The 72,089-nt window shown below is 40.1% G+C and overlaps 2 protein-coding genes across 5 annotated transcripts in view; one reads left to right on the top strand and one right to left on the bottom strand.

Annotated features, from left to right (window-relative positions):
• Positions 1–4,897, top strand: part of LOC127418086 (F-box and WD repeat domain-containing 11-A) — a 19,589-nt gene extending 14,692 nt beyond the window's left edge. For 2 of the 4 annotated variants that reach the window (XM_051658470.1, XM_051658468.1), the window contains 6 exons: positions 488–737; positions 826–944; positions 1,458–1,568; positions 1,678–1,756; positions 2,299–2,463; positions 4,000–4,897. In XM_051658470.1, the coding sequence (XP_051514430.1) occupies positions 488–737; positions 826–944; positions 1,458–1,568; positions 1,678–1,756; positions 2,299–2,460 (721 nt within the window). In that variant the 3' untranslated portion in view covers positions 2,461–2,463; positions 4,000–4,897. Of the gene's footprint in view, positions 1–487; positions 738–825; positions 945–1,457; positions 1,569–1,677; positions 2,198–2,298; positions 2,464–3,857; positions 3,894–3,998 lie in introns of those variants that run through there. The other 2 variants (XM_051658469.1, XR_007893361.1) reach the window with 2 other exon arrangements.
• A 12,853-nt stretch (positions 4,898–17,750) lies between these two features.
• LOC127418113 (fibroblast growth factor 18-like) lies at positions 17,751–43,155 on the bottom strand. The gene is made up of 5 exons (XM_051658507.1): positions 41,997–43,155; positions 25,644–25,683; positions 24,798–24,975; positions 22,010–22,116; positions 17,751–20,338 (listed from the first exon to the last, which is right to left on the bottom strand). Exons 1-5 carry the CDS (start codon positions 42,026–42,028, stop codon positions 20,069–20,071), a joined length of 627 nt encoding a protein of 208 aa, XP_051514467.1. The 5' UTR covers positions 42,029–43,155; the 3' UTR covers positions 17,751–20,068.
• Between the last annotated feature and the right edge of the window lie 28,934 nt (positions 43,156–72,089).

The raw sequence follows: 72,089 nt of genomic DNA, 5'->3' as shown, positions 1-72,089 counted from the left end.
TGTTGTGTGTGAAAATCCCAGAAATACTCAAACCAGCCCGTCTGGCACCAACAATCATCCATGTGATTATCTAATCAGCCAATTGTGTGGCAGCAGTGCAGTGCATAAAATCATGCAGATACGGGTCAGGAGCTTCAGTTAATGTTCACATCAACCATCAGAATGGGGGAAAAATTTGATCTCAGTGATTTGGACTGTGGCATGATTGTTGGTGCCAGACGGGCTGGTTTGAGTATTTCTGTAACTGCTGATCAAGCCCCAGAAAAAAACCATTAAAATGACTGAACTCTGAAATTGAAAACATGTTTATTATAGTAGAGATATAGGCAAGTAATTGTTTTGTGTGAATTGCATTTTTAGGTATTTTTAAATAACCTTATAGAGCTGGACACAATAATAATAATAATAATAATAATGAATAAAATAAATATCCCAAATATCTATCTATCTCTCTCTCTCTCTCTCTCTGTGTGTGTGATTGTGTTAGGGTATGGGATGTTGGTTCTGGAGAAGTTCTAAACACTCTGATCCATCATAACGAGGCAGTTCTGCACCTGCGGTTTTGTAACGGGCTGATGGTCACGTGTTCTAAAGATCGCTCCATCGGCGTGTGGGACATGGCGTCCGCTACCGACATCAGTCTGCGGCGCGTGCTCGTGGGTCACCGTGCTGCCGTTAACGTGGTCGACTTTGACGACAAATACATCGTGTCTGCATCTGGAGACAGAACTATTAAAGTGGGTGAGGGGGCGGGCAGGGTGGGAGTGGCCTGTGGGTGGGCGGAGCAGTGATTTGTACCATTATCATGTGTTTGTGTGTCTGTAGGTGTGGAGCACCAGCACGTGTGAGTTTGTGCGGACTCTGAACGGTCATAAGCGAGGTATCGCATGTCTGCAGTACAGAGACAGACTCGTGGTCAGTGGCTCTTCAGACAATACTATCAGGTGAGTGTGCCCAGCATGTACAAAACGTTTTCAAAATGTTGCATTGTGGTTGTATTTAGGTTACGTCACAGTACAATGTTTGAAAACATTCTAAAAAGCATGCAAAATTTAAATAAGTAAACAAAGTAGACATTTCACCCCCAAATATATCTTTGTTTTATATCAACAAAATAAAACATGGATACATTTCCTTTAAGTAACCTCAATATAGCATCTTTTTAATTCGAAAGCAAAAAACAGGTCAAACAGCATCTTTGTTCTTATAAATGTTCAAAAACATATTGGAAATACTGTTGTTTATATAGAATATATGTGTACGACAATTATAACCAGGCCATATTCCATAGCTTTTGTAGGATAAAAACATTCTTGCAACCTTGTCACAACTTTTGTGCAACATAGTGAGAGTGGAAGTGTGTGTGCTCCAGATTTTTAGGAATGTTTTTGGTTTCTGTTAAGTGAATGCTGTTTCAAAAACCCTCTTTGACCTGTATTTAATCCGTGTGTGTGTAGACTGTGGGACATTGAGTGTGGTGCGTGTCTGCGTGTGTTGGAGGGTCACGAGGAGCTCGTGCGCTGCATCAAATTTGATAACAAGCGGATTGTGAGCGGAGCATATGATGGGTAACGCATACACACACACACACTCAGTCACAGCAAAATCTGCTTCTGACAACCTGTTTCATATCGTGCACCCATAACTCACCATTACATTCTGTCTGTCTCTCTGCAGGAAAATTAAAGTTTGGGATTTACAGGCTGCTTTGGATCCTCGAGCCCCTGCCAGTACATTATGTCTGCGTACACTCGTGGTGTGTGTGTGTGTGTGTGTGTGTGTGTGTGTGTGTGTGATTCTAGCATCAAACTTATTTTGTGAATTATGCCTCTGTGGGAATGACAGCATGAATGGCCACATGGGGGCGCTGCAGGTTTATTTACACTGACATTGAGTATTTAATTTAATGTAATTCTTCTCAAACTGGCCCTCACTCAGTGTTGGGAAAGCTACTTTGAAACTAGTTTGCCAAGCTAATTATAATTTGCATTTGTTAAACTACATTTAATTATGTTGATGGCATTAATGTAAACAAAACAAAGCACCTCCACCGCTACTAAAAAAAAGTCTTAAAATGCCGCTCGGGGACACAAATGAATCAGTGAATCAATTCTTTTTGAAACGTACAGTCCGAACTAAATGAATCAGATTCCCAGCTACACTGTTTTGAAAACAGCTGAGCTACTGAACAATGTCGGTAAGTTTTAAACCGTTAGTTTGTTACTCCCCAATACTGTACTGACCATTTGTAAGAGTCTCTGGAGTGTGTGTACTGTAAGTGTGCGTTGTGTCTTGCAGGAGCATTCTGGGCGTGTGTTCCGACTGCAGTTTGATGAGTTCCAGATTATAAGCAGTTCCCATGATGACACAATCCTTATATGGGACTTCCTGAATGACTGCACCAATGGACAGCCAGAGGGGCAGTCGCCCTCACGGACCTACACGTACATCTCAAGATAGCAGGTACACACACGCACAGTTTTGAAAATATCAATAGTTTTCATCTTTTGTCTTTTGTTTTAATTCATGGCTTTGAATCTTGCATTGACTTGTTTTCTTTGAGGTCATCGAGACAGCTGTGACATTATTTCAGTGTGTTTTGTTGTAGCTCTAAATGCCGTCCCACAGCGGTGTGGCGGGTGTCTGAATGTTCGCAAACAGTATGTTGTTGCACGGCTGTTTCGGACTTCTTTTTACGCCTGAACGAAGAACGAAGTAGTAGTTTTACGGAAGTATATCGGGGCCTTTAGTTTTCATTCATATTGTAGTGTGTTCATAGGTACAGTTTCTTTCCTTTTATTTTATAGTTAACAAAATATTTTTTTCTTTTGCGTAGTTTTTATTTTCATTTTAATTTTCATAATTAATTGAAATACTAAAACATCCAAAGATGCTTTGTCTGTAATTCTATGTAGTTTTTTATTAATATTTTAGTGTTTATTGTAGTTTTTGTTCTTTTTAATTTTAATTTTTACTTCAGTTAACGATTTTTTTTTTCTTTTCGTTTGGTAGTTTTTATAATAGTAGACTGGTTGTTTTGTCTATAATTCTATTTAGTTTACATTTAATCGTTAAGTGTGTATTATTGCGGCAGTTTTCATTCTTTTACTAATTTGCATTTTTATTTTTACTTCAGTAAACAAATGTTTTTGTTTTTTTTCGTTTGGTAGTTTTTATAATAGTAGACTGGTTGTTTTGTCTATAATTCTATTTAGTTTACATTTAATCGTTAAGTGTGTATTGTTTCAGTTTTCATTCTTTTGCTAATTTGCGTTTTTATTTTTACTTCAGTAAACGATTTTCTTTTTTTCGTTTGGTAGTTTTTATAATAGTAGACTGGTTGTTTATTCTATAATTCTATTTAGTTTACATTTAATGGTTAAGTGTGTATTCATTCTTTTACTAATTTGCATTAACATTTTTACTTCGGTTAACACATTTTTTGTTTTTCATTTGGTAGTTTTTATAATAGTTTTTGTCAGTTATTGAAAATGTCAAAGATTAATTATTATTATTATTATTATTATTATTATTATTAATGAATTTGTTTATGAAAATATTTTTTCTTTTTGGTAGTTTTCGTTATAGTTCTCGTCATATGTTATAAATACCAAAAACGAAAGTTATTTTGTCTATAATTCTGTTTGTTTTACGTTCATATTGAAGTGTGTTTTATAGATGCAGTTTTAGTTTTTGTTGCTAATTTGCCTTTTTATTTTAGTTAATGAAAGTCATTTTTTCTTTTTATAGATTTTGTTGTAGTTTTCGCCAGTTATTGGAAATACCTAAAACTAAAAAAAAGTTATTTTGTCTATAATTCTGTTTAGTTTTCATTCATATTGTATTGTGTTTTATAGTTGCAGTTTCCGTTCTTTTGCAGAATTGCCCTTTTATTTTTATTTTAGGTGACGAAAATATTTTTTCTCTGGTAGTTTTCATCAATAATAATGATCTTGGCACGAACTGTCTCACGCTCACCTGTCTGTCTCACCCTTTCAGGTGCCTCTTCCATGTGCCGGTGTGTCCTGGGAGAGCTGATTGGTCCTTGGCCGTGTCCGTCACAGAATGGTGTCCAGTGGTCTGCCTCCCCTTTCTGTCTGGCAAAAAAAAAACTTTAAAACACACAAACTGTCACATATTCCTGCTTTTGCCCAACACAAAACACACATTCGATTACTCAACACACCCACTGCACTAAACATGTCAAACACTCTTATATTCAAAACTCTGTTCTGCATAATATAGTGGACAAGCACAAACACAGATGTTTAACAGCTTCAAACTGTATCTATACCATCACTGCTGCTCAAATAACCCTGAGAAGAAGTGGTTCACACAAGCTCTGCTCTAACTGCTCACACGAGAGATTGGGTTTCTGGGAGTGACATGTAAACGGACAGAAGTGAGCCAGAAAAGACTTTTATGTACTGCTGCACGAGAGAAATGGATTCGTGAAATCTGCAGAAGGTAAAAATGAAACAAGCCGAAACCGAAATGAAAGAGCACAAGAGTGTTGAAGGGTGTTTATCGCCTTTTCTGCCCTCTCGCTGTCGCTTTCTCACAACACCTCTGTTCAGGACCCAGGACACACTCGTTTTTCAGTTTCGGCATGCATGTGAGGTTTATTTGCGTGACCGTCTGCTCTGATGCCTCTTTATATTTTGTCTCTCGTCTTTGTTGATTTGTTTCATTGTTTCATTTGATTTTTTCATCTGTTTAGTATAGTTGTAGGCATTGTAAATCTTTGTCTCGATGTCTAGTATCTTTCTCTTTGCCTGCTTGCTCATCGAGGGCTGAATCTTGTTGTAAACAGAATTGTCTTGTCAGATTGTGTTGTATATTAAAAAAAAAGAGATTTTTAAGAAAACAAATATTGTGAATAAAGTACTTGCCCATGTGTATGACCATTGAGTATGTTTCTGGCCTATACCCTTTTAATTTAAAGGGATAGTTCACCCAAAAATATGGAGAAAAACAAATATGCAATGAAAGTGAATGGTGACTGAGGTTAACATTCTGCCCAACATCTTTGGAACAACATGAGTGTGAGTAGTAGTGTTTTTGGGTGAACTATGCTTTTAGTTAAATGCAGTGTTAGGCGTTAAGTCAATCCCAAATGATTTTCAAAAGGCAAATATAACTGGACCCAAGTGGTTCAGAACAGGCCACACATGCATGTACTTGCAGCTGTACTTTCCTTTAAACTGACCCGAGTTCATCCAGAACAGAACAAGCCTGAACATTCCCTATGAACTGCCGGTTAAAGTGCTTGATTGATTCAATAATAAGCGGGTGACGGTGCCGTGGGCTGTGGATTATTTCAGACTCTTGCCAAGAGAGTTAGAACTCTTGTCTTGGTTTGTGCGATAAAGACTCTTGACAGCTTCTAGTCCATTAAAGTGGAGCTCATAGTGTTCAATCTGTCAGTCTTTTATCAGAGTTTGAAACTTGTGGGCGACATGGAGAGTTTGAACTCACTCCGTGGGTTCAGATAAATGTTTTTATGTTTGGTTGTTCCTTATATAGGTCAGTTATGCAATTAAAATGCACTTTTTGATAGCTTTATACAGTGCATGTCATTGAAGAGATGGTAAGTCTACCGCTGCGCTGTTTTCTTTCCGTCAAAAATCAAAGATGCCGCTACCCCAGAATTATTTTGGCCCGAATCTGGCTGCATTCCGCTTGCAAGTTTGGCCCACATACCGCATACAGGGATGTGATTCTTCCGGAGTAATCATATATTTCATCGGGGGTTAATACGTTATCAACAATGTCCTGTCCGGTGCATTCTCGATAAGCATTTTTCACCCAAACTAGTGACATTCAAACTTCCCTCAGAACTTCACACAAACTTCACTGCTGCTTCTGCATCATGCACACACTTTATTGAGAACGCGCATGATTTTCGCCGTTAGGGGGGTCGCACACCTGACGCGTCTGGCGGACGACATGCCGCGTCCTAAAATTCAAAACAACTGTTTTCAGTGAAGGTATGCACACTGCCGTTCGCGTCTGTCGGTGGCGCCCAGCTACGACTCCGGAAGCTGCTCAAATTTCTGCTACACCACGGAGCACAACTCGCATATTTTCCATTAATTTCAACCCAAATCATTATCATAGGAAAATAGATTATTTACTCTAGCATTCTTCATTCTTGAACAAGGGAAAAACCTTGGTAACATTTGTGTGTACTGTCTGCAACCTGAACCGCATCGACTGTGTTTGATACCTGTGCCGTGTCCTAGCCGCGCCACGCCGGTGTGCGACCGCCTTAAGTAAGACAAGTTTAGTTTAATTCATCAAGACAAGTAAAATGCTTGGATATTAAACTGGTTTGAACTGTTGCCACTGTTGCTGACAGCTTAAAAATCGCTTGCTGTAATTCCAGCATTACTGACGTGATATATTCAGTATAATCGTGAAACATATCTTCACATATAAAGTGTTCATTGCCAGTATATCACCACCTTTTTTTTTTTTTTCAAATAATTTCTAAAGAATAAACAAATTAAGAACTGACCAGTAGGGCTGCACAGTTTGGAGTAAAATGTGATGTGCAATAAACTTGGATAATACCAAGATTAATGGGTCAAAATCAAATGTTATCTTTTTCTAGAAGATTTACCTCCAGAAAATAATATCCAAGGGACATAAAGTGACATTCTGTAAAATGTATTATCCACCATTAAACAAATGGATATAAAAAACAAAGGGTAAATTTAACAATTTCATGTGCAAAATGACATCGCAAAATAAACAAATTATTAGGAGAATAGAACATTGACATTTTACCCCACTTTCTGCTTTCCAACTCCCCTCACTCCCAATAATCTTATCTCATATTGCTTATTTATGTGCACTTATTTATGTAAGCCTCCTGAAAAAAGCAGGCAAATGCCTTATTGTATTGACAAAACATTACTTTCTAATCCCGATGCTCCAATGTGTACAATAAAACATTTATTGGGAGTTATACTAGCATCATAATATCCTGCTCCTCTGACTCAATTATTCACATTTTAAGGTGTTCTCCTCAAGAGGACGCTCACCCAGCCAAAAAAGCAGAATCCTCCATTGGGCTGCGTGCAAAACTCAGGAAGTTTCGGACTTTTTGACAGGAAAAATTTTGTACACGAAAAGTATGGTTATTTAAATATGCTAATTTCAAGGATTGGACACAGGGGCGTAGATTCCAGCGGGGATGGGGGGGGACGTAACCCCCTCCCAATAATCAAATCAAGCAAGTACAAACCCCCCAATATTTATACCATGATCAATGGAAACATGTAAATTCTTCATACTGTAATCCCCAACAATGTTCAAGCCAAATCTTCACCCTTGATTGGACGTAAAATGCCAATGGAAATCTGCCCGCATAATCTACAGAAAATGATTTTTTAAGAAATCTTATAAACGACTGTGATTGGTGCACACTGAACAGCGCTGATAAAAGTAACAAGTGCCATGTGACAACACCCTTTGTGTACCGCTTCAGAAGGGGTAGGACAATAATTTACACATTAATAATTATGCTGATACTGTATTAATAATTATAAGTATTTTCTGTGTGGTAAAATTGCCCAAATGTTGGTCGGGACATCTTATTTTCTGAAAGTTGGTGGGGACGTCACTATCATCCCTACATAAAATTACGCCTATAGATTAGAGACTTCAGAATGGGCACTCTTGACACTGGCAACCAACATGATTTACCCAAGTACGACATGCTCCTGAAGCAACATAATTTTTGGTCTTTAAAAAAACATTCTTATTAAAAAATCACATCCCTAAATATAATTTTAACCCTAAAATCAGAGGGAAATTATAGGTTGATAACAATGTTGCTCAAGCCCCAAACTCTACTCTCAGCTTCAGACAGTACGCCCTCAATCCGTTTAGTGGTGGCTCAGCAGTTAAGGCTCTGGGTTACTGATCAGAAGGTCAGGGGTTCAAGCCCCAGCACTGCCAAGATGCCACTGTTGGGCCCTTGAGCAAGGCCCTTGACCCTATTTGCTCCAGGGGTGCCATATCATGGCTGACCCTGCACTTTGACCCCCAGCTTAGCTGGGATATGTGAAAAAAAAAAAAGAATTTCACTGTATGTGTGCAAACATAATATATGCAAATAATAAATAAATGCAATTGTTATTATATTAACACCTGATGCATATCGCAAGCAATATGGCTGAAATCCATTTCCTTTCAGAATAGCTTTCTTCTACACAGCTTAAGTGAGTCATGGTCCACAAGTTTGTGTCAGCCTTTCAAAGTGGGCCATTTTGAGCACAAATCCAGATGGACACATTCAATGCATGCACTCCATGCGGGATTCAAACCAGCGTCTCCAGCATGGGAGGCAGGCTCGCTAATGAGGAGGCTAAAGGCTGCAGCCCCTAGCATCAGTCGCTAGTGCACCTCTTGAGGCCAGGGTAGTGAGGTTTACACACTGCACAGCTATCACGTACCAGCTGGCTCCCGTTACACTCGCCACCCTAAACCTCACTCCCATCCGGGTTACGGCACCACTGTAACCGGTCCTACTCAAACCAGTGTCTCCAGCATGTAGGTGGGGGCACTAACGAGGAGGCTAAAGGCTAAAGCCTCTAGCGTCAGTCGCTAGTGCACCTCTTGAGGCCAGGGGAGTGAGGTTTACACACCGCACAGCTATCACATACCAGCTGGCTCCCATTACACACACTTCAACTGCTTTGTGATACTTTGTGATTTAACACAGTCAACAGCAGGCGTATAACCCTATGACTCGCAAAAACGCAGACTGTCCGGGTGTCTGGAAGAACTAGGCTGCAAGCACAGTCTGCGTGTTCTATGCTGATGACAACATTTGTATCATGCTTACTGTGACATACTGGCACATGGAAAACTGAATAAACTTTGGCCTTAAGTCACCGGTTCTTGGCCAGAATAAGCTGCAAAGTTGACCAGATAGTCTAAAGTCTGGCTCTGCAAGACTATCCTCTGTTTTTCCAGGATCAACAAGGATGTTGCTCCAGGAACATGTTCTACTCTCAGTAAATCACATTATGCTCAACACATCCACTGACCACTCAATGCTTAAATCCCCACAGTTACCAAAGCGGAGGACACCCTGCCAGCCGCCTTCACCTCTAGGTGGACTTGTGCTCGGAAATGTCAATACATTCTCAATGGTTTTTTCTTGGAAAAGTAGAGCATGCCAATTTATAACTGTGTCTTTGTTCAGATTGAACTGGAAAAATGCATGAGTGTGAACTGTGTACAAACACAATTCTCTTTCTTGATCGTTCAGAGGAGGTTTAAATGTCTTGAGTCTGTCATAAACTGTCTTCCTCAACATTCCCAAACAAACACTAACAATCGCAAATGTTGGCCTGCCACGCTGCACCTGCTAGCGGTTCCTGGCACACCTCTGAGAATTCTCCCCCATTTCAAACAATTCCTCTGACTCACCAGCTCTGTCTCGAGGCGTTTTACAGCCAACAGCCAACATTCGAATGTTTGTCTGGGAATGTTGAGTTGTGCAAGCCGATGCAGACCATTTCAACCAAATATATATTCAGAAATGCCATTTGTCTTTGGAGAGTTTTATCGTCATGGCTTTGTGTTATTTTATGGATTGGAAAGAGAGTGTGTGACTGTGTCAGAATTCATTTGTTTGTGGTGTCAGGGTGAGCGAGAGAGTACTTAATGTGTTAAGGCTAGTCGTTGTTTTAGATTGTGGGTCTGGCTGCAGTGTTTCCAATGACATTGTGGTTTTCTTTGCTGAAAAGAGTGTGTAAGATGGAGCTGTGGTTCTTCTCTGCTGAGCAATATGACCTGGATTCAGTCTGCACACTGTGGTATTAGTGGCCTTGTAGTGAATACTTGGGGCTTAGAAAAGAGGGCTTGTGTGTGTTTGTCCATTTATGCTACCAGTAATTTGACAGATGTGGAGCATGTGAGTTTAAAAGCAATAAGTAGAATTGCTTAAAACGTGAATAAAATTGACCCATAGGTGGTAGGTGTCAACAACTTTCTAAGGTTTTGCCAGGCCATGGTTGCAAAAGTCAACACCATAAAGCATTACTGAGATACAGCCTCATATCTTTTTTGGCATCTTGCCATCAAATTCAATGATGCGTTACACAGAAATGATTTTGTCTATCAAAAAGCTTTAAGTAAGTTTTTACCAATGTGGTCTGAAGTTGATCTGACCCAAATTTGGGGAAGATCCAATAAACGCTGTTGGAGGAGTTAAAAAAAAAGTAGGGTCTCAATGAAATGTAAAATGGTGCACGGGAAGTATGGCCAACCATGGCAAAATTGGTATCATTGTACTCGGCATGACCTAAGGAATGTAAAGAGACCAGTATCATAACGATATGCCAAATTAATTTAAGGTTATTTGGAATCTTAAACATTTCGTTATATTTGCCCCCAGACTTCTCAGGTACCCTGAGGGCATGTTGCCGATGCCACATACCAAGTTTTGTAATATGTCAATGCATTTGTAATATACAGCATTTTACGATAAATTTGAAAATTGCCGACGTCCAATATGGCCGATACAGAAACAATGGGTGTCATTTGACTCTGTATGTTCCCTCGGCATGATGGCCTTGACATATACCAAGTTTAGTTTCAATACACCAAAGTGTTGCCAAGCTTAGCTTCACAACCTCTTTAGAGTGTTCGCCATAAAATTGAAGTGTGTGACTAGGAGGAGGGCCGGGCCGGGCCGTGAGTGTGCACGCCTGGCCCCCAATCGTGCTAATCAGCCGAGGAGAGGGGTAAAGACGAGCCGGATGCGGCAGTTCAGGAGAGGGAGAGCCACCCGCAGCTGCCGTGTGTTTAAGTTTGTGTCTTTTTTAAAAAGTTTTCATTAAATATTACTTTGATTATTACGTCCTGTTCCCACTGCCTCCTTGCCCAACCTTTAACTGTTACAAAGTGTTACATGAGAACAGTTTAGTTTATCAAAACATCTATCAAAATACCTTTTTGTCATGAGTGTTGTAGATGATACATGCCAACTTCATGTGAATCAGACATTCGGCCTAGGAGGACTTTTTATTTATTTTTTTATTTTTCCTCCCCTTTTCTCCCTAATTTGGAATGCCTAATTCCCAATGCGCTCTAAGTCCTCGTGGTGGCGTAGTGACTCACCTCAATCCGGGTGGCGGAGGACGAATCTCAGTTGCCTCCACGTCTGAGACCGTCAATCCATGCATCTTATCATGTGGCTAGTTGAGCGCTTTTCCGCGGAGACCTAGTGCGTGTGGAAGCTCATGCTATTCTCCGCGGCATTCATGCACAACTCGCCACGCGCCCCACCGAGAGCGAGAACCACATTATAGCGACCATGAGGAGGTTAACCCAACGTGACCCTACCCACCCTAGCAACCGGGCCAATTGGTTGCTTAGGAAGTTTGACTGGAGTCACTCAACACGCCCTGGATTCGAACTTGCGACTCCAGGTGTGGTAGTCAGCGTCTTGTTGAGTTACCTAGGCGGAGTTTGAAAAAGTAGGTTTTACAAAAAAATTCAATGGAGAAAAATCTAGTTGGGTGGAATTTGAAATCATAGTATGCTTTGGTATCGACTTGATATCAGCCAAATAATCAGAGGAAAAAATTATTTTGTTTCTGTTGTTGCACTAGAGTGTTTGAGATAGAGCCATGAAATTTGCTAAGGTATATGTTCAAACTGTCCTCGTCAATGTGCCAAATTTCATAAATTTCCTCCAAACGGTTTTCTGGGCTGCCAATGCCATAGACTTCAATGGCGGAAGATGAAGAAAATGTAATGACACAATAGGTGGCTATAATCCTCCGGTGCTTGGCTCCTAATAATACAATGCAACTAACCATATAAAAGTGCATAGTTAGGACAGTAAAGTAATTAGAATTTGAAAACTTTGAAAAAGGTGGAGAAAACACTAACTCCATCTCTTCTTCTTGTTATTGATGTCAAAAACCATGTGTCCAATCAAGCTCTTCATATTTTGCTGCTTATTGGTCAAAGCTAGTCAAAGTAGAGATGTCAACATAGACAGGTTGCGTGACATGCCCTCATCCTTGAAAACAACAAAACTAAGTTTACATGCAACAAGGTTAAACCATAATGTGTATTGTGTCGACCACATTGTGAATTGTACAGTGAGTTATTGGCTGCTGAGAGCATGAAACCATCAAAATTCAAGAGACAACCAAACAATCTAGGGGCAGTGGTGGCTTGGCGGTTAAGGCTCAGGGGTTCAAGCCCCAACACCGCCACGATGCCACTGTTGGGCCCTTGAGCAAGGCCCTTGACCCCATCTGCTCCAGGGGCGCCGTATCATGGCTGACCCTGCGCTCTGACCCCAGCTTGGCTGGGATATGCGAAAACGGGGCAGTGGTGGCTCAGCAGTTAAGGCTCTGGGTTACTGATCAGAAGGTCAGGGGTTCAAGCCCCAGCACCGCCAAGATGCCACTGTTGGGCCCTTGAGCAAGGCCCTTGACCCTATCTGCTCCAGGGGTGCCGTATCATGGCTGACCCTGCACTCTGACCCCAGCCTAGCTGGGATATGTGAAAAAGAAGAATTTCACTGTATATGTGCAAATGTGTGATAAATAAAGAAAATTATAATTATAATCAATTTTGTATGTTGTTAGGCCTTTGTAGTTTATATGTAATGTAATGATAATACATTTCACTTTTTTAGAGAGATATTTGTTTGCTTTTACATAATAAACTGTATTGGATTGCAACTTGATGTCCAATACAAAATCCGTGCCCTGAAGCAAAACCATTTAAGAACCACTGATCTAAGCCATTACATGAGCTGGCTTTTGTGCCCATCTGTTTAAGGGTGCGTTGTGTGTAAGACGTGTGTGTCATATAGAGGGTGTATATAAATACATGTGAGCCTGACCTCTTGTGTGTGTGTGTGTGTGTGTGTGTGTGTGATGTAGGGTGTGTGTGTTTCCTGTGGGTCGGTGGGATATGATTTTTTTCTCACAATTCCAGCAGGTCTCAGGTCACCCGTGTGTTCTCACGCACATATTTTGCATTCTTTCCCCTCCAGCATTACCATACACCTACCTCTCGGTTTGGCTGACAAATCTTTCCACCAGAACAGTCTGTTTCTCTCTCGTTCCCTTGGAATCCTTTGCTTTTTCCCGCTGACTCAGCTGAGCGGAGACTGCCGGGATTACAGGTTCTTGGCGACAGCTGTGTGTGTGAGTGTGTGTGTGTGTCTCAAATTCACTGTTCAAGCAACAGGTCTACATTTATTACTACAGCTTCAAATGATCTGCATGAAAATATTGTCAGTGAGTGTGTGTGTGTGTTTTCCCTATTTATGCAGCATAAATATTTAGGAGCCCTTGGGAGATGATAATTCAGATAGATTTTGAGTGGCGCTTACCTGTGCAAAAGTTGCTGCCATGATGCTAGGATGTTGTGGGTGATTGCAAGGACATTGCTATGCAGTTGCTAAGGTTTTATGAGTGTTTGCTAGGGTGTTGTGGGTGATTGCAAGGACATTGCTATGCGGTAACAAGGGTATTCTGGGTGGTTGCTAGGGTGTGTCTAAGTGGTTGCAAAAGATGAGTGGTTTTTAGCTTGTTGCTATGCAGTTGCTAGGGTTAAGTGGGAGATTGCAAGGACGTTGCTATGTGGTTGTTAGGGTGTTCCGTCATGCATTCATATCTGTGCAGGACGAGTTACGTACTAGAGTTTAATACTCAGTGTAGAGCCCAGTGTAGGGCTGGGCAATAATCTCAACATTTATCATGATAAAAAAAAATCCATGATATCAATGATAAGGTTTTGAGTAATTTTCTATATTTAGCATGTTCTCATCTAGACGATCAAGGGGAATGTCGCCAAAATGCAAGCAGTTCAGCTTTCTCAGACTGTATGAAGTTGCTAACGATTAGGCTACGGCGGTAATCCGTACCCGCAAGACTTCACGACGACGGTTGTGCCTTCTCATCATCTCTAGTGAGCAGCATGACAAAACAACAGTGCTGTGTACACCAGCTCTGATCTTTCTGCACTCTATTCTTGAATATTTTTCTCTAGCACCGAATACGCTTCATTTATGCCCTGTACCACTCTGCACGCTTTGCCTCTTTTCCCCACATGTGAGTAGACATCAGGTACCGCATAAGTTAACGTGGTTCCAAAGTCCCTTTAGACCATAACGTTTTTTCCTCCTAAATTTAGCTTTATTAATCAGCATGTTATGAGCCTTTAATAATAAACAACTAGATTTCTGTTCTAATTTTGTGAAAATTAATCTGATGTGGATCATCTCTGGCATGGATGACAAGGAAAGATAAAAAATGATTAGTTGGTAGCCTTGTCTTTCTCACTCTAATGAAACTATAAAAATGGACCATTCAGACTTTTAAATGTTAAAATGTTTCTTTCAGGGGCAGAGGTGGGTAGAGTAGCCAAAAACTGTACTCATGTAAAAGTACAATTACTTTAAAAAATAATTACTCAAGTAGAAGTAAAAGTGCTAACATTAATAATTACTTGAATAAGAGTAGGAAAGTATCCAATTAAAAGAGTACTCAAGTAGTGAGTAACTCGTTACTTTCACAAATTACATAATGGACGTTAACTCCCCTATATTCCATTACATAATACACATTTAACATGTATTACAGAATTATTATTTTTATTATTAATGGAAATTCTGTCCTCATTCACCATCATGTTGTTCCAAACCCGTATGACTTTCTTCAATGCAACACAACAAGGAGATTTTAGACAGAATGTTAGCCTTGGTCACCATTTACTTTCAGTGAATGTGTTATATTTATATATATTGAAAGTGAATGGTGACTGAGACTGTCAGTCCCTAACATTCTGTCTAACATCTTTTGTGTTCCACAGAATACAGAAGGTCACACAGGTTTGGAACAACATTAGGGTAGGGAAATGATGACAGAATATTAAATTATGGCTGAGCTATCACTTTAAAGAATAGTTCACTCAAAAATGAAAATTCTCACATCATTTACTCACCCTCATGCTGTCCCAGATGTGAATGACTTCCTTTCTTCTGCAGAACACAAATTATGATTTGTAGAAGAATATTTCAGCTCTGTAGGTCCACACAATGCAAGTGAATGGTGACCAGAAATTTGATGCTCCAAAAAGCACATAAAGGAATCATAAACGTTATCCATATGACTCCAGTGGTTTAATCCATGTCTTCAGAAGTGATATGATAGGTGTGGGTGAGAAACAGATCAATATTCAAGTACTTTTTTGCTAGAAATTCTTCTTCCTGCTCAGTAGGGGGCGATATGCAGAGAAGAATGTGAAAGTGATCTGTTTCTCATCCACACCTATCACATCGCTTCTAAAGATATTGATTTAACCACTGGAGTCTTATGGATTACTTTTTGAGCTTTAAAATGTTGGCACCCATTCACTTGCATTTTATGGACTAAAAGAGCTGAGAAATTCTTCTAAAAATATTAATTTGTGTTCAGCAGATGAAAGAATGTCATACACATCTGGGATGGCATGAGGGTGAGTAAATGATGAGAGACTAATTTTTGGGTGAACTATCCCTTTAAGGGCTCTTGTCAGATCTAGATGAATTTGTCAATAAGAAGAGAGATTTGGAAATGTTTCTAGTAATTATTATGGTGAAAACATGAAAATGTTCCACAGGGACATTATATATAATGCTGAAATATAAACCAAAGCAAGATCATGTTTTATTAATGTCTGCTTTCACTATTTCAGAGCTTTTAGTTGTTAGTTCAGTGTAGTTACAGTTTTCAGTGTCGAAAGACTTTAGATCATTAGTTCGCTACACAACACCTCTGATCCCGAGTCCCTAAATGCAGAGTACGCAGCCTGTGAAGGACACCACATGCAGAAATGCTGTCTGTTCGCACTCCAGTTGTCAATCACACGTTCGGCAGAGCAAAAGGCATTTACACTTAACGTGGATGTTTACATGGATTTATATAGTTAATCAGCCCAAAGTAGCTGTGATAGTTTCCAGTACACCTGTGAGGGTGCGGGGTAAATACGTAAATACTGCTCATACATGCGGGACAAAGCGCAAAGACACATTGCTGCACTGATTTAAAAATTTACACTTAAAAACTGATGCCACCAGAGCCCACTTTTACAGAATCACCCTAAAAATGACCATAACCATGACACAGAAAAGCCTGCGTAATCATTAGAGCCACAACTTACCTCAGCATGCTGCCTTAAATTGGATCTGCAATTTTAATCTTGAAATATTCGCTTATCTTGGTGTTAAATGAAGGCATCGTCAAAGTGTTTCACTTTGAAGAGCTTGATGCTGCAGCAGTGATGGACTCTGCTTGAGTGACAGTCTGTGACAGCGCACACAGCTGTGAATTTCTGTCGTAAAAGTCTCATTCAGTAATCTCTCAATAAATTACACATTAATTCAAATTAAACCCAGTAATGTAACGACAGGAACGCTGCCCATTGTAACGAAGTAAAAGTAAATTTTTTCATTAGAAATGTACTTGAGTAAGAGTAAAAAGTACCCACTTTTAAACCTACTCTAAAAGTATATTTTCCCCCAAAAAGTTACTCAAGTAAATATAACTGTGTAAATGTAGCATGTTACTATCCACCTCTGCTCAGGGGATACCCCTGAACCCCCATACAGTATCAGTCCTCAGTCACAAGGGCTTCTATGCCCCCATACTTGGGTATCTGAATGTAAAGAAATATAAAAATATATAATTTGAATGTAAAAATATTCAAATAAATACTGGACTGCCATCATTATGCTTCAAAACAAACAGATGATCTTTTATCATTCATATCCAACTACACAAGATTGATGAACTCTATAAAATATTTTAATATTTTGGTAGAAGATCCCACTGCTTTAGCTGTCTGGGCCCCCAGTGCAGTTTTGTAGAGACTATTTTGACTGTTTAAGATTTAATTTTTCTTCTTTTCTTCAGCCAACTTGGAAATGAAAAATATTGAACAATATGAAAAAGAATATAATGATAATATTTTTAGGACATATCGCCCAGCCCTAACTAAAAGGTTTTGAATACTCTGAATTATGATGAACAGTTTGCACATACCACTAGCAACCTATAAAATAAGAAAATGCAGGTAATATTCAAAATAAATGAACATTACATTTATATAGCATTTTTCTGCCACTACACTCAAAGTGCTTTACACAGTGAACAGGGGACTCTCCTCAAACACCACCAGTGTGCAGCATCCACATGGATGATGTGATGGCAGCCATAGTGCACCAGTACACTCACCACACACCAGCTATTGGTGGAGAAAAAAGAGGAGAGTTATAGAGCCAATTAATGGATGAGGATTATTAGGAGGCCATGATTGATAAGGGCAATTTGGCCAGGACACTGGGGTTACACCCTTACTCTTTACAAGAAGTGCTCTAGGATTTTTAATGACCACAGAGAGTCAGGACCTTGGTTTAACGTCTCATCTGAAGGACGGTGCATTTTTTACAATATAGTGTCCCCGTCACTATACTGGGGCATTAGGAACCATACAGAGCACAGGGTGAGCACCCCCTACTGCCCTCCCTAACACTTCTTCCAACAGCAACCTTAGTTTACCCAAGAGGTCTCCCATCCAGGTATTGACCAGGCTCATCCCTGCTTAGCTTCATTGGGCAACCGGTCTTGAGTTATAGGGTGATATGGCTGCTGGCAAAATGGTTTTAACTTTGCTCTGTTTGATGATAATGACGACTCACACAGCATGTATATGTTTTGAAACATGGACACGTTTCTGTACAGTTTACTGGCTTTGAAAAGATTGTTGCTGTACACAGAGATAAAATAAATAAGTGAAATTCTTTTATAGTAACAACAATGATAGTAGCAGTCAAAGTAATATCACTAGGTCAGCATTAATCTTTATATATATTTATATATATATTTATATTTAGAAAAGTTTTGTAATGTTTTCCCTTTAATGCGCTGGTATAAGACTTTGGTTCTTCGCTAAAATTCCCAGTAGCAGCATCCCACATGAAATCCAAACAGGAAAGTTGCTCCTTGTGTCATTCCGTGTCAGCTCACCCCTTCCCGCTCTCCTCTCGTGAGGTCAGTGCTGTTAACCTTTCACTGTCATTGGTCACCTTTTGTCTTTGGTCTTTAGTTTGTATTTGGTGCAGCTTTTGAGAAAGTATACATTCCAGTTCTTGTAAATTCCGTTCATTCCTCAATGGTCCATGTTTTTATAGGTCACAAATTATATCCCTCATGGTCTTAGACACAACATGAAATATGCTTTTGCAATCACACACACACACACACACACACACACACACACGCAAACACACTTTTATAGAATTAAATTCATTCGTTCATTCATTCATTAGCTTCAACGCAATAGTTTACCCAAAAATGAAAGCTCTGTCATTATTTACTCACCCATTATGTCATTACAATCTCAAAGCTGTTAACTTTATCTTCACGCAGCTCTTTTCCATACAATGACAGTTCATCGTGACCACAACTGTAGAGCTCCAAACAGGCACAATAAAAGTATCATAAAAGTAGTCCAATTGACTTGTTTTTCCATTCCATTTACTCCTTTTATTGTTTGTTTGTTTGTTCATTTTTTTTTTGACTAATGACCTACATTTTGGTCTGTTCCTCACAAAAACTTATCCCGTGGCTCGAGAAGACTCGGATCATACCATTTAAGTCATATGGACTACTTATACTGTATATATGGTGCTTTTATGGTGTTTTCTGTCCTATTTGGAGCTTGGCAGACTATGAACTGCTAGAAGATTATTTCACAGAATATTGTTCCACCGAAGAAAAAAAGTCCTGACATGAGGGTGAGTAAATAATGTCAGAATTTTCTTATTTGTGTACACTATCCCAAGGCAGGTCTTATCAGATGGAGACTCTCATGTAACATTAGTCTTTCTCTCTATGGCAAGCCGTTTTGACATTTAATCATGCAGGAAATTAATTATAGATATCTAAAATTCAATGTTGACTAGTTAAAATGCTAATTTTGTGATATCAATAATCACATTTGCTCTAGGAAAAACATTCATTCTTGATTTATGGTGTCAAAATACCAATTATTGAAATCCACAATTAAATTACAACTAGAAAAATGTTTTTATATCTCTTAATTAATTTCAACATGCTAGATTTGGAAATGGATATCAGATATCATTAAACTGCAGAGTAATTTAAGATATTTTAAAAAGCATTCTTACTAGTTGCAATAACATTATAGAAATCTCAAATAAACATTTCAGGTATAAAAAATTATGATATTTTATTTTTGGTATCAAGAATGGGTATTTCTGCAAGTAAGTGTCATTTTTTTATATCAAGAATTAACAGTTTACTAGTGCAAATGTAATTACTGATAAAAAAATCAGCATGTTCACTAGTAGTAATTCCATTGCTGATATCAAGAACTAGCGTTTTAACTAGTGAAATATGAATTGAATTAATTCACATTCTACATGTGATTAAATATCAAAAGGGCTTACGATATTCTCTCATTTCCATTTTCTACTCCAGTTCAGGAATATCTGTTCCTCTCCCTTATGTGGGATCACGTCCAGGCTTTGGAAGTTTTGTCCTGGGAAAATTGCAACATGATCAGCGTCTACAGGCCAATGTGGTTGTGTTTTGTTTAGAGTGCTGGGAGGATCGTTTCTCCATTATGGGATTGTGGGCTGTTAGCGGGATAAACAGCCTAATGCTTTGTCCGCCCGTAGAGACTTTGCTGGGCTGGGCTTTCCGTTGTGTTTGCTTTGGTTAGCCTTCTCCGTGTCAGAAGTAAGCTGTCGTAAACCACAGTTCTGGTGTGAATTAGCTAGTGTTTATTAGTAGGTTTGTACGTAGTCCAACCCAGTGGAATTTTCAGTGGCACCCTTAGATTACCATTTAGCATTGTCCGTTCAAATAAGGCGCGACTGTCCTACCTCAGGTCCTGTTTAGCATTAGCTGTGTCATTTTCTCTAGACTGTCGGGTATGACTGTCTTTGTTTATTTCTAGTCCTCATGTAAACGTTAGTGTGGTGTCACAGCGAGACAGTGGAGTTTTAGCATTAGCGTGGTCGTGCTGCACGGACTCTCTTGCTTCTCTTGCTAACGGTGGTGAAGCGAAACGGCGTTACGTCCGGCTGCTCTCCAGGAGGGAAACGCTTCATGAAGTGGACGTCCTGCTGGTTTGGTAGCGTGTGGGGACCGCGGCGAGGGCGTCCTCTTTTGGTGAAGCCCACATACCACCCCGTGTAGCGCGCTGACATGAGCGCTGTGTAATTGTTCTCCAAAACCTTTTCAATGAAGACGCAGTCCGCACTACGATTACTGACCTTCTGGTGAGACAAAACAAGTCCACATACACACATGAAGACAAAGACAGTAACAAACACAAGCACAGAAACAAACAGAAGTGAGTACATGTGTAAGTTTGCCTATAGACCACTTCAAGAATGTAAACAAAAACAAAGGAATTAGAACGGTCCAAACGTATTTCAACAAAGTCTCTTTTTCAAGGTAAGTCAGTCCATTCGGCGGCCGTTTTTGGAACATTCTTGGGCAGTTTGTGCAGCTATTTTATCTATGTAAACAAGCATCATGAAAGTGCAGCTCCTGTCTACTTGAATGGGAAAAGACCAAAATCTCCAAAACGTTTGGTCAAGATTACGATAAAAGAACATATTTCAAATCAGCAGTAAAATCTGATAACACTGTGTGGCGGGGTGAGCAAAAGACGGCCTCCGGAAAGGCATTTATTTAAAACATCCAAAACAAAGAGGAATCTGGGGCCTTCGTGGTGGAAAGGGCTATGTGAAGGATGAGTAGTGAAGATGGGAAGGTCCAGGTGATAGTGGGGGGGTCCTGGCAGCCGTGACATGCTCCACGCCTTGGTCAGAGGCGTGTGGAGCGGCCCGGCTTCCATCGAGCGGCCCGGCTTCCCTGGGCCACGGCACTTATAGGAATCACCTGTGATGCGTGCTCCAATCCCCTGCGTCGCACATCTAACTCGCACCGGACACTCCCCGCTCCATTCTAGGACCTGTGAAGATGCCAGAAGGTAGAGACCGGTCTCCCGAGGAGAGGTGTGCTCGGTGTTTAAAGGCACAGGAGGGGTGTGGCATTCCATCACAACTGGTATAATAAACTGTGCGTCTTTATCTCAGTTTACACTAAAAAATGAAATTTTACCATCTTGTATAGCTAATGCGCATGTGCGTTCTCAATTGATTGACAGGCGATGTCTGTATCTAAAAGGCGATTGGCTATTTTACCTGTAAGGCGGGACTTCCTTTCTACATCCGTTGACCGTTGTCTGCTGTTGGCCGTTCCAATTTCTCCCAATTATTTTAATAGAAGTGGCCTGTCTCTGCTAAATAGTCTCTGTTTTTAAATGTTCATGGAACAATGACGTCACCAACGAACAGTCCTTGAAATGGTCTATAAATGTAATATTGTTAACTGATTAAAGACCCCATGAAATCTAAATTGGACTTTTGTGGCTTTTAGTTAATATGTGTTAGCATTGAGGCTAATCTATATGCTATTGTACAAAAGTTGACAAAATTATGTTTTAGCAGATGTATGCATTTGTAATGTACTGTTTTGTCTCTTCTAGGAAAAAGGACCAACATTTTTTGATGATTTTGATGATTTCTTTGAACATTTTGCACTCAGGGCTGCATCCAAATTTTTGGGCCAATCGAAGCTAATTCGCTATGGTTTCCACCTGGAAGTTCGAATCGTCTTTTAGAATAAGAGTTTTCGATTTGAGTAAAATTATGAACATATACGTATGTTAACAAATATTTAAACTCGAAAATGCTAATTCTTTTCCAGGTTTAAGGACTACAAACTTAAAGTTCTATTGGCTATATAGAAAAAGGGATGAGCCTTTCCTGCCACAACTTTCTGTTTCAATAGGAACTACATCAACACTGGAAAGAAAACTGCATTTCATGGGGCCTTTAAATATACAAAGTTGAGGGAGTTAGCAGGAAATGGTTCACCTTTCCTATGAGCTTTCCCCTGCGGTTCATACACAGGTAAAAATTGGTTTCCTTCCCTCTGATTCGCACCTGGCTACCGAAGGTGTCTGCTTCCACAACGAGCTGGGCTTGTGAAGAGACAGACAGAGAGACAGACAGACGTTACTAAAGAACAACAACATACAGGTCTGCTGCAGTATAACAGTGGGCTCTGGTTTTGCAGTGACGCAGAAAATTAAACAAGACGGCTTATAATTGGATGCAGTTGATCTGTTGCACCAGCTGATTTGACTGTACTATCAATAAAGGGAGAGGGGGATTGATAAGAATATGAATATAACCTGGTAGTTTTAAGCAGATTAAAGCTTGATGTATACTAAATGACATCAACCGTTGACATAGTTACCAAGGGTAACCATCAGGATTTAAAGAAAAATACTGTAATATGTTTGTAGAGTTAAATCTTAAGGCAAAAATGTAAAGGTAGTTCAACAAAAACTACCATGATAACATTACAATTTAAATGTCTTTTTTTTTTTTTTTCACATTTCAGTAATGAAAATTAGATTTTTTAATTACAATTATTCTTAATTATTTTAATGAGAATTTGGCGGTAAATGTGCTTACACAAAAAAATTAAAATAAAAAATAAAAACGTTTACTACAAATAAAAAAAATAAATAAAAGAATATGTAATATATATATATATATATATATATATATATATATATATATATATATATATATATATATATATATAATATTTGTAGACCATTTTTAAGATTTATGCATTTAAATGTCAACAAAATTCCATCAAATTGAATTGTGTAATGTAAAATAATTGTAAAATTAATAAAATGTCTAAAATGTATCAAATGTATACTTTGAATGCACTGTAAGTTACTTTGGATAAAAGCATCTGCATTAAAAAAAAAATAAAAATTGTCTTATTAAAGCTTACTCTATTCAGCTTGATGGAATTTTGTAATGAAATTGAAAATGTAATTATATATATATAATTACATTTTCAATTTCATTACAAAATTCCATAATACATAATATATATAGTATACATACAGTGTGTATATATATACACTGTATATTTTAATTGGTGTTTTTGTGGGATTTACCCAACAAAATCATGTCCATATTCACTCTGCCTATGTTTGGAATGGAATACTATCTTAATGTATATAGTGCATTATATACCGTATACTGCTTTTTTAAGTGCTGTAGGGCTGCACAATAAATCAAATAAACGGATTACAATTACAGCATTCATTAAGCGTTCATGTGTGTCTACTACCACTGCATTAAAAATGCAACTAAATTGTTTTAATGTTATAATTTGTATAACAGTTTTGTTTTACATGATACTTGATCGTTTGGCCACTGTGTTTATTTATCAGTGCATAAAACAGCAATAAAGTAAATTAGGAACAGCTTGTTTTGGATACGGCCAATATAATGTATACAGAGTACAACTATAGCAGAGTAATTACACTATCAATTACAACATCAAGGGATGTAATCGACAATTATGATTATTGTCATAATCGTGCAGCCCTACAGTGCAGTAGTGTGCTACACTGTTGTCACTTCAGTTTAACATTAAACATTGAACTCTACATGTCAGCGTCCACTATAGTAAATCAATGTGTGTCTGTTTCAGGATATAGCAGTTACATTTCTGAAATGGCTCTCTGTGACCTATAGCGTAGGGGTCACCAGAGATCAATAACCTCTTTGTCCTCGTCCAATCTCTTCTGATGCAGGCATCCCTCGCTCGCTCGCTGTGTAAATACATTTATCCCCCCCTCGCTATTTTTTTCACTCTCTTCCCTTTATTTCCTGATGAGGAGGGTCAGCCATGAAAACCTGGAGCTTTTGAATGACATATTCAGTAGAAAGACAGAAAGACTGTCTGTATGAAAGAGGCCCATCGTGAGACTGGAGAACAGATATCAGCTTTCAGCTTCCACAACCATTGATTGTGTACTTCTAAAACACACTCAAAAATGTTCAAAGGAGGAGGGGGTTGGATGGAGAGATGAGTAAAACAAGAATAGTGGTCAACCAATATGGGTTTTTCAATGGCCAATACCAATATTTAAAGATCAGGATGACTGATACAGTGTAATGCCAATATGTATGGGAGATCGGGGCTAGTTGTCACTTTTTACTCTAGTGAATAGGGTATTTCTTAGGGTAGGTTTATTTTTGAAAGTCAATTTCTGTATAGACACATGCCTTAAAGTCTTGACTATTGAATATTTTTACCATTATTGCCCAGGAAAAAGGACACAGTTCAATAAACATGTTTACCTTTTTTGTGGGGCATGTTGTCACACTCTATGTGGTGAGTTCCCAATGGAACCTGCATTTAAACCTGTTATTCCTCCTTCAAAATGTACATTCAAGCCAGCAGGTAACCAATGTATTTTGGGTATTTTTGTCATAAACCCCGCCCTATTTTGTTAGATCTCTCTGAAAACAACACATTCTGCTTGTCAAGTAATTGTTCTTGTTTTAAGGATGTTTAGATATTTTTACCAGAAAATAAGACAAAAATACTCTGTGCCCTTGTCCTGAGATCATAGTTCAACCTTTTGGTTAAAACCTACCATCATTATGTGATTGCTAGTTTTCTGTCTCTTATGTTTTCAGTTCTCTCTGTGTGTGTAAATCACTGTATCAGCAGTAGCCGAGGTCTCAGTTCCTGCAAGTGTGTATTTGTGGGTGGTCTTTCTCATGTGTGCTTGAGAACAGGGAAGAGTGAGACACATGATGTGTGTATGTGTGTTGTTACCATATTTGTCTCCATCTTCTCCACGAGCGCTGATTTTGCGTCCGAGCACCTGGACGTGTTTTCCACTCGTGCGGCTGTAAAGCTGGTACACGCGATGATGTCGTCGACTCATGGCATCTCGTGCACGCGTCTGATTCTCCACGTGCACGCTGAAATTCACCCCATCCACACCAAACACCTGCACGCAACAGACCACACGCATCTTAAAGGCCCACGGCATTTGCACTGTCCATTCTGTCTTATTCAGTCTCTCCAATGAAATATTTCTGAAGTTAACTCAGTGTAAAAACAATCTGAAGACACAGTTAAGAAAAAATGACCATGGTATCACCATCAGGGGCGTAACTAGTGGGAGGGCAGGGTGTGCAGCCGCCTTAGCACCTGGGGTGAGAGGAGGCCCACAATAGTCAACCAGTAAAAAACATAAAAATGACCACGGCCCCGAGGGGTGATGATAAGCGACCAAGGCACACCAAGGAGGGGGCCCGACAGTTTCTTTGCACTGGGGCCCGCAAGATCCAAGTCAACTTTATTGGGAATTGATGGGATTGTTGAAAAAGGGAGTTCAATATCAGAATGGAGTGAGAGCTGATGGGTTTTTGCAGAAAATAGAGAGTTCACCCTTTAGAACTTCAACACGTATCCCAATGGTAATGCTTATTTTTTTTCCAATCCATCATTAATTGTTATTATTGCTGTAACCTTTAATCCAATAATGTTAACCCACATTAAATTACTGCACTAACTGTTGGCAAGATCTTAGAGATGTGTATTAAGTAAAAGGGGGCACCTGACTTTAAAAGTCCCATAAACACAGTTGAACATGCTCTTTATATTCAAACTCACCTGTAGTGGATTACACATGACCAGCATTATCTGGATATACCTGAGGAGCCAAAGAGAAAGAGCAAACAGGGTCAGATGAGTGTTGTCATGGCAACAAAAACAAATCCACCCTGTATCACAAAGCCCCACTGACAGATAAGGTCTTCAGGGAACGGAAAGTTATAATTAACATCTTAAGAGCTCGACTTATCATCCGGTCTGAATGCTATAGTGTAAGTCAGGGGTAATACACAGTCTGTTGGTCTTTATTCCAAATACAGGGTAATCAGCATGTCAATACAAAAGCCTAGGGGTCTTTTGTCACCCTGAAGAGGTTAATTTTGTGATTATGACCAGCTGACTGCATATGACTACTGAAATGTTGATTTTGTGACAACACTATGAGACACTTAATTGCTGTGGAACAAGATATAATGTGAAAAGCACTATACAGTAGTGCATTTCTACTTAGCTTGTAAATAAATAAATGGACATGAAATATCGATGCAAGCTGAAATTGTTACCATGAGACAAGAAAGATTCCAGAGACATAAAACCACACACATTTTTTACCACATAATGCCACAACTGACCAAACAAGTTTTCCACAGATCCGTGCAATGGAGAGCAATAGTGCCCATCTATTTTTTCAGCTGTCTTGTTCTGGAAGGTTACTTAGCTCTTTTGGTGTGCTTTGTTCACCGCCATTCTCTGATTGGTTGGATCTTTCTCTTCAAGATCATGGGTAGTGTAGTTCTTCAACAGGAATTCCACTATTATTATTATTATTATTATTATTATTATTATTATATTGAAATAACAGACTGATGGCCAACTGATATACCAACCTCAGAGTTCACAGTAGGCCTGTCTTTAAAGGTTTACAAGTTATCGTTTAAAATCTGTTCCTATGTGGAACAAATGAATGGGAACAATAGTTCTGGAGCCAGACTGTTGCACTCTTTAACAAGATTTATACAGGAAATGCAATGTAGTGAGGTAATGTGACTAAAGCATTGACCTTATTCACAGCAGTGCCATCTTTGATTTTGGATGGTAATGAAAACGACTGTGGGGGATAGACTTACCATCTCTTCAATGACATGCATGGTATAAAGCTCCTAGATACCATCTGACTCCACAACTCATGTAGTCTACTAACTGTTCTTGGAAAGATATTATATATCAATGTTTTGTCTGCAGAATGATCCAAAAACACTTTAAACTGCAGTACAGCCCATTGAAGAGACTGTACGTCTATCCCTCACAGCCTCATTGTCATTCCCATTAAAAATCAAAGATGGCGGGGGCCTGGGTATCACAGTGAGTATTGACACTGACTACCACCCCTGGAGTCACGAGTTCGAATCCAGGGTGTGCTGAGTGACTCCAGCCAGGTCTCCTAAGCAACCAAATTGGCCCGATTGCTAGGGAGGGTAGAGTCACATGGGGTAACCTCCTCGTGGTCGCTATAATGTGGTTCTCGCTCTCAGTGGGGCGCGTGGTGAGTTGTGCGTGGATGCTGCGGAGAATATTGTGAAGCCTCCACACGCGCTATGTCTCACGGTAACGTTCTCAACAAGCCACGTGATAAGATGCGCAGATTGACGGTCTCAGACGCGGAGGCAACTGAGATTTGTCCTCCGCCACCCGGATTGAGGCGAGTCACTACGCCACCACGAGGACTTAGAGCGCATTGGGAATTGGGCATTCCAAATTGGGGAGAAAAGGGGAGAAAATCAAAAAAATTTAAATCAAAATAAAAGATGGCTCTGCCGTGAATAAGGTCTTTGAACCTTGACATTGACTTTGAACAGGAGCTGAATTGTTTTGATTTTTTGAAAGCTGTTTTCTCCTCTTGGTTGTCCATCTTCTACGCACGTTGTTGGAAAAGGAAAACACTAACATTTGAAGCATAACTCACATTTTCATTGAAACTTGGAAGCCCACAGGTGTAAGATTTTAAGCGTGTAAAAGTGAGTGGTTGAGGGCAGTTCGGCACGGTAAAGTTCTCTGTCTCCGCACAGGCCTCTTTCTGTCAGAGGGCCATGACATTGAAATTATAAGAAATAAATATATATTCACACATATATTTTATTATTTTTATTATATTTATTTAATTGTATTTATATATTTTGAGCCAGTCACCTGAGCCATAAATGACATTTGAATAATTACTATAGAGCTGGATAAAAATTATTGGCACCTTCAAGTGCACCTTGGAAGCTCCTACGTCCAGTCAGGTATTCGTTATTATGACATGGCATGCATTCAAAAGTCAAAAACAATATATGGAAGAAGCCAAACTAAAACAAATACACAATGGACAACAGCAAAGGCTCTTTTCTGATGTACCAGTGATTAAAACATAAATGAATACACCTGCATAACTTTTCCACAAACAGTTAATTAATTTGCATGAAGCAAACCATGAAGGGTGAGTCATTAACTTTATATTAGTTGACTACAGAATCTTATCATATATAAAATATTAATATTTTTTTAAAGCACGAAAATATCGAAACAGTTTGCAAAATCATTGCTTTCCATGAACTTTCATGAAACTACGCCCCTTCCAATGTCACATATTAGCAACACCGATAAAAGTAACAACTTCACTTGGTCATTCGTGTGCTTGGAATTCGTAATCACGATACTTACGACTCCACTTGATTGGCTGATGGCATCACAAGAACACGCACAGTCCGGAAACCTTCACTAGCAACTAACAGAAGTCCAATTCACACTTTTAAAAGCCTTCCAAAAAAAAAAAAAAAAAATCTGTCACTTGCAAAACATCTACTATATTATAATGTAATATTTGCGATAAAAAAAAAATAGATTTCACCAGAATACTTTTGAAAGGTCGTCAATAGAAAACGGTGCTTTTTGCCTCTATAATGGTGTAGTTCCTCCATCTACTAACTAGACTATGCTAAGCCAAACCCTGACCGCTGGGTTACCGCTAGAATCACTCAAAGGCTGTTTACCGGTTAAAGAAAACTAGTTTGAGTGCTGTATATGTAACCGGTTCTGCTCGACCCGCTCCGAACGGGATTCAAACCGGCGTGGGAGGCGGGCGTGCTAACAAGGAGGCTAAAGGCTACAGCCTCTAGCATCAGTCACTAGTGCACCATTTGAGGCCAGGGGAGTGAGGTTTACACACACTGCACAGCACGTACCAGCTGGCTACCGTTACAATCACCCCCCTAAACATCACTCCAATCTGGGTCATGGCACCAGTTCTGCTTGACCCACTCCAAATGGGATTTGAACCAGGGTCTCTGGTGTGGGAGGCGGGCATGCTGACAAGGAGGCTACAGCCAAAACAGGAGAGGTTTTGAGATGTGCTGCAATATGTAGATTCAACAACCTCATATCTATTTTATTTTTTTTCCGGTGGAGGATGTTGCCGTCACACAAGTCCACAAGAAAGTATAAATGTTTAAGAACCCACATAGGGGGGCCTGGGTAGCTCAGTGGTAAAAGACACTGGCTACCACCCCTGGAGTTCGCTAGCTCACTAGCTCAAAATTGGCCCAGTTGCTAGGGAGGGTAGAGTCACATTGGGTAACCTCCTCATGGTCGCCATAATGTGGTTCGTTCTCGGTGGGGCATGTGGTGAGTTGAGCGTGGATGCAGCAGTGGATGGCGTGAAGCAACACGCTCAACAAGTCACGTGATAAGATGCATGGGTTGGCAGTCTCAGACCTGGAGGCAGCTGGGATTCGTCCTCTGCCACCCGGATTGAGGCAAATCACTACACGACCACAAGGACATAAAAAGCACATTGGGAATTGGGTGAAAAAAAAACAAACAAAAACAAAAAAACACATTGAGAGCCTAGTTTGAGTGCTGTAAACAGACATTTTGAAGTAGCGAACGCTAAACACTGATACAGTGGAAATCTGGTGCTAACATGCTAATTCGCTTGGCAGTTTGAGAAAGAAGTTCTTTGTTTTTGCAAGTTTTCCTCCACCACCAATGAGTAAATGCAATAATTATAGTGTCCACATGGCTACTAAGGGAATACTTCCGTTTATTATGAGCTGATAATGAACAGGCGAAGGGAGATTTGTGTTACAGGCTAGTTTTTGCCAGCAGTTTGTCCACTTTGCCAAGCTAACAGTTTATAATTCATCAAATAGCATTACTAACAGCATAAACAGAGTCCTGAAGCTTTGCCCATGGAAATGAACACAGAATGAAGAAAAATACAGTTCTAAGAGGCCCAAACTGTGCAGTCTTATTATACTGTAGTAAAAAGTTAATATTGAGATCTCTGATTGTAGACTTTGGGTATGAGTTGCATGACATGTCAGCATCTGACTCAACCAATGACATGAGTTTTGGGCGGGACATCCTGTATGACTGAACAATGGGAGATGGTTCAGTGGTTCTTGTGTCATGAGGTTTGGTCACGAGATTCGCAAGAACCAATGAGTTTTGGGCTCTGGTAGGGATGGGACGATATGTTTATCTCACAACTGGGTTCGATATAATCTCTGTTATTTAAGTGTTATTATATCAAATAAAGTATCGCAAAAAAAATTTTTTTTTAAAAATGATTGCGCAAAATGAACATTATAAATTCTCATCAAAATAACATTCTTTAATACACAATATAAATGCTTAAAGTTTAAATAATAAGAGTTTCTCATATACATTTCTTTATAAGAAAAGATCACAAACAAATAGCCAAAGCATTCAAAAATAGTTACATTCAGGCTGATCAGGTGCAGAATAAACAAAAGAACTGAACAGAACCTGTCCTGAAAAAGTATTTAGTTGGTTTGTCATCATTATTATAATCACATTTGAACTTTTTAGAAATATAAAAAAAATCAGATAGTTATATCATGCAATTGTACATATAATAATGATATGAGCTATCAGTGTTTGAAATAATGTGTACAATTACAAGTAAAAACATTGAGTTTAGATTCATTTTTATAACAGGCGCTAAAAAGGTCACTGTCACTTTAAGAGGTGTTCCGGTTCATTTATTAATGAGACAGAAGTCTCAGTTTTTAGCGCATGAGTGCTATTTGTGATTAATTAAAATGGATAATTGATTTTACTTTTTTATTTGACTATAAAGAACAGAAAGGATATTGAAAGACACATTATTCAATGAAAGTGGAGTGCGGGATCTCATCTTTGATGGACACACATTACACGGAAGAAATGTTCTCTTTCATCTCAAGCACTTTTCAACAAAAGAAGGCGATTTTGCAGGTATTCCAGTAATGACATTTCTAAAAGCTAATTTCAAGCACTTTAAGTATTTCAAAGACCTTGTGTGAACCCTGTAAACAGTGTTGAGAAAAAGAACAGTAGGTGTGAAATCAACGTCAGAGAGATAAAGATGTTTGACAGGTAATTTGATTTATGATCACATGGACCGAAAACAAAGTTCGAAATATTGAGTTTTACCTCGATATGGTTCATCATTGAAATTCAATATAATCTTCCCATCCCTAGGCTTAGGATACATAAGTTGATCCATGATTTTATAAGTTAATAACGACTTAAATTTTGGTCTGTTCATCCTATAAAGTGATTGTATGTCTTCAGATGACTTGAATTGGTTGCTTTTTTAAGCTTTAAAGTGGAAATCAGCGATCATGACATACTTTGAAATATATCCTTTTGTGTTCCACAGAAGAAAGTAAGTCGTGAGTTTGGAACGACATGAGCGTGAGTAAATAATTACAACATTTTCATTTTTGGGTGCACTGTCCCTTTAAACTCTCTGTTTTTCTCTCTGTCTCGTTTTTCTCTCCCTCCTGTAAATCCTCCTCATACTCTTGGCAAGCGTCACATGAGAACAGTGAATCAGATATGGCTCTCTCTCTGGGTGGTGTGGGTGTGGTCAGTGTGATGTCACTCATTCAGAGGGCGAGGGTGGGTGTGAACAGACAGAATGCAAAAAGTACAAAACACATCACTTCCTCCTTATCGTCTCGCCATTGACCTCTCGACCTTCCCATGACTGAATGTCTGAGACCATGAGACTGTGTGTGTGTGTGTGTGTGTGTGTGTGTGTGTTTACAGGTTTTGCAGGTTTTACTTGTGAGCCCATAATGTCCTCATTTAGGAATGTGCTCGAAGCCGAATACCTTGTTCGGAAAAGCACGGATAATGACTTCAAAATGAATAATGGATTCAACCGAATAATATTAAAAATATTCGTTTGACTGATTATCCACAAAGCACAAGGATAAAGCGATATTTTAAATAAACATATCCAAAAATTACAGTGAATTTATGAATCTGTGCAGCCAATATTTTTAAGTGTAAAACTTATGAATGAAAATGTGCATAGTGTGATTTCAGATTGGATGGGCACGGTCTCGACTCTGTTTGTGGTCTCTGTTAATTGTTCCCGTCTGGAGCTTATCATGTGTAACATTAAGATACGACATCATATACACTTCTTGAAATGTCTTTGATAATGTATTACACGTGATTCCCATGTATTTATCTATAACTAAATAATGTTGTCTTATCGTAAAAATTCCTGATAGATTTACGGGACTTTCACCTGTTTGTAGGCTATATTGATTTATTTTCATTTCTTTTAATGTTTGTATTTGTATTTATTATTCACTGCAAAATGTGTGCTTGACATTTCATATTTTGCTTGAACTCTTACCTCCAGAATAATGTTCTTATACATGCACAGACAAACAAAAATTCTGTGTCATGCAGATATTAATATCAGAAATACCAGGAGAACCCACAACATATTCCACAGTTAATGTAGCTTACAAATTCAGCTCCATCTGGTAAGAAAATAAATAATAAAATAACATATTTTTAAATAATAATTGTATATGGGGTCTGGGTAGCTCAGTGGTAAAGATGCTGGCTACCACCCATGGAGTTCGCTAGTTCGAATCCACGGCGTGCTGAGTGACTCCAGCCAGGTCTCCTAAGCAACTAAAGTGGCCCAGTTGCTAGGGAGGGTAGAGTCACATGGGGTAACCTCCTCGTGGTCACTATAATGTGGTTAATTCTCGGTGGGGCACGTGGTGAGTTGAGCGTGGATGCAGCAGTGGATGGCGTGAAGCCTCCACATGTGCTATGTCTCCGTGGCAATGTGCTCAACAAGCAACGTGATAAGATGCGTGGGTTGACTGTCTCAGATGCAGAGGCAACTGGGATTCGTCCTCCGCCACCCGGACTGAGGTGAATCACTATGCAACCACGAGGACTTAAAAGCACATTGGGAATTGGGCATTCCCAATTATAATTGTATATTATTATTATTAGGCTATTATTATGAAAAGGCATATACAAGGCTTTATTAATAGAAACTATAAATGTAAGTGTAATACTTAAAAATAATTTAGTTTTGACGCACTTCCGTTTTAAGCCCCGCCCACACCTGGTTCTATCCAGATACAGATAATTTTGTCATATGAACAGATACAGATACAAATATAGAGAATGGCTCCGTTGCACACCCCTAGTTAAAAATGTCCTGATAAATATAGTGAAACATGTCAAACAGCAATTTCTGAGAATGACATAACAATCTCGAATTCGTATATATCGGGCAAATCATGTTTTATCCATGTTAATCCAAGTTTTTATCGTAATCAACAGCAACAAACGACACAGCATTTTTTTTTTTTTATTGCTTGGTTTCTATTTCTAAGGCGTCACACGGTGAAACCTCATTAGTCCAAAATCCTACATAACTGTATATTAAACATCAGATGTGTTCTGACTGGCTGTGACTGTGGCACATTGTGCAAAATGTTCTTTGTTGTGAACAAAATTGCTTGTTGCAAAAAACTTATCACATCTTGTCTGGTTAGGACAGTGTTACAAACAAACACAATACAAACATGTTCTTACAAATTTTTGTCTTGTTTTCCAGTAAAAAAAAAAACAACTAAAACATTGTGTGAATATATATATATATATATATAAACTTATAAACTCAGCAATAAAAGAAACGTCCTCTCACTTTCAACTGCTTTTATTTTCAGCAAACTTAACATGTGTAAATATATTTGTATGAACATAAAATGATTCAACAACTAAGACATAAACTGAACAAGTTTCACAGACATGTGACTAACAGAAATGGAATAATGAGTCCCTGAACAAAGGGGGGCTCAAAATCAAAAGTGACAGTCAGTATCTGGTGTGGCCACCAGCTGCATTAAGTACTGCAGTGCATCTCCTCCTCATGGACTGCACCAGATTTGTCAGTTCTTGCTGTGAGATGTTACCCCACTCTTCCACCAAGACACTTGCAAGTTCACGGACATTTCTGGGGGGAATGGCCCTAGCCCTCACCCTCCGATCCAACAGGTCCCAGACGTGCTCAATGGGACTGACATTCCTGTCTTGAACACTGACATTCCTGTCTTGCAGGAAATCACACAGAATGAGCAGAATGGCTGGTGGCATTGTCATGCTGGAGGGTCATGTCAGGATGAGCCTGCAGGAAGGGATTCACATAAGGGAGGAGGATGTCTTCCCTGTAACACACAGTGTTGTGATTGCCTGCAATGACAAGCTCAGTCCGTTGATGCAGTGACACACCGCCCCAGACCATGACAGACCCTCCACCTCCAAATCGATCCTGCTCCAGAGTACAGGCCTCGGTGTAACGCTTATTCCCTCGACGATAAACGCGAGTCCGACTATCACCCCTGGTGAGACAAAACCGCGACTCATCAGTGAAGAGCACTTTTTGCCAGTCCTGTCTGGTCCAGCAAAGGTGGGTTTGTGCCCATAGGCGATGTTGTTGCTGGTGATGTCTGGTAAGGACCTGCCTTACAACAGGCCTACAAGCCCTCAGTCCAGCCTCTCTCAGGCTGTTGCAGACAGTCTGAGCACTGATGGAGGGATTGTGCATTCCTGGTGTAACACAGGCAGTTGTTGTTGCCATCCTGTACCTGTCCCACAGGTGTGATATTCAGATGTATTGATCCTGTGCAGGTGTTGTTACACGTGGTTTGCCACTGCGAGGATGATCAGCTGTCCTTCCTGTCTCCCTGTAGCGCTGTCTTAGGCATCTCACAGTAAGGACATTGCAATTTATTGCCCTGGCCACATTTGCAGTCCTCATGCCTCCATGCAGCATGCCTAAGGCACGTTCACATAAAACGTAACAAACATAAAAAATGTACATTTAACTTGAGAAGTGAAACTACAAGCTATTTAAGTAATGTTCCAGGTTCATTACAAGTTAAGCTCAATTAACAGCATTTGTGGTATAATGTCGATTTTCACATAAAACATTTTTGACTCGTCCCTTGTTTATTAAAAAATCATTTATTAAAAATTGTGGTTACCGTATGGGGCCAGTCCATAAACATTAAAATGCACACTGTTTCAAAAGTATAGCCACAAGACAAACAATATGTGTGTTAACATGTTTTTAGTGTGATAAAATAGCTTACTAACTGCATCTGTATAAAGTTATATCCAATATTCCAAGATTGTTGTCATGACAACAAAACCCCGTAATCCCGGTACTGGATTTATCTACTCAGATGTGGTTAGTAAGCGATTTTATCACACTAAAATCATGCTAACAAGCATATTATTTATATCTTGTGGCTATACTTTTTTAAAAGTGTGTATTTTAATGTTTATGGACTGGCCCCATTCACTTCCATTGTAAGTGCCTTATTATAACAGCTATTTATTATTGTGGCAATCAACATTATGGCACAGATGCTGTTGATTGCGCTTAACTTGTATTGAACCTGGAACGTTCCTTTAAGTCTTGTTTTCAGAGAAATCTAACAGAGGTATATGCTTACAATAACCAAAAACACCTTATTTGCCAAATCTGTAAGAAAAGTCTACTTGTTTTCCCTTTGAATGAGCATAAACAAGCAAGTTTTTTTTTTTCTCGCACCACTTGCAAATAGTTTTTTCTTGTTTTAAGCATGCGATTTCTCTGAAAACAAGTCTTAATATTTTACGTCATTTTACTTCTCAAATCTTGTTTTAAAGATGTTTAGATATTCCTAACAAGAAGAATGAAGACGTTTTATTTTTGTGTAGGTTTTGGGTTTAGGTTATAGTTTATTATAACTTTTTGTGAGGGCGTTTGGCGTTCTCAAGAAGACGTATGATTTCAGAAGCAACACAAGGCCAGTTCGTTTCAGAAACGCCCTCTGACCCCTGATGTAACAGCGCATCGGTGAGCTCATTCCACAAAATTCTCAGTCATTGAGGTGTTCCTTCATCTGAAGTTAAAAGGTGCGACTCCTATCGACACAATTAATCTGTAGATCGCGATAGGACGGTAGTTTGTGATTTATTTTGGATGATTCAGCTGCGGTGGTCCCTTGTTTACATCCCTAAAATTCACCCCGCAAAATGAAATCACCGTCGGGGTCAGGGGAAATGCCGCAAACAGAGGAAAACACAGCGGACAGAAAAAAAGACAGGAATGGTGAAGATATGAAAGGAATTGAGAGTGTTTCTCATCTTGTTGTTTATAATCCCTTGCTCTTTTTCCTCCCTTCCTCTCCCTTGTTTTCTTGTCTAGAAGTTTAGAATGAGAGACTCCTCCGCACTGCCTCGGCTATGAAGAGATATGAGAGAGAGAGGGAAGAGAGAGGGAAGAGTGAGAGAGACAGAGAGAGGGAAGAGAGAGAGAGAGGGATAGAGAAGGGAGAGAAAGAGAGGGAAGAGAGACAGAGAGAGAGAGGGAAGAGAGAGGGAAGAGGCGTCTCAGCAGCTGACAGCTGTGGTGAAACAGACACACACGTGTACATGCTCTCTTCATCTTGCCTGTCAACACATACACTCATAACACACACCCTCACATCAAACCATACTGTACAACAAAAACACTTTTAAAGGAATGTTATGGGTTCAGTAGAAGTTAAAGGCATAGTTTACCCAAAAAATGTCATTCCAAACCTGTGTGACTTTATTTAGTGTGTTAGGGAGATGTTAGTCAGAATGTCTGAGCTGCTGTTTTCCTTACAATGAAATTTAACTGTGATTTTCACATTAAAGCTCCAAAAACAACAACAAAAAAAAACAACATAAATGGATCATAACAGTAGTCCTGCTAAGTTCTATGAATCCATACAATAGCATTGTTTGATGAACAGACCGAATTTTCAGGCATTATCAGCTGAAAATCATTCCCTCTGCCTTAGCTCTCATTCCTCAGTTTGTAAAAATGAGCAAAAATTGTGTTTACAGTAATGCACATACAATGGAAGTCTATGGGTGAATTGCACACTGTTTCAAGAGTATAGAGAGAAACCACATAGAACATCCTAGCAACAGCATAGCAGTGTGTTAAAAACCACTCAGAACACCTTAGCAACTGCTTTGGCGACCACCCACAACACCTTTGTGTTGTGGCGCCGACTTTTGTATGGGCAAGCACCACTCACATGTTCTATAGAAAATATAGTTCATATCTATTACTTCATGCTGCATTTATGCAACGCATTACTTATTCAGCAAATGCAGGTGTCTGAAAACCTCGCTCTTCCCTCCGTTACTGAACTCCTCCACACCACGAGGGAGAGAACGGAATGCTGAAAATGTTTGAATGGAGCTGTAGGAAAATGGAAAAGCATCTGAATGTCTTTCCATAACAGATGGAGACGGCTGCTGTCTTCACCTCCACTCATACTGCAACAATATGCGGCGAGCATATGTTTGTCTGCAGTCTCCATATGTGTTTGTGAATACTTCAAAGTTCTCAGTAACATGTTAACAGTGTAGTTGGAACAGATCGCCACGGCCAGAGAGACGATGTGTATGCTGTTAGCGAAACTGACCTGCACAAATTTTGCCCGTCTGGCTGGCACACCTGCGCGCTGACCCATGAACTCTCCGAACGGCCACACACCTCGTTTGTAGGACTGAGCAGATGTGCATGTGCTGACCAGGTTTGTGTGTATGTGTGTGTGCACCTGTTCACATAAACAGCATTAGTGCATCTCCCCCTGTGCACCAGGTTACTTGTCTGTTTTTTTAACATGTGCAGCTGTGCGTCACTTGTGCAGATATTCATGAGTCGTAACTGTTTATGAATATGCATTTCCATGCATTTCTCTTATGCACTGATGTGTGCTGTCTGCGTTTCTGTTTTGCCAACATACAACACTATTTACATCCTTTGCCAGAGACCTCAACAGTTACTATTGGCTAACAAATCTCAGCCTTTTCATACATGCTTCATGTATATGCACATGGATATGTATGAATCTAAATATACAAACAGAGCCATCTACAGCATAAATAAACATAGAGTCTCCTATGCAATAAACTGTGTTTGCCTAACAAATACAAAGCACGGCATATGGAATATAGGGTGTAAAAAGTGTAACAATGCCTGTAGACTGTAAATTTGTGCATGCAAAATGCAAATCTGCACATGCAGGCAGTAGATGTGTGGTTCTGGGAGTGTAATGATGCATTTACGCTTCTGATCTGCGCATACAGGCTTTAGATAAGCACATACTGGTTGCAGATCTGTGCTTGTTAGCTGCAGATACAGACTATATATATATATATATATATATATATATATATATATATATATATGAATGCGCTTATCCACAGCCTGTATGCACAGATCTGCAGACTGCATGCAGTGGATCTGCACACATCTGTGCATGGGCCGCTGTGCTGGAAGTGTAACAACGAATGCAGATTTGCGCAGACAGGTGTCAGATCTGCACGCATGTGTAACGGTGGCCAGCTGATAGATTGCTGTGCAATGTGTATAAACCTCACTCTCCTGACCTCAAGAGGTGTACTAGCAACTGACGCTAGAGGCTGTAGCCTTTAGCCTCCTTGTTAGCGCACCCGCCTCCCATGCCAGAGAAGCCGAATCGAGTCCCGTACGGAGCGGGTAGAACAGGAGCATCACACATGCTTCAGATCTGTGGAGCAAGTTGCAGATGGGAGTGTATGAATGTTCTGGGAGAGTAATAATGCATCCAAACTGCAGATCTGGCATACAGGTTGTAGATACAGTAAGTGCATGCAGGCTGCAGATCTGCAGCCTGCATGCAGTGACTCTGAACACATCATGTATGAGCTGCTCTGTGCTGGGAGTGTAGCAAGTGTAACAATGCATGGAGGCTGCAGATTTGCAAAGACAGGTTGAATATCTGTGAATAAGCGCTTGCACGTTGCAGTTGTGTAGTTCTTAGAATGTAACCATTCATCCAAGCTACAGATTTATGCATACTGACTGAAGATCTGTGCGTGCAGTCTTTAGATATATCTACAACCTCTAAGCGTAGATCTGCAGTTTGGATGCAGTGGCTCTGCACAAATTGTGCATGGGCCACCTTGTGCTGGGAGTTTAACAAGTGTTACAATGAATGCAGGCTGCATATTTGCACATACAGGCTGTAGATAAGCACATGCAAGCTGTAAATGTGTGGTTCTGGGAGTGTAATAATGCAGCCAAGCAGCAGATTTGTGTATGCACGCTTTAGCTATGAATGCACTTATCTACAGCCTGTATGCACAGATCTGCAGCTTGCATGCAATGGCTCTGCACACACTGTGCATTGGCTGTTGGCTGCTGGGAGTGTAACCACTGTAACAATACATGCAGACTGCTGATTTTCACAAGCAAGCTGCAGGTCTCTGTATACAATTTGCAGATGTATGCATACAGGCTGTAGAAAAAAGCATACAGGCTGCAGATTTGCTATACAGCCTGTAAATAAACACATACTGATTGCAGATTTGTGCATGCTAGCTGCAGATCTGTTTACACAGACTAAAAATATGAATGTGCTTATCTACAGCCTGCGTGCAGTGGCTCTGCACACACAATGCATGAGCCGCCGTGTTGGGAGAATAACAAGTGTAACAATGCATGCAGGTTGCAGATTTGTGAATACAGGCTGGAGATCTGCGCATACAGGCTATAGATAAGTACATGTAGGCTGCTGATCTGTGCATGCAGTCTGCGGACGTGTAGTTCTGGGAGTGTAATAATGCATCCAAGCTGCATATTTCTGCACACTAGCTGCAGATTTGCGCATACAGACTATAGGTATGGTTGTGCAGATCTGCAGCGGCTCAGCTGTAACAGTGCATGCAGATTCACGCTGTAGAAAAACGCATGTGATTTTGGGCTATAGATCTATGCATGCTGACTGCAGAATCAGCATGTTGGCTACAGATCAGTGCATATACGGTTCATGTAGCTGCCAAACGCTGGTTGCGCAGGTGAGACTGGCTTTGGGTTCCGTAAGAACTCTCAGCTGTTAAAACAGTAGTGTTTCACTGAAAGAGAGAGAGTTAGGGGAAAGAAAATGCAAAAAAAAAAAAAAAAAAAAACTACTTCAGCAGCAACCTCGGATTCTCCGTATCCCTCCCAAACCGCAACGAGCCTGCGGCCTGCCAGAGTAAGAGAGAGAGAGAGATGGGGGGAATGGGCAGAGAGAGAGAAAGTAGCTACGGGCTTTACTCTACTGAGCTCTATTGTCGTGAGCCAAAACAAGCAGGCTGATGACATCATCAAACCTGAGACCGAATGTGTCCTGAAGGCGTTCGTGTGTAGGGTTGAGGTGGAGTTGTATCCCAAATCACCCAGCACACCCTTCAAGCACAATTTACATGGCTGGCCAAGTTTAAACAATATTGCAGCACAGGGAAGGAAGGAGAAATGTATTTTTTCATTTTGTATGGTCTTCTCAACCAGGACTGTATGATTTCCCTTGGTCAGAGGCGGACTAACCTTCAAAAGCAAAGTGTAGTAACTACATCAAGACTTAAACTGAGAAAATTAGCTTTAAGGTCTTTTGTCCTGTCAATTGTGGATTATAAAATAGTCTCACTCTGTTATTTATCTTAAGGTGACTGTATCCATCATGGTGCAATAATATGTTTTCCTAGATATGCACTCTTTCTCTTATAGGGATAATTCACACAAAAAATACAAATTCTGTCATCATTCATTTTCACATCCTCACGCTTTTCCAAACTAGTATGACTTTCTTCTGTGGATCACAAAAAGAGATGTTAGCCAGAAGGACAGCCATTCACTTTCATTGTATGGGAAAACCTGCCATGAAAGTGATTTTTTTTTTATTTTATTTTTATTTTTAAATGCTGGTCCACCAGCTAGACAAGCACTAAAACCATCATAAACCAGCCTGAATCAGCATAGAATTTCATGCTGGTTTAAACTGGTCTTTTCAGCAGGGACTTGACTAATGGTGTCAGGTGCAGTGATGTCACTGAAAAGGAAAGTCGTTTAAGAGGCTGAGCAAGTTTTTACAAAAGACAATTGTTTTTTAATTATTTGGAATAATGTGGATTGACTTATCATGCAGAATATGACTATGAATGTGTTTAGAATGTAAATAGAGTCAATTTTTCCATCAATACACTGAAATCAGACTTGATGGCAATTGACTAATGGTTAAATACCTGTGCTGGCAGCACCAAAGTCTAGGGTTCAATCGCAAGAGGGTTTGACGCAGGAACTGCTTTATCACTTTGGCCTTGAGCAAGTCGCTGAAACACAGGTGCACCAGGACAATTTTCCCTGCTAACAGTGATAAATGGCAAAACTAGCTAATCTTCAACTCATCTCAAACAAATAACCTTTCTTTTTCTCACAGCCAGATGGGAGTCCACCACATCTGCGTCTGCCATCTTATGCTGTTTTGACAGACCCTGACCCAAAACCACTTCAAATAAGACACCTTTGATTTCAAATGACTAGCTGCAGAGAGTCCAGTTTAATGACACCGGCCTTGAAAACAAGTATCGTGTCTTGCTTCTACAATTCTGGGCCAATTCTGCGCTAAAACCGTCTGAGAATGTCAAAGCACCGTTTGAAGTTGTCTGTCTCTAAACTGCAGTTTCCTGTTGGAGAAAGTCTCTCGCTCCAGACGGCAGATAAGGTGCCAGTTCTGTTTTTGAGCATTATGATTAGGTAATTTGTTGAGCACCGGCAGGACCAGACAGCACCTCCGTCTGCCCCGGGGGACTTGCAGATTCTGGGGAAAGAGAGTGGATTATCAGAGGCCCTATGGTCCCCATCCACAGGTTGGGAAAGGAATGATAACCATTTCAAGATGACTGCCATGTGTGCAGAACAAAAAGGAAAAGAAAATAGCAAAAAGTGGCGGACACACCTTTGGACACGTCTGTTGAGCTGTGTTTTCATTGGACAGGGCCTTACCTGAGCTGGGTGTGATTGACATCTGTGTCCATGGTAACCCAGAGGGGGTGATGTCGTTAGATCATTATGTATGCAAGACTTTGAGTTTGTCAGGTCAAGTGAAGCGTGTGGCACATAGACTCTTAATGCAGAATAAATAATTTACGTATTACTTTAACACTCATTTTGCATGAGGTCATTCACAAGCCTTAATGACTTACAAGACAGCCAGCGTGGAGAGAAAGGCCCACATCGCTTCCTCCGCGTCCGAGTGGCTCCGTGCGCGCTTGGGAAACGGCTCTTCGGGGTCACAGCTTCGCGTCTGTCGTGTTTGTTTAATCCGTTTGAACGCACGGTCCGCAGACGCTCCCGCTGGCACCGCCGGACTGCATCTCGGTGCGCGCTCGGTCGGTCGGTAACGGGCAGGAGGCGGGGCGCAGCTGTATCCTCCGGAGTGTGGGGAACAGGTGAAGTGAAGTTCAAACACGACCCACACCTATGCGCTGTTTCCGCGAAAGCTCGTAAAAAAAAAAACTTTCTGGCTGCGAAGAGGCTTCCTGGAACCCAACAGACAGCGAAATCTGGTTTATGCCCAGTTTTTCCAAGTAGTAGTACGTGGCTGTCCAAGCGTAACTTTCCAGTCTGAAGCTTTACATTCGAAAATGTCCTTCCACGGGCACAGAGAGCTTATTGATTGGGTTTAAAACGGATGAAATCAATGGAACGGCAGTGCGCAAGCATGGATTCGTGCGGGTGTTTTAGTGCTGATGCGCCGCGGTAGGCAGAGCACCTGGACGGGGATGGAGCGATGAAGACGCGGCGGCGGCGAGCTGGACTCCAGGTACCGTGGAGCGGGCTCGGTCATGGCTGCAGCGCCCTGCGGCGGCGTTTACGCGTCCACGGCGCTGGAGACCCGCAGATGAGAGCCCGCAGCGGTCCAGCTCAGAGGATGTGTCCAAGTGAAAGCAGACACCCGCGACAGCCGCTCTCTGCACCTGATTTCCCGGACTCAATCGCTGCCCACTGCCTGGAGCTCGAGCGCAACTGCAGCAGCCAAAACACGGGCCGATGACATCACCTCCAAAATGTTTGAAGGGGGAAAGAATGCAATCTGAGCCTTTTATTTATTTTCTTAAAGAAAAAAGTTTGCAGCTCCCCCCAGAGCGGCGCACAAAGTCAGAGGTTTGCAGAGGGAAAACAGCGTCCACTTAACCTGCGCCTCCTCCTCTTCCTCAGACGCTTTCATTCACAAATGCACGCGTAAAAACGATGGGGGAAAACACAAAACAGATCAGAAGAGCGTTTCTTTGCGCGGTGCGTAAAAACGGCTCCGATCTTTCCTCGTCTGAAGCCTCACGAAATCACTCCAAGAAAAACCTGAACAAGATTTTAACAACAGCGGATCAATCCATCCTCCCTCCCTCCCTCCCCCAGCCCCCCTCTCTCCCTCACTCACTCTCTCTCTCCCCCTCTCACACACACTTGCACTTATTGGATCCAAACGAGATTAGTCAGCCTCTGTGTGATGCCGCCCGACTACAGTGAAAGCACACTCGCCAATGTCACCGCGCGCAACAAAGGAGACGCGGACGCACGCACAGCCGGTCCCACCGGGACTCATCGCGTTCATGCTCTCCACTTTCGACAGACTCCAGGTGAAACCTCCTTTCTAAGAGGTTAAAAAGTGCCATCTGTTTCAAAACCAAAACCAGCACGACCCAGAGCGCTTTACGGGTACTCCAGAAGTTTAGTGCTTTCATGCATTTTGAGTCTTCGTTTGTAACTGTAAAACTCAAGAGGGCAGAGTGAAGAGAGGCGGTTCGTTTGAAAGCCAAAGAGAGGTATGAAAGCGCACGGTCCGATCCAAGAGGAACATTTCTCAGCACCGCGACAGAACCGCAGACGGTCAGCCAAGCCAACACTCACCCACCCATCCGAACCCTCCTCCTCTCCTTTCTCTCCGCGTTTCTCTCTCACACAGATGTGCACACACACACTGACACACGTTAAAACACAATAGGCGTGTATGTTGGTTTACTTAGCCATACTTTGGGGACACATTTGTCCCCAGCGGTAAGCTAAATCTGACAAAACCACCCTTTGGGGACGTCATACATATTTTTCTAGTTAACTTCTAAAGGGAGGGTTAGGATCAGTCTGTAGTCATTATAATCAGCTTCATATAAAAACAATAAAAGTATATGGTATGTCCTCATTTAGATAGCTAATTAAGTTGTAAGAGAGTCATTAACTGTGGAACATCAGGGTCAGTAGTTAGTCAGTGATTTGGACTTGCAAGTCATCCCTTTGGCCCCCTCCACCCAGTGACAAACGCACACTGACATTCTCCTCTGCTCTGAATATATTCATGTTTGCTTCTTGTTCAATCTCTCCCACCTCATGAAGAATGTGCCATTGGAAAGAAAGTTGTTTGTCAGAGGAAGAGAGAGGAAGGGAGGGCGACAGAGGAGGAAAGAAGAGGCAGATAAGGACCATTATTAATCCATCTGACATTAACAGACCACTTCCCTCCGGTCTTCACAGCGTCCGTCACCTCCAACATCCAGTTTCCTGCTGTGTTCTGTGATGTACTTCCACTAGAGGGCGCCACTAGGATCTCTGCCCTCATGCAATGATACGCAGAAACAACTAACCTATTCCTGTTCTACAATAAAAGATGTGGTAGGAAAAGTAGCGTACCATATTACTACACTTACTATTTCTGAAGTATACAGTATGCATACTGCGCATAGTATGCAGCTGTGCAGTATACAATACCACAATGCAATGCGCTTGACCTGGTCTTTTATTTTCATGTGTGATGAATGTTTATTTAAAAATAAAGCAAAAGGCGGTTACTGTGAGGCACTTACAATGGAAGTTAATGGGGCTGTAAACATTATATATAAGTATTATAAAATCGCTTACAGGTTTTACTGGCATTGTGTCGTCATGGCAACGAAGCAATATTGGATATAACTTTACACAGGTAAGATTAGCAAGCATTTTTTTAAAATTTTTTTTTTACACTGAACCACTAACTCATACAAGAGACTTTTAAAAAAAATCTCACTGTCCTTTTCTGCATGTTGGGGCGCTGTTTTGCGGCCCTCTTCAGCCTGTCGTGGCCCGTTTGGCATAACGCGGCGGCCCGTTTCAGTTTATCGCAACCCATTCGGCCCCGTTTCACGGCCGGCCAACCAGAAAAGGTCCCGGTTCTCCCGATGGCCAGTCCGCCCCTGTTTCTGACTAATTTGATCAGACTGCCAAACGGTAATCCATTTTAGCACAAACTTGAATTAAAAATGCAAAATAACCACATTTCTGAGCTGATAAATGGACGGCACTTGCTGAATTAAACATTCAACATAGTAAGGTCATTTGACAATGTAGCATACTATTGTTTGAAACGTTTATCATTCCATAATGCCTATTATTTTATAAAAATTACAAAAATAGTAGCTAGTATGCAGATACTGTGCAGTAAACAGCTTGTATTGCATTATGAATATATGGTATAACTTTCTTTTTTCATGTATGAACCAATGCACCCTGAGTCAAACACTCTTAATAAACTGTATAGTATGTGTGTTTTGTGTCTCACTGCTCTCTTCAGGTGTTCAGGCAAAGACTGGTGATTTTGTCCAGGTGGATCAGTGTCAGGTAACAGTCATGTGTGCATCTACTGGACTGGATTTCCTCATGGGGGCGCTATAGAGAAAGGCAGACTCGGGTGAGATGCCTGAATACTTCTGTAGAATATCAACAAAACCTTTGGTTTATTTGTTAAGAGGTCACCCACGGTCATGGACCTGGAAATATGAAGGAATTTTAGAATTGTGTTTTCCAGGCCTGAAAATACACACAAATAGCCAACTGAATCACAAGGTTCATCCCAAACCGCACACTTCAGCACTATTTTACGGCATTTTGTAGTGTAAGTAGTGCGAATAGTATGCTTACACTGAAAATGCAACAAAAAGAAGTGTACTATGAGTACCCGGATGATGCACTTTTTCAACTGTCAAAACGGAGTGTGGAGTGTTGGTCACTTCGTGCACTCAGCACTCGAGGCTTGCCGTACATAGCGGAAGGGGCGGAGTTACCGGCAGCGATGCTGGTCTGGCAAAACAATTGTAAATAATGGAGAATAATAACTTCTGTGAAGACTGCACCTTACAAAATTGAGTTAAACGCTTTACCATCATACCATGCTGTGTGAATATGTATATTATTGAGATATACACTGGCAGCCAAAAGTTTGGAATAATGTACAGATTTTGCTCTTATGGAAAGAAATTGATACTTTTATTCACCAAAGTGTCATTCAACTGATCACAGTGTATAGTCAGGACATTAATAACATGAAAAATTACTATTACAATTTTAACAAAATGTTCAGAACTACTTAAACTCATCAAAAAAAAAAAAAAAAAATCCTCCATGTGCAACAATGACAGCTTTGCAGATCCTTGTTATTCTAGCTGTCAGTTTGTCCAGATACTCAGGTGACATTTCACCCCACACTTCCTGTAGCACTTGCCATAGATGTGGCTGTCTTGTCGGGCACTTCTCACGCACCTTACAGTCTAGCTGATCCCACAAAAGCTCAATGGGGTTAAGATCCAGAACACTCTTTTCCAATTATCTGTTGTCCAATGTCTGTGTTTCTTTGCCCACTCTAACCTTTTCTTTTTGTGTTTCTGTTTCAAAAGTGGCTTTTTCTTTGCAATTCTTCCCATAAGGCCTGCACCCCTGAGTCTTCTCTTTACTGTTGTACATGAAACTGGTGTTGAGCGGGTAGAATTCAATGAAGCTGTCAGCTGAGGACATGTGAGGCGTCTATTTCTCAAACTAGAGACTCTGATGTACTTATCCTCTTGTTTAGTTGTACATCTGGTCTTCCACATCTCTTTCTGTCCTTGTTAGAGTCAGTTGTTCTTTGTCTTTGAAGACTGTAGTGTACACCTTTGTATGAAATCTTCAGTTTTCTGGCAGTTTCAAGCATTGTTTAGCCTTCATTCCTCAAAACAATGATTGACTGATGAGTTTCTAGAGAAAGCTGTTTCTTTTTTGCCATTTTTTGACCTAATATTGACCTTAAGACATGCCAGTCTATTGCATACTGTGGCAACTCAAAAACAAACACAAAGACAATGTTAAGCTTCATTTAATGAACCAAATATCTTTCAACTGTGTTTGATATAATGGCAAGTGATTTTCTAGTACCAAATGATCAATTTAGCATGATTACTCAAGGATAAGGTGTTGGAGTGATGGCTGCTGTCTAGATTTGATCAAAAATGACTTTTTTCAAACAGCGATGGTGCTGTTTTTACATCAGTAATGTCCTGACTATACTTTGTGATCAGTTGAATGCCATTTTGGAGAATTAAAGTATCAATTTCCTTCCGAAACAGCAAAATCTGTACATTATTTCAACTTTATAACTTTTGGCCGCCAGCCTAAGTGTTGAACTGAGGATGGCTAGCATGCTAAAGCTAGCGGCAACACAATGCTTGCGTTTGAAACGTCACTTCCGTCAGCTGTTATATGGCGAACACTTCCGTGTAGTAAAAAAAAAAAAAACGTTAAGTGTTCCATTTGGGACGATACTGCACATTGAAAATTCATACACTACATGGCTGAGTGCATAGTATATTTTGTAAGTGCATAACTTTGTAAAGTCTTTCAGAGGACGTAATGACTTTTAGGCTACAGCAATTACATCACGGACAGGTTACATAGCTGACGTGTTTGGGCCAAAACCATGAAAAAGAACATTGTCGGAAACCTAAAAATGAAGGATCATGAGGAGAGTCAAATGTGCGCTGAAGATGATGAAATTATGACGAAAAGATGTTATAAGACTTTATGTAGGATTAAATCCTAAACTGAGTATACTTATTATTATTTTTTCACCCAATTTGGAATGCCCAATTCCCAGTTTTTAAGTCCTCATGGTGGCGTAGTGATTCGCCTCAGTCCGGGTGGTGGAGGATAAATCCCAGTTGCCACTGCGTCAGAGACCATCAACCTGTGCATCTTATCACGGAGACATAGTGCGTGTGGAGGCTTCACGCCATCCACGGCCAACTCACCACATGCCCCACCGAGAACGAACCACATTATAGTGACCATGAGGAGGTTACCCCACGTGACTCTACCCTCCCTATCAACCAGGCCAATTTGGATGCTTAGAAGACCTGGCTGGAGTCACTCAGCACGCCCTGGGATTCAAACTAGCGAACTAGCGAACTCCAGGGGTGATAGCCAGCGTCTTTTACCACTGAGCTACCCAGGCCCCTAACTGAGTATACTTCTTAAACTTTAAAGAGTTTACCTTTAAACAAACATGTTTACATTCATTCGAATGTATTTCTTTCCCATTAAGGGTATGTAATGTAGGCTATATCGTGATAAATGTAGATATCAAAGGATATGGAAAAAAAATATATTGTGATGATATATTTTTGGCCATATTGTCCAGCCCTACACAATATGCGTGTTGACATGATTTTAGTGTGATAAAATCTTTTAGTAACCTTTTCGGTGTAAACTTATATCCAGTTTTACAACTTCGCTGCCATGACGACATAACGCTGTAAACCCTGTAATCCTACAAGTATTATTTAAACAACTTTACAGTTCAAATAATACACGAGTTTTAAGAATTAATGTAAGTGCTTTTATCAAATTACAAGCTTCACATTTCTGTCTTTAAAATCCCCAAAAATGGGCCCCATTGACTTCCATTGTAAGTGCCTCACTGGAACATCCATTTGTGCTTTTTTTTTTTAAATAGAAAAGGAGGGACGAGACCAAATACATTTTTGTGGTTATCAGCATTATGCTACAAATACTGTCGATTGATCCTAACTTGTATTGAGCGCAGAATATTAATTTGACCTTTTATTTAAATGAATGTTTAATGGATATTTAATGTATTGGAAATAATTAATATTGGAAATATTTAATAATATTGAATGGATGGAGAGTCAAAACATCCACACGCAAATCTGAGGTGATCCACAAACATGTTGACTTGGCAAATGCAAGTAAAAATGTTAAAAACTTGTGAACACACCTGTGCATTTATGAATCATATTCTGTGAATCTGGTTATGCAATTGTGAATCTTATTTCATTAAAAATGCAATTTGATTTTGCGAATGTGAATTAGGTTACGAATTTGTGATTATCATCTTTTTTATACCATTCTCTCTCAGTTGGACAAATCGGCCTGAATGATTCATTAGCGAATCAATCTGAAATTGAAAGATTTTTTAAAAATCTATGTAATAGCAAATGACTGGAAAGGTCATAGAAAAGTCATGGAGAATCATTGGTTGATTTGAACACCATGTCAAGTGCAGAACTCTAGGAGGTCTTGGCTGTCCTGCTCCGAAATTTAAGGCTGATTTGTCAAGCTGATTTTTCTTTTCGTTCTGTCCCTTTAATTCATTCCATCTTCTTTTCTCCTCTCGTTCTTTCAGTCCCTGTGCTCTGCTTGTAGCTGCAGTATTGATTGCTTATGTCTTTGCTTTTGCAGCTTTGGGCTATTGATCCTTGGCCATCCTTGAGTCCGCACACACACACACACACACACACACACACACACACACACACACACACACACACGTATTGTCTCTGTTTGAGATGGCTTGCTCTGTGATCAGTAAGAGAGGAAGGACTCTGGGTTAATGAGTCTGTCTTGGCAGCATGTTTGGCTGTGAATCTCTCTGTGTTTAATGCCTCCATCCTGTTCTACAATTAACATCAATCACTTCAGCTCAATACAGTCAGAGTCTGACAAAGACTCACGGCCAGCTGTGACTGTGTGTGTATGTGTGTGTGTGTGTGTGTGTGTGTGTGTGTGTGGCCTCTCTACCTGCTCCGATAGTCATGGCTTTAAAACACAGAAGCACACACATAAATACTGTACACATACAAATACATGTAATGACATTTATACATTGAGAATATTGCAGTGCTAAGGCTTAAGACTTGGCTTGTAGTCATGGGTGTAGATTTATGTATGGATGGTAAAATCTGTGTATTAATATAGTGATTGCAGCTGTTACTCAATGTAATATGTACTGTAAGTATCACATGTTTCTGGATATTTTGTTTTCCTTTATAAACTTTAGGTAGTGTCATTTGTGTGTGTGTAACTTTTAAGATGTAAAAGGAATGAGGTTTGAATGCCAATTACTTTTTCTGTGGTTGTATGGTGTTATGTTATTTGATTTATTTATTTATTTATTGTTGTTGTCATTTTTAAGCTTGACAGACAAGAGTAGTGAAGACCATGAAAACGTTTTAAAAATTCACCCGTTTTGTTCCATGGAAGAGAAAAATTCTCTTGGAATGACATGAGGGGGAGAATCTTCATGTTTGGGCAACTATCCCTTTAAAATCCTTTCCTATCAAACTTAATATGTAAGGGATCATGTACAGTCAGTTGGATGTTATCGCAAAATAAACCACGACAGGGTGATCAGGACCCCGATGAGGAACGGTATCATCCTAAAAGGGTTTATTTTGCAATAATGAATGACTGACTTTATTATTCTGCTTAATACACAACTACCTACTTAAATAAAAAATAAAAAAATGGACATGGAATATTGATTTGCATTGAAATTATACGAGAAGAAAGAAATCGCAGAGTCTCTAGAAACAGCTGAATTCTCTGTTCTTGTTTGTTTTGCGAAAATGACCGTCTGACTGCACATTATCTGACTTAATACAAAACACATTGCCAAATGAATAAAGAAATGGAAATGAAACATTGATTTGAGCTGAAATTATTTTATTTGCTTACTTGTAGAGATTGCACACTCTAAACCCGCATGTTGTCAGTACTGGAAAAATCAAGTTGTCTTAATTAAACATTACTTGAAAGGTCAAGTTTTGGGCTCAATAACTCAAATAGTTTGATTAATGTTTTTTTTTTCTTTTCTTTTTTTCTCCCATTTTCTCCCCAATTTGGAATGCTCAATTCCCAATGCGCACTAAGTCCTCATGGTGGCGTAGTGACTCGCCTCAATCCGGGTGGTGGAGGACGAATCTTAGATGCGTCTGTGTCTGAGACTGTCAATCCACGCATCTTATCACGTGGCTTGTTGAGCACATTACCGCGGAGACGTAGTGCGTGTGGAGACTTCGCTATTCTCCACAGCATCCACACACAACTCACCACGCGCCCCACCGAGAGCGAGAACCACATTATAGCGACCACGAGGAGGTTACCCCATGTGACTCTACCCTCCCTAGCAACCGGGCCAATTTGGTTGCTTAGGAGACCTGGCTGGAGTCACTCAGCACGCGATTAATGTTTATTTAATGACTGACCTAGAATCACTTATAATCTTCTTTATTGAAGCTTTGTTAGGGTGTGTTCACACTTGGCAGGTTTGGTTTGATTAAAATGAACTCTGGTGCGATTGCTCTGTTAGTGCGGTTCATTTGAACAAGTGTGAACACTGCCATCTGAACCTTGGTGCGCACCAAACAAGCGGACCGAGATCGCCTGAACAGAGGGTCTCGGTCCGCTTCCAAACGAACTCTGGTGCGGTTCGACTGATATATGAACGCAACATGGACCAAAGACGTCTAAATGGACCAAAAACAGGAAGTCATTTGCCTAATACTGACCTCATGCATACCTGGTTCTTCTCACCATAGGAGCTATGTTGCCCATTACAGTTTGGTACAGGCGTCGGAACCACCGTCAGCCGTCCTCGCAACGGAGGAATTCCTGGCGCTGTTTTGACTCCTTTACACATTTTATTAGCTCTTCGATTGTTCTCAGCTGGTACAAATACCACCATCTATACATATATAAATCTAACGAGCGCATTTCGCCCAGCAGCCAGCATTGTTTTGGATGTTCAGCAAGTTCTGTCTCAAAATATATGTCATAAAATCTGTCCAATCAGGTTGAGACTTTTTCCTGATGCCTTTTGTATCTTTAGATTCGGTGTTAAAAATACCAGTGTGAACGCTAAGCGAACCAGGACTAATTTGCATAATTTTCTTTTTTGGTCCGGACCAAGAGGACCAAGAGAACCGAACTAAGTGTGAACACACCTTTATTGACATAAATTTGAGTCCATTTAATTTAAATGATTAAGGTGAAACAATAACAGAGACAACTAAATGTGTTATACTTAATTCATAGATTGATTCCGATGAAAAATGTTAACACTGTGACTCTGTAGTACTATCAAAACATTGCTTTCTATGTTTGAGCATCCTGACCAGCCCAACACGGCAACAGTGACGCATGTTTATAGTGGGACTTTCCGTTTTTGACCGATGGAAGATGCGTGTTCAGGAAATGTTCAGTTAGGCCATTCTATTCTATTCTATTCTATTCTATTCTCCATTTGAGTGCTACTTCACAGTCTGTGCTGTAAGATTTTAACTGGCCGCTCTCTCTGTTTAACGTCTGGACTGGAGCGATGATCATTGTGTGTCTGGTGTGCAAACAGCCCCTTTGCGGTTAAGTTGGTCTGCAGGTTACCATTAAAGAGCTTAGAGACCATTTTAAAACCACACAAGGAAACCACACATGACTTTTTAAAGATCTGTGCTTGATAGATACAGAACTAGATTGTTTTCGCCACAACTGGACAAATCTGGGCTTCCATTAGTGGTTTGCAACCTTACAAAGCTTGAGGTCTGTCTGTTAACCTCTCAGACCTTTGCTAAACTAGATTAAGATCTGTGGCAACAAGGTTTGTGGTTTTTGGGGGCTGTAGCCATGCATGTGTGTGCGCACGTTCCAGCGCAGTCTTGTTTGGCAGGATCATCGGTTATTTAAGTCCCGTACCACGGTCTCATAGTTATCATTAAGGCCACGCTTGATAGAAGGGCTGTTGAACTAGCATGCCACATCTCATCATAAAGTTGTTATCTGCAATGAAACCCATTTTATCAGTAAGTTACTAAATCTAAACCGTTCCCCAATGTGTAAATGTATGAGACACATTATTGAGTGTCTATGATGATGGGCCCTGGTGAAAACGTCAAGTGTCGTAGCACTGCGGTATTCGAGCAGCGTGGCCCTTTGAAATGAGAACCTGTTAGCCACTTGTATCGCGAGCGAGGACAGCTGTGCAGGGAGCTGGTCAGGAATTAATCAGAGCAAGACGTGTGTCTGATATCACCATGGGGAGATGAAGGGTGCTGGGGGAGAGAGGGGCGAGCGAGCTAGAATAAGAGTGAAATATTGTTTTTATTAGTGACGATGTAGGTGGCAGGGTGCCGGCTCTCGCAAGCTGAGATCAATCCGCGGAGAGTGTGCACGCTTAGATTCGTGTTTGGAATTCATCACAGCTGTTTTGGCGATGAGGGATAGCTTTACTTTTCTCACTTATATAGTGCAGTTCATGTAAAAAGAGAAGGTTAAACGTGATAACTTCAACATGACACCAGTGACATGGAACAGTTTGTTTCAAGTGCTCTGAAACCACTCATGTTACAAAGTAACTTTCAGTGACTGTTAGACTGAATATTTATAGACAAGATGCCAAAAATCACAAATTAGATCTTTTTGAAGTCAACGTGATATCAAAATTGACCGTATGTACAGTACTTTCTTAATACACGTTCATCAGTGCACGTTATTCCAAAGAAAAGATTTTTTGTCTCTGTAATCTTTCAACAAATGCAATAAATTTCTCCGCCTCTGAAACGACTTTCCTTTACAGCTGATGTCATCAAGCCCTCTTATTTTTCCAACCACTTTACACCATCCAATCAATTTCTGATGGACAAAATCAAGATCCCTTTTCACTCGGAAATATGTCACTTTATGGACGTAAAATGTAATGTGGGATTTTATGTTGACTTTAATATATATTGTTTCTCTTAGACAACAATGACAGTAAATGGTGAGCATGTTTCTCAGAATCTCTCCTCTAGAAGTTCAGAGGAGATCTCAGTGTCTCAAACTGTGTAGACTTGGCAAATCTGAGCAATCAAAAATCAGAGATCTCAATATGAACTCAAACATTAGCTAATGATCTGAGCTGTGCGATACACATTCATTTTATAACTCTTTACATTTACTGTACTGTATGTCAACAATTCACTCATTTGGGTCTATTTTTATTGAACATTTTCATGCATGCACGTGGTGGTGGAGGCATAGTGGGCTAAAGCACATAACTAGTAATCAGAAGGTAGCTGGTTCAATCCCCACAGCCACCACCATTGTGTCCTTGAGCAAGGCACTTAACTCCAGGTTGCTCCAGGGGGATTGTCCCTGTAATAAGGGCACTGTAAGTCGCTTTGGATAAAAGCGTCTGCTAAATGCATAAATGTAAATGCATGAATTATGACGGAGTGCACTGCAAAAATCCTTTTCTTATGTAGCATTATAGTCTTCTTTAATCCAGTAAAAATATCTAAGAAAAATGTACTTGAGAAGCAAAATTCATCTTATCTTCAGAGAAAATTAACAAAATTTTGTAAAGTTAATTCTGATACCAAGAAAAAACTATTTACCAGTGGGGTAAGAAAAAAACTTGATTCAAAGGGAAAACAAGGTTATTTTTCTTACCCCATTGGCATAGAGTCTTTTCTTGTTTTTAACATGAACCCCACCAAATTTAGTTAAATTTCTCTGAAAACAACACTTAATATCTTATGCCATTCGGCTTGTCAAGTAATTTGTTCTTGCTATAACAATGTTTGGATATTTTTACCAGAAAATATGATTTTACAAATGCATTCTTTATTTTATTTAAGATGGATTTTAAATAAATAATGAGCATAAAGAACAGTCAACGAATGGTGTTTATCTGAAAAAAATAAAGATAAAAATAAAAAATTTGTCTAAACATTCAATGATAAGGTTTTACAACAAATATACAGTATAAACTGTATATATCACCTATAAGGTATTCTGGGCTATAAATACAAAATAATATGTACTGTATATACTATATGCACTACCATACTGTACGGATACTATATACTACAGTATATCCATATTCTTTGCTATAAATGTAACAAACTCAACTCTAGAGCTTTGCATTTTTATATTTGAACTTTGAGTTGATATAAAGTGACGGTAACACTTTATTTTGATGGTCCCAAATAGATATTTAATGGACTATAAGTCACTTATCAACTGGCTTGCTATAGCTAGTAAACAGTGTTTCAACAAACATTCAGTAGACTTTCAGTAGCCTGTATATAGATCTCTATTAATGACCTTTTAATGAACTGATGTTCTCAACAATAATGTAAGTAGGTCATTAATAGAGATCTATATACAGGCTACTGAAAGTCTACTGAATGTTTGTTGAAACACTGTTTACTAGCTATAGCAAGCCAGTCGATAAGTGACTTATGGTCAGTTAAATATCTATTTGGGACCATCAAAATAAAGTGTTACCAACTTTATCCACTTAGAAAAACAGCTGTTCACTGTATTGACCACTATGCACGACAACAGCGTGATCTCATAGAATCACGTGACTATACCTACATTTATTGCAAAATGAGTCATACGTGGCTCGCTGTACGTATCACAGCAGTTTTCTGGTGAAATGAACACTAGAGGCGCTACAACAACGAGTTTTTCACTTTCACACAAATCACGAGTAAAACGGCAGATTAGCAGTTCATAAACATGTTTTTCTCTCTGTTCCTCACACAATGCTGTCTAATGACATCCAAACACATTTACTATAGCGCATGACTCAAAAGTTTGCATTGCAATATCAACTACATTTACAAGCTTGTGCCAGTGTGACTAAGTTGAATGCGGAAAACGGGTTATGAGCCCTGAAGAGCACGTGAGTCGACACTTTAGCTAAAAATGTAATAGAAGTGCCACGAAATGACGTCTCACATTTGCTTTTTAAGACACTATCGGTTAGGTTTAAGTTAAATGTTTAGGAAGGTAGGTTTTGTTCTTCTAAAACTCCACAGAGCATTAACCTTCTGTTTGGAAGAACATTTAACTTGCTTTAGGCACCACACAGTAGACATTTCACCTCGAAACTGCAGCGATACGTGTAATGAACAACGTAAAATTGTTTTGCAAAAATGTTGCCACAGTCACGTACATTTTTATAAGATCAGGTTGAATGAAAGTTTTAAGGAGATATTTGAATAAAGCATAACGGAGAACTCCATCAAGGCGCTCTTTATGAAAGAGTGACCTTTTGGGCAATAACATTTTTCTCTGGGATAGCACCACTGTATACATACTGTACATATGGAGGTGGGCAGAGGTGGCAGTTAACAGATTAGCTGCTTCCACAATTGGCAGAGCACTTGGACGGTTGGTGTGGATCTGATAGGGGTAGTGGCTCGATTCTGCTGCCAGACCCGTCAGCTATGAGTTTAATTCACAAAGCTGCAAACATCTTTTCACTGTAAATACCAGCAACTGGAGTAAATTTATTCCTGAAGTTCCTGGCGTGGAGAGGCAACATTCCCCAGCAAACACAAGAGTTCTAATGTTTGCCGTTGGCTTCAGAAAATGGACTGACAAGCCAAATGAACTTGTTTAAATGGAGGAGAACACAGTGAGCTCTGCCAACAATTACTAACAGGTATGGCAGCGCAACCCAGGAGCGCAGCAGTTGTTGGTGTTTGTTGGAGGGATTTTGGGGTCAGCGCGCAGGGGGGCGGCACGGCCCGGATCCTGGAACTCTGTCAGCGTTCTCCTTGACTCACAGGCGGAGAAGGTTAACAGGCTATTTTATAATTAGCAGCAGGTATTGTTTTTGAATGGCTGACTGACTCAGACATGTGTCCGCGGGCAGAATCGGCAAACTTACATCAGCGTCTTGCCGTGCCACAGCTGGAATGGAAGTGTTTGACCTTTTTTGCTGGAATTGCATTGGAAAAGAAACTCTTGTTTTGGGCAATTGCTTCTTTCCCAGAGCTGACTTCAGGAACTGATAGAGTATGTTCTGGAATTCACATGTAGCATATGAATCACTCCTCCGTTGAGTTTTTAATCTTGTTTTTGGGCTTTCTGCCATTTTATCGATAGCAACTGGGGTGGGATTGGGAAATGGCATGTGCTGGGGTATAGTGACCATTTTAACACTTTTAGAAATGTCTGTGTTCGTCCTCGAAATTTTTTGGGAAAAGTCATTATATTTTAAGAGTTTCATTTTGCTTGGCCTTGGTGCAAATAAATAAAATGATGCCATCTGCGTAAAAAGACAACTAAAAAGATATGACAGATATCACTAAAATAGTGTTGGGTAAATTACTCAAAAATGATAATCCACTACAAATTACGAATTCTCGAAATTTGTAATCAGATTACTTTTACTGAATACTTTATGGGAGAAGTAATCAGAAGCTACTTTCTAAAACAATTTTTACAGAAAAGTTAATGTCAAAATAATGTCTATATTTCCTCGTTCATTATCACTGTCGTTTCATCTGTCACAGAAACACAAACAGATGTGCATATGAAGATGATTCATGTATTAAATATATTCTACAGTCAGGGCCGTAGCTAGTGGGGTGAAAAGTGGTAATAATTCTCGGGGCCCACAGGTCCAGAAGGGCCCCACAACAAATTCTAAACAGTATGTTTTAATAGGAAAGGGGCCCAGAGCAATATACAGTCAGGGGGCCCAGAATACCTTGCTACGGCCCTGTCTACAGTACATATATAATATTATTTTGGACTATATGTAACCCAGGCAATGTAAAATAACTTTGTCTTTTAAAAAAGTAAATAACTTGTCACTAATAACTTGACTTTTCAGTGTTTTCTGGTTTCTTTTAGTATTTAAGGACTTCCAAATATATAAAAGGGGTAGTTCACCCAAAAATGGAAATTCTCTCATCATTTACTCACCCTCATGCTATCCCAGATGTGTTTGACTTTCTTTCTTCTGCAGAACACTAATGAAGATTTTTAGAAGAATATCTCAGCTCTGTTGGTCCATACAATGCAAGTGAATAGTAACCAGAACTTTGAAGCTCCAAAAAGCACATAAAGGAAACACAGAATTAATCCATACTTCAACATCTGAAAGTCACATGTAGTGCCTGTTTAGTTTCACTTTCACATTTGAAAATGAAAGTTAAAGTGGAGATTTAGAGTAAAAAAAGGCTATTGTTCTGTTTCTTACCCATACCTATCATATCACTTCAGAAGACATGGATTAAACCACTGGAGTTGCATGGATTACTTCTATGTTTCTGTTATGTGATTTTTGGAGCTACAAATTTCTGATCACCATTCACTTGGTGTGGTCTCTTTTCTGCATATCGCTGCCCCTTTAGGCATATAGCGGCGCTGTTTTGTGGCCCATTCTGCATAACGCGGTGGCTCATTTCAGCTTATCGCGGCCCATTTCACGGCCAGCCTGTCCGGTTTTCCCGATGGCCAGTCCGCCCCTGATCGGCCCCAAAGTGTGTCGGCCCACCGGGAAAATGGCCGGTATGCCAGATTACCAATCCAGTTCTGGTCACTTGTATATTAGCACCAACACGTAAGAGCATGCATAGGCCTACTACTTGTATCCTGGCTGTAATGCAGTCACTGAGTCCACCTAGAACGATCTCCTTTGCTTGACCCCAAGTGGTGTGATTGTGTGCTTGAAACGTGCATGTGTGTGTCTGTGTGTGTATTGTCCAGATTGTGTGAGCATGTATGTTTATTATGAGATGGATGTGTGTATGTGGATTGAGAGAGGCTTGTAGGTCGATGGCCTGTACTGCAGGTGTAGGTTGTGTGTGTGTGTGTGTGTGTGTGTGTAATGTGTATGGTATGATTGTGTATATTTGGAATATGAAGTCAGGTTTTCAGGCCCTGCTGATGGGGAGAGCAGATGTGGTTTGTGTTGGATTCAGAATTCTTCGGATGTCGTTTTTTTTCTCTCTTTCTCACCTTTTCACTTTCCTCTTCATCTTTCAGGTTTTAACTCCATTCCTCCCTTTTTCCCTCATTTACCTTTCTCTCCCCTCTATCATTTCTCTTGCAGAAGAGGAACTGCACTGTTTATGAAAGTTTTTAATGCGCTGTGCAGTTACACTGGCTAAGGCTTACTTCATTAGTCATGTCAATAAAACACCTTATAATCACCAGAGAGAGAGAGAGAGAGAGAGAGAGGTTGGGGCGAAGAGGATCAGAAAACGTACTCTCTGCAAATCCGCAACTGCAGAAGTGAATGGTTTATCGTTGTACATAATGTGTGTTTTTGCATTACTGTGGCGGTATCAAACCTCAGGTCTCAAGGGGTTGATAAGTTTTTCTTCAGATGTCTGTGACATTTAACTGGATTTGTTATGAAAACGGGACTAAGGTTTAGCTGGTTAGCTCCAGTTAGTCTCTGCTGGTAGATACAGTAACTACGCCATAATGCAGGATAATATTTACTTAAATGTGCTATATGTATGATTGACAACAAGCGTTTGAAATGGGTACTGCAGTCCAAATTCAAAATATTGGAGAGTTGTCTGCCCCTCACAAGAATCCGGCCAGGATTTCTAAATTTGCGAAAATGTCCGGGATTCGGCTTTAGTTGCATTATGATGTGCATCTGGTCTAATACTTCAATGTGTTCGCGCATATTTGCATTGCTTTAACCCCTCTTTGTAAGTCCCACCTTCTCGCACACCAATTGGTCGATTATAAGAGGCTTACAGCAACTATTGACCAAATTCCTGCCTGTCAATCTCTCTGCGAACGCACAAAGCGCTGTTGTGTTCGACATCAAACAGTTGCTTGACAGTAGCAGCAAATGACAGCTGAGTGGAAACAATGCCCAAACGAAAGTGCAAATTTACAGAAGATTTGCACAAAAAATTCCCATGCTTTCATCCAGGTCAAGATCCATGGGAAGCAGAATGTATGACATGTAAAGCTGACATTTATGTGTCAGTTGCTAATAAAGGTGCAAGTGATTTAGAAGCACACATTAGCTCTGTGAAGCATAAAGGGTCAGTAAAAGGTGAAAGTTCATCAGGTAAATTAACGGACTACTTTTTGCGACCAGGTAAAATTGTTATCACATTGCTTCATTTTCCATGGCCATTTAAAATAATAGTAATAGTAAATGAAGGTACACTCATGGCATGAAATATTTTATTTTAGTACATGGACATTCAAAAGAATGTTGGAAAATTCTATTTATATATATATATATATTTATGTTATGCTAATAGAGTGTCTTTTTCACTGTATTAAAGTTTGCATTCATAGTAACACTGTTTTGAACCCTATTATTCCACCCCAAGCTCTCTCCAATCCCCCCCACGCCGAAAAAAAAAAAAAAAGTATCCTCTTTTTGGAAAACCAGAATATGTTCAGAATATGTTATGTAGGTAGCAGGTATTTTCAAGACACTGGTCATCGCGATGGAGGGATCTAAACACTCCGAGGGTATGTTTTTTAAATAATTAATTAAATAGTGTTAAAAAAGTTTTGTAAAACTCCCAAATCAAAATCAAATCACTTTTATTGTCACACAACCATATATACAAGTGCAATAGTGTGTGAAATCCTTGGGTGCAGTTCCGAGCAACATAGCAGTCATGACAGTGATGAGACATATACCAATTTACAATAAACTTCAGATTTACACAACACAATTTAAAATCTAATATACACATAAATTAACACAACACAATATACAAATAAAAACATACAATGTACATTATACAATACACACAATATAGAATACACATTATACAATAAAAAAGTATATATAGTATATATAAAATATACAGTAGGTTGTGTTGTACTGTATTGACATTCAGGCTGTCGGTTGATAGTAAGTTGCCAGTGTGTTGTTAAGAGAGATATAATTATGACAGTCCAGTGTGAGATTATAAGAGTAATAAAGTGCAGTGCTGATGTATATTGATCGTGAGAGATCAAGAGTTCAAAAGTCTAATTGCTTGGGAAGAAGCTGTCATGTAGTCGGCTGGTGCGGGTCCTGTTGCTGCGATACCGCCTGCCTGATGGTAGCAGTGAGAACAGCCCATGGCTCGAGTGGCTGGAGTCTCTGATGATCCTCCGAGCTTTTTTCACACACCGCCTGGTATATATGTCCTGGAGGGAGGGAAGCTCACCTCCGATGATGTGTCTGGCAGTTCGCACCACCCTTTGCAGTGCTTTGCGGTTGTGGGCGGTGCTATTGCCGTACCAGGCAGTGATGCATCCAGTCAGGATGCTCTCTACAGTGCAGGTGTAGAACCGTGTGAGGATGTGGCAGTTCATTCCAAACTTCCTCAGTCATCTCAGGAAGAAGAGGCGCTGATGAGACTTCTTCACAACGGCCTCAGTGTGGATGGACCACCTCAGTGATGTGGACACCCAGGAACTTGAAGCTGCTGATTGCTGACGTTGAGGGAGAGGTTGTGCTCCTGACACCAGTGTGTCAGAGTGTGCACCTCCTCTCTGTAGGCTGTTTCATCATTGTCAGTGATCAGACCTACCACTGTCGTATCATCAGCAAACTTAATGATGGCATTGGAGCTATGTGTTGCCACACAGTCATGTGTGTACAAGGAGTACAGTAGTGGGCTGAGAACACAGCCCTGCGGGCTCCAGTGTTGAGGGACAGTGATGAGGAGATGTTACTGCCCATTCTAACCACCTGGCGTCTGCTTGACAGGAAGTCCAGGATTCAGATGCACAGCGAGCTGTTTAAGCCCAGAGCCCGGAGTTTCACATCAAGATTGGAGGGCACTATGGTGTTGAATGCTGAGCTGTAGTCTACAAACAGCATTCTCACATAAGTGTTCCTTTTTTCCAGGTGGGAGAGAGCAGTGTGTATTGTAGATGCAATGGCATCATCAGTAAAGCGGTTGTTGCGGTAAGCAAACTGCAATGGGTCCAGTGATGGAGGCAGCACAGAGCAGATGTAATCTCTGATTAGTCTCTCAAAGCATTTGCTGATGATGGGGGTCAGAGCAACAGGACGCCAGTCATTTAAGCAAGTGACTTTGGATTGCTTTGGTACAGGCACAATGGTGGACGTTTTAAAGCATGTGGGGACTACAGACAAGGAGAGGGAATGGTTGAAAATGTCCATAAAAACACCAGCCAGTTGTTTCTAGACCCACGGCTTTACGGATATTCACCGAACAGAGCCGGCGTTCTCATCAGAGTAAGACATCGCGCAAATCGACCCCCGCTACCCAGTATTCTACTGGCAAATGTTCTGTCTCTGGACAACAAGCTCTACGAGCTGAGAGCGTGGATCTCTTTCCAACGAGAGACGAGGGACTGCTGCATTATCTAAGAGAAACTTGGATGTCTGCGGAGATTCCAGACTCAGCCATTGAACCCGCGGGGTTCTCCGTGCACCGAGTGGACAGAGCGAAATACCTCTCAGGTAAAAGCAGAAGTGGTGGTGTATGTTTTATGATCAACAAATCCTGGTGTGATCAGAGGAACGTACATTCTATCAGGTCTTTCAGCTCTCCTGATCTGGAATTTCTCATGCTTCTGTGAATTCACAGCAGTCATTATCACAGCTGTGTACATCCCCCCTTCACCGATATACTACATGTACAGTCAGCCAGTCATTATCTTAAAATAAACCACGACAAGTTGATCAGGGCCCCAACGTGAAGCAGTCTTTTATTATCACACTGAATGAGGTTTATTTTAAGATAATGACCGTCTGACTGTGCCTTTTCCCTTAATTATTGATCATCATCAGCAAACTTGCTTCAGCTAAAAGAATAATGAATGTTGGTTATACAGACATCACATTAATGGACCTGTACAATACTTGGATACCTCATAAAACTTTACATTGACAAGTGTTTAGATCCCTCCATCGCGATGACCAGTGTACTGAAAATACATGCTACCAATCAAGATGTGCTACCAACGCTATAATCGCATAGTTTTAGGGTTGAGGTTAGGGTTTAGGGTAGGGTTAGATCTTAGTACAGCCTCACACCATATCACACTATCTGAGAGTTATGCTCTTTGCCTTAACAAACAGGCATGGGCTGGTGCTGTGGCATGACGTCATCACGTACAAAAACGTCCCATTTAATTTAGGCATCAACTAATAAAACGACTTCATTGCCCCCTCCCCTGTCAAACACTGGTCTTGCTCTCTCGCATCAAGATTTACAAGTGCACAAGTGAGTTTTGCTAAAGGTTTTTCGCAATAGTATTTGCAAAAGTCAAGGCGTGAAGATTTAAAGTTGCAGTGCCAGATTTGAGAGGTTGTAAGTGCCAATTTGTGGTTGTACTGCGAAAATGAATTAAAGTACAAAAGTTAATGTGTAAGACAAGTTTGTGTCTGTAGTTGTATTTGTGTGAATGTCATTTTACACATTTGTGACTACTTGTGTGCAATTGTGAATTCAGGACACAAGCTATGAGTTACTGTCTGTGAGTGCAGATTGCAACATTCAACTGTTTTCACAAATTTTCATCGGTGCTGTAAGTGTAAATTTCAACTTACGAGTACAAATATTTATTGTACAAGTTCTCAAATCCAAATATGCAAGCTCTCGTGTTTTGCTATTGATTTACCTTCATACTTAACGGGGTTCTAAAACGGGATCAAGCAGGATTCTCTGCGTGTTGTGATAAAACATGTTCCTGATCCCTCTTGTAACTCTCAGCTTTAAATATGCTGACACGCTCCACCCCCACCATCCTCAGGGCCAGGTAAAGATTCAGGGGTCACATCCTGCTATACACTGAGATCTGAGAGAGAGAGATAGCCCTCTCATTTGTCCAACAAATATTATAACAAATTAAGCAGCATTAGAACAGCCGGGCATCAGGCCTGATGGTAGTCTGCGTTTCATTAGTGCGCCTCTCTAACGCATTCCATCTGGATGTGCTGCTTCAAGCCCCCCCCAACCCCCAACAGCGCACAGCCCAGTGTTTAAAGTTCAATTTCACCTGCCGTAATGTCACCTTTCTGATACCAAATACTTCCAAAGCCAGTATCGCTGATAACAACACCGAAACATCTATTAAATGAAATGTTTTTTGTAATTTCTAAGGTAAAAATGATTACTTAAAGCCATTAAATATTAAAGTGGACCCCTAAATTATATTTGGACACTGAAGGCACAATTAAAAATGAGCACTAGGTTTGTCATTAATGCAAAAACATTTTGACATTTTAAGTGTGCCTTTAGTTTTTTTAATAAATGTTCATTTTTACAACTTATATAAATAAGTTGTATATATAATAATTGATTGACTAGTTAAACAAACAAATTTCAATATGATTTTATACGACGTGAACCTCTCAGCCCGTCTTTACCTTTATTTCAAAAATTGACACAGACACTTTTATTCTCCATTCTACATCTCTCCCTTCCACTTCCTTCTGATAGAAAAAGAAATGATGGAGAAAACGAGCGTGAATCCGATGACACCTCCTCCATCACTCTCTCCTCTTCAGTGTCACTGATGGGATTTTTCCATAAACCCACACACACTCATCAGATTCAATTTAAAGTAGGTTAGCAGTATAAGATGTGACAGGGTTATGGAGGCCGACAGTCATCTGGAATGTGGCGAAATGTTAGAAAGTGACAAAAAATGGAATGGTGAGAGAGTTCTGGAATACTGCAGGCCGTGGGAACCCTATAGTACTGTACTGAGATATGGAATATGACAGAATTGTGGAAGAGAAGAATATTCTGGAATGATATATATAGAAATGCAAGTATAAAATAAGAAATAGAAAGAGAGAAATAGAGAGTTTTTTGTAATCAGCTTAGGGAATATTCTGAGTGTTGAGAAATGAGGTGTTGAAAACTTACTATGCGTGTGTGTGAGTGAAGTGGAGCATGGCTTGTATAGATGTATGAATATATATATATATATATACTGTATATGTTTAGTACGTGTGTGTGGGTTTACTTTATCAAATTTTTCCCCTTAGATTAGCTAAATCTCAGAAAACCTTCCTTTTGGGATAGCTATGGATAAAATTTGCAAATAAGGTTAGGAATCGAGAATCAGTTCTTATATCTTATTCAGTTCTCATTTTTCAAAATACAGGAACCAAATTATTTTTATGACTTTCGGTTCCGTTAACGGTTCTCGCACAGCACATGTATTCTTCCGCTGATGCAGATGAAACACCGCTTTAAAATACTCAGACAATCCTGAATCTACAACGAGAGACATACAGTGCAACCAGTGTAGTGGGAATCTGGAAAGAATGATACTCATGAGCTGGTTCTTTTGAGTCTTCACCGCAAAACATAAAGCGCAACCAGTGTATTCTGATTCCCGAACTAATGACTCATGTGAGTCGATTGTTTTTATCTATAGCGCAAAACATAAAGCGCGACCAGTGTAGTCTGATTCCCAAAGGAATAACTCTTATAAGTCGATTCTTTTTAATATATAGTGCAAAACAAAGCATGACCAGTGTAGTCCGATTCCCAAACGAATGAATCTTATGAGCCGATTCTTTTGAAACTATAGCGCAATACATAAAGCCCGACAAGTGTATTCCGTTCCCTGAACTAATGACTCATATGAGTCGATTCTTTTGAATTTACACTGCAAAACATAAAGCATGACCAGTGTATTCTGATTCCCAAACGAATTACTCATATGAGCTGGTTCTTTTTAAAATAAAGTGTGACCAGTGTGGCCTGATTCCCAAATGAATGACTCTTATCAGTCGGTTCTTTTGAATCTACAGCGCAAAACATAAAGCACGACCAGTGTATTCCAATTCCCGAACAAATGACTCTTATGAGCTGGTTCTTTTGAATCTACACTGCAAAACATAATGTGCGACTAGTGCAGCTCGATTCCTGAACAAATGTCTCTTGTGAACTGGTTCTGTTGAATCTACACCGCAAAACATGAAGCGTGACCCATGTAGCCCGATTCCCAAACGAATGACTCTTATCAGTTTGTCCTTTTGAATCTACAGCACAAAACATAAAGCACGATCAGTATAGCCCTGAATCTTTAACGAATGACTCTTATGAGTCGGTTCTTTTGAATCTACAGTGCAAAACATAAAGCGTGACCAGTGCAGCTCGATTCCTGAACGAATGACTCATATGAGTCGGTTCTTTTGAATCTACATTGCAAAATATAAAGCGCAACCAGTGCAGCTCGATTCCTGAACGAATGATCCTTATGAGTCGGTTCTTTTGAATCTACAGTGCAAAACATAAAGCACGACCAGTGCAGCTCGATTCCTGAACGAATGACTCTTATGAGTCGGTTCTTTTGAATCTACAGTGCAAAACATAAAGCACGAGCAGTGCAGCTCGATTCCTGAACGAATGATTCTTATGAGTCGGTTCTTTTGAATCTACTGCCCAAAACATAAAGTGTGACCAGAGTAGCCAGATTCTCGACCAATTTTTTTTATGAGTCGGTTCTTTTGAATTCAGGGCAAAACATGAAGTATGACCGGTGTATTACGATTCCCATACGAATGACTCTCATGAGCCAGTTCATTTAAGTGTATCAAAGGCTTACTGAACCACAAGTCAGTCATTTTTTTATGTCGAAATGTTATGTGTAGCTACTTAAAGCTCATGAGACTACATCAGAGTAATTACTGGATGGTTGACAATGTGTCGTTAAAGATACACATTATGAGTTTTGTTGTGATTAGTGGTCTTTAGACAAACTAACAAATAAAAAAATATCTTAATTAAAAATTGCATTTCTTATTTCCAGATACGAAATCAGAGCAGGGTTACGTAACATTATATTTTCAAAGACATCCTTTAGAGCTTCGAACCTGATTTGGTGATTGAATATACGACAGTATGTTACTGACACAGAAAACAGGGCGATTTATAGATACATTTTACTACCCCCATGTTACAACACACACACAAATGCAGATTTCTTGGCCTTGTTCATGGCCGGCGTATGCTGGCTTCTTACATGCTGTATGTTTGGCGTGTGCTGTGGTTTTATTTGAGTAATAGATCACAGTTGCGTCATACAGCTGCATGCGTGAGAATGACTGTGTCTTTATCTGGGTGTCTGTAAGTGATCAGGGTTTGATCTATGATGGGGCTTTTTTGGAAGGAGGGGTGATGTGTTATCTCGTCGTGCATAGTAGTTTATGCTCAACTAATTTGATGTAAGTTTTGGGTTCATTTTAAACAAAAGCACTGCTTGGAGGATCATTTTAATGCTTGTTTATAGCTCAGGAGACTTAATGGAGTTCTCAGTTAAGTATCAGCTTGGTTTCAAATGTTTCTCCTACAGTTCCTCAGGAGAAATACAAATATTTTAGTTAATATGTAGATCTTGGAAAATACGAGGAGCACAGTTTGACATTGTTGAGATTTGTTGTGAAACTCTAGAGAGGAGACATGTGAGATTACTGGAGTCTTTTTCTCAGGAGAAACATCTGAGAAGCAGAAGACTCTCCATTTAGTCTTGTTGCTGTCTAGGAGAAACTGTTGAGATGCTAAAACGTGTGTGTGTGTGTTGTCAGTTGGTTGAGCTCTTTAACAGTGTTCTTTGGCTGTACACTTGTCAGTTTTCAAAGCTATACACTGATCAGCCACAACATTAAAACCACCTGCCTAATATCGTGTAGGTCCCCCTCATGCCGCCAAAACAGCTCTGACCCGTTGAGGCATGGACTCCACAAGACCTCTGAAGGTGTCCTGTGGTATCTGGCACCAAGACGTTAGCAGCAGATCCTTTAAGTCCTGTAAGTTGTGGGGTCGGGGCTCCATGAATTGGACTTGTTGGTCCATCACATCCTATAGATGCTCAATCAGATTGAGATCTGGGGAATTTGGAGGCCAAGTCAACACCTTGAACTCTTTGTCATGTTCCTCAAACCATTCCTGAACTATTTTTGCAGTGTGGCAGGGCACATTATCCTGCTGAAAGAGGCCATTGCCTCTTTCAGACCATACGTGGTCTGTAGAAATCTTTAGGTAGTTGGTACATGTCAAAGTAACATCCACATGATGCCAGGACCCAAGGTTTCCCAGCAGAACATTGCCCAGAGCATCACACTGCCTCCGCCGGCCTGCCTTCTTCCCATAGTGCATCCTGCTGCCATCTCTTCCCCAGGTAAACGACACACCCGGCCGTCCACATGATCTAAAAGAAAATGAGATTCATCAGACCAGGCCACCTTTTCCATTGCTCCATGGTCCAGTTCTGATGCTCACGTGCCCATTGTAGGCACTTTCGGCAGTGGACAGGGGTCAGCATGAGCACTCTGACCAGTCTATGGTTACGCAGTCCCATACAAAGCAAGCTACGATGCACTGTGTGTTCTGACACCTTTCTATCATGGCCAGCATTACGTTTTCCAGCATCTTGTGCTACAGGAGCTCTTCTGTGGGATCAGAACAGACGGGCTAGTCTTCACTCCCCACGTGCATCAGTGAGCCTTGGGCGCCCATGACCCTGTCGCTGGTTCTCCGGTTGTCCTTCCTTGGACCACTTCTGGTAGGTACTAACCACTGCATACAAGACCTGCCGTTTTGGAGATGCTCTGATCCAGTCGTCTATCCATCACAATTTGGCCCTTGTCAAAGTCACTCTGATCCTTACCCTTGCCCATTTTTCCTGCTTCCAACACATGAAATTCAAGAACTGACTGTTCACTTGCTGCCTAATACTGTAAATCACACCCCATGACAGGTGCCATTGTCAACACACACACACCAGAGGTGTAGTCAAGACCAGACCATTTTAATGAACCAAGATGCTGAATTTATTGCTGCAATCATTTATTATATTCAACAGTATATTTTACTTTATTGAACAAGTCAACAATCAAACTTTACCACCTTTTCATTTCAGGTTTTCCCCAAGAAAATGAATAAAAGAAAAGTGTAAATAAAAAAGTAAAGTAAATAAACTTTATTAAATAATTGTGTTTAAGTCACCAGCTCAGAAGAAATCCATTCAGCACGCACTCACAGACTGAGTTCTGCTGCTGCACTCTCACGAATGATCTCATTATAAACAACAAGGTGTAGAAACGATGTAATTAAGAAATGTATTGTGCAGTGTAGACATCTTCAGTGATAATAATGGGGGTTTTGGCAAGAGTGCAGAACTTAGTCATTGAGTTCACGCTGAACAGGAACACAGTTGTTAGCTTGTTTGGGATGAGTAGCTAGCTACATAAAATGGCATGCAAAAATTTTATATTAATTAATATTATTAATAGCTATTACAATATAAAGGGAAACAATCTTCAGTTATAACCATAAATCATTAATTATTGCTTTGTGTTGTTAGACCATAGTTCTTGCACTTACAGTGCTGTGAAATACTAAATTGTTAAAAAAATTCAAACAAAATGTAACATAAAGCAAAGGTAATCTGAGTAAACACAAAATACAGTTTTTATATGATAATGTTATTTATTGAAGCAAAAAAGTGTGAAAAAGTATTTTCCCCCTTAGTTACTAAATCCCCAAATCTATGAAACTACATTCATAATGGGGTTCAGCTGGACTAGACACACCCAGACCTGATTACTTCCAGCCCTGTTCAATCAAATCAACACCTAAATTGAGTTTAGGTTTAGAGTTCAGCAGCATGCAGTTGGCTAAAAGGTCTCACCCAGTAGCACACTATGCCAAGGATGAAAGAAATTCCAGAAATGATGAGGAAAAAGGTGATTGAAATACATCAGTCTGGGAAGGGTTACAAAGCTTTTTCAAAGGCTCTGGGACTCCAAAGAACCACATTGAGAGCCATTATCTCCAAATGGAGAAAACTTGGCACAGTAGTGAACCTTCCCAGAAGTGGCCGACCTTCTGAAATTCCTCCAAGAGCACAGCGACGACTCATCCCAGAAGTCACAAAAAAGCCAAGGACAACATCCAAGGAACTGCAGGCCTGTCTCGCATCACTAAAGGTCACTGTTCATGACTCCACTATCAGAAAGACACTGGCCAAAAATGCCATCCATGGAAGAGTGGCGAGGCGAAAACACTGCTAACCCAGAGGAACATTAAGGCTCATCTGAATTTTGCCAAAACACACCTTGATGATCCTCAAACCTTTTGGGAGAATGTTCTGTGGACTGATGAGTCGAAAGTGGAACTGTTTGGAAGACAGGAGTCCCGTTACATCTGGCGTAAATCAAACACAGAATTCCACAAAAAGAACATCATACCTACGGTCAAGCATGGTGGTGGTAGTGTGATGGTGTGGGAATGCTTTGCAATAATTGAGGGAAACTTGTATTCTTCTTTCTACCAGAAAATCCTAAAGGAGAATGTCCGGTCATCAGTCCATTAGTTGAAGCTCAAGCACAACCAGATTATGCAGCAAGACAATGATCCAAAGCAAAGGAGTAAGTCCACCTTTGAATGGCTCAAAAGAAGCTAAATTAAAGTTTTGGAGTGGCCTAGTCAAAGTCCTGACTTGAACCTGATTGAGATGCTTTGGCAGGACCGTAAATGGGCAGTTCATGCTCGAAAACCCTCCAATGTGGCTGAACTAAAGCAGTTCTGCAAAGAAAAGTGGGCCTAAATTCCACCACAGTGTTGTGAAAGACTGATCTCCAGTTATCGGAAGCGTTTGGTTGCAGTTGTTGCTGCTAAAGCTGGCACAACCAGCGATTAAATTTAAGGAGGCAGTTAGTTTTTCACATGGGTGGTATAGTTGTTGTATAACTTTATTGCTTCAATAATATATATATATATATATATATATATATATATATATATATATATATATATATATATATATATATATATATGAAAACTGTATTTTTGGTTTACTCAGGTTGCCTTTGTTTTTTGTTATTTATCGTATGAAGATGTGTTGTGATATGTTAGTGCGGCTATCCTTATGAGGACTCTCCATAGACATAATGATTTTTATACTGTACAAACTATAGATTCTATACCCTAACCCTAAACCTAACACTCACAAAAAACTTTCTGCATTTTTACATTTTCAATAAAACATCGTTTATTATGTTTTTAAGTGATTTGAATTAGGAGGACTCTAGAAATGTCCTCATATATATTTATAGCATAATACCCTTGTAATTACCAGTTTATAACCTAAACAAATGTCCTCGTAAACACGCACGGACACACGCACACACACAGTTGGTTTTGAGAGAGCTCCATGCTGCTGGTTTGGCTCTTATGTACTGTGAGAGCAGATGATAGTGTTTATTAGAATAACTGATGTCTGTTGAAAACTGTGCTGTGCTGTTTTTCTCTTTGCTTGTGCCAGTACATTCACAGAAAGTTGAGCCACATTGGAGAAAACGCAGAGTTTGGTCCTATGCTACATTTTTGTGTTCTAACATCAATCTGAAATACAAACTGATGACATTTATCTTTATCTTAATATACATTCCTGGCCTTATTGAATGCAATTCATCAGTGTACAGTATTCCAAAAACGAAAAAAGATGGTCTTTTTCATCAAAATGAAAAACATGTCTGTGTCTCTGAAACAAATAGCTATTTAGTGATTGATTTAGATTACTGTTGTAGGTAATGCAGCCTTTTTCACATATTGCCAATAGTTAATGCAGTAATTTAAAGCTGATTAATGTAATGCAGTTTACGGCAATAATAGCAAATAGATTTGGAAAAGAAGCGTCACCATTGGGATATGCGTCGATTGTCTGGCGGGTGAACTTGATCTTCAGTCTCCGCAAATAACGTTACTATACCTACATGTTTTGCTAAATGATTTTTATGTGGCTCATTGTACGCATCGCAGCACTTTCCTTGTGAAATGAACACTCGAAGCACTACAACAACAATGACCTTTATTCAGTAAAACAGCAGATTATCAGTTCATAAACACTTCCTGTTCACGATGCTATCTTATGACATCTAAACACTTTTACTAGCACATGACTTATTTGAATGTTTGCATTACATAAACAACTACATTTACAAGCTTGTTCGAGTGCGATCAAATTGTGCAGTAGCTCGACTGATAGAGCGTTGCACTTGTGATGTAAAGGAGCAGGGTATGAGTCCTGAAGAGCACGCGAGATGAAATGTGAGACGAAAGTGTCATAGAAGCACCACAAAATGACGTAATTGTGATTTTCTCTCACGTTTGCTTTTTCTGCCACTATCGGTTAGGTTTAGGTTTAAGGTTTAGGGTAGGGAGGTCCGTTTTGTTGATTTCAAACTCAGTAGAACCTGAAAAACCTTATTTAACATTTAACTCGCTTTTAGCGCCACACAGTGGACATTTCACCTCGGAAATGCTGCGATATATGCAAGGAGCCACGTAATATAAATATGCAAAAACGTTGCTGCACATTTCCATTCTGGTGTGACATGCCCACTTTTCACCAACCAATCAATGTCTGATTCTACATTACAGTATTTCTGATTAAATACCTTGTTT

The sequence above is a fragment of the Myxocyprinus asiaticus genome, chromosome 27, assembly GCF_019703515.2.
Source record: "Myxocyprinus asiaticus isolate MX2 ecotype Aquarium Trade chromosome 27, UBuf_Myxa_2, whole genome shotgun sequence".
Lineage (NCBI taxonomy): Eukaryota > Metazoa > Chordata > Actinopteri > Cypriniformes > Catostomidae > Myxocyprinus > Myxocyprinus asiaticus.
Note: the sequence above shows the minus strand (reverse complement) of the source record. Positions and strands in the feature narration are given on the sequence as shown.

Coding starts and splice junctions, on each gene's coding strand:
- LOC127418113 (XM_051658507.1), bottom strand. CDS start 42,028: ATGTGGGCCTTTCTCTCCACGCTGGCTGTCTT. Junction 25,684..41,996: donor CTCTCCACGCTGGCTGTCTT/GTAAGTCATTAA, acceptor TTGGCTCCTCAG/GTATATCCAGATAATGCTGG. Junction 20,339..22,009: donor GGGGAAAGCTCATAGGAAAG/GTGAACCATTTC, acceptor TTGTCTCACCAG/AAGGTCAGTAATCGTAGTGC.